General features: G+C 37.5%; 1 protein-coding gene across 2 annotated transcripts; it reads right to left on the reverse strand.

Moving 5' to 3' along the window:
• Positions 1-350: 350 nt before the first annotated feature.
• sema3d (sema domain, immunoglobulin domain (Ig), short basic domain, secreted, (semaphorin) 3D) lies at positions 351-43,739 on the reverse strand. 2 transcript variants are annotated; one of them, XM_087798225.1, is made up of 18 exons: positions 43,610-43,739; positions 33,219-33,469; positions 26,143-26,303; positions 23,576-23,638; positions 23,380-23,499; positions 22,049-22,142; positions 21,834-21,962; positions 18,610-18,746; positions 16,448-16,562; positions 15,221-15,290; positions 15,008-15,152; positions 14,133-14,355; positions 13,952-14,040; positions 13,753-13,794; positions 13,281-13,438; positions 10,189-10,250; positions 9,980-10,119; positions 351-1,799 (listed from the first exon to the last, which is right to left on the reverse strand). In XM_087798225.1, exons 2-18 carry the CDS (start codon positions 33,442-33,444, stop codon positions 1,389-1,391), a joined length of 2,385 nt encoding a protein of 794 aa, XP_087654351.1. In that variant the 5' UTR covers positions 33,445-33,469; positions 43,610-43,739; the 3' UTR covers positions 351-1,388. The 2 variants fall into 2 exon arrangements, with proteins under 2 accessions (XP_087654351.1, XP_087654350.1); XM_087798224.1 differs by having other exon boundaries at positions 9,980-10,250.
• Positions 43,740-72,089: the final 28,350 nt, after the last annotated feature.

The raw sequence follows: 72,089 nt of genomic DNA on the forward strand, positions 1-72,089 counted from the left end.
AAACAATTAATGCTTAGAAGATTTGAATTTTCTATTAATGTTTAATGGTTTGAGAATTAAAGGTTTAACCCTTGTGTTATATCAGGGTCAAGGATCCGAAGGACCGAAAACAAATGTAATTGTTTTATCCTTTGTGTTGCTTCCGGGTCAAGGTGAACGACCTCCCTGGCTTCCATAAATACACATGCAGTGGTGGATGTTGTTCATCTTGACCAGAAAACAACACAAAGAATAAAACAATTGTTTTGTTTTTTCCTGTTTTTTTATAGAAATATTTTGGACATTTGACAAAAGACTGATTTGGATAAGGTTCACAGAAATGAAAACAACTGTAACAAAGAAAGTTTCTGTCAGAGTTATTTTTTATAGAAAACATCAAACAAAATGCAACAAAGTGGCACTTTAGGCGTTGAAATGATCAGCTTTTCATCAGTTTTTAAGTGAGACTTTGTTACAAAATCATAAATCGTATTTAAAAAAAAACCCAGAAGGAAATACAAGAACATGAAGAGATAACTATCGAAAAATGTCTACCTGAATATTAAGTAAAAGCAGTTAAATGATTTTAAATAGTGTAACATTAACATGCTGCTTCTTCTGTACAATATTTACAATCAACTTGAATGTGTCGTCTGTAACAGCTCGCAGTGAAAAGAGACCATTTTTATTTAAAAATATTGAAGTTTGATTATTAATTATCTAATCTATACATGTTTTAATCAAGTAAACAAAACCATTTCGGAAGGTTCTCCATGTCAAACAATAATCTAGCTTTTAAAAAAAACACTTAAAAGAATAAAAAATAAAGTCGTCAGATCAAACGGATGAAAGTAAAAGCATGCTTAAATCAGGCCTTTTTATCAAAAGAAATCATGTGAACATTCAATCAAACCCCTCATTCAACGAGGTCATAACTCGTCTGTTATCTCCATGAAAGACAATTGTGCGAGGATAAAACCCCAAATTGTTCCGTCAGCTCCATCGTGTCATCTGAAACCGAAACTCTGAAGCAACATTGTGGCGTTATCAGTATTCGATTACATCTGGTTTATTTCTATTTGGCCTGGAAACGTATCAAGACTGGATTGTTGGAAAAATAAAAAAGAGGCTTGTCGAATGTTTTGATTCGCTTAATGAAATGTTGCGCTCCTTTTAGTACATTCAGAGGATTGTCGTGTGCTTTTGACACGATGTGATACTTGAAGCGTAAAATACTGCTTTGAAAAAACACAAGTTAATGTCCACATTACAAAACTGAACCCACCTGGTTCTTATTTTGGTTTGACTTTAAAGGATGTGAGAAACAGAATGAATGAATATTCACCGGCTGTGATGGAGTCAAGCCGTTCTTTCTCATTGTCCCCCCTTTTGATGACAAGATCAATCGTTCACTGTTCTCTGTGGTGTCTCCGGTTCCTGCTCTTCTTCATCTCCTGAATGTGTTTCCATTTACCTCCACCTAAGCCCCGCCCCCTCGCCTTCAGCGTCTTCTTCTCCAGCCACAGCGAGTCGCAGTACTCCTCCAGAGAGGTGACGGGCGAGCTCATGATCCTCAGGTAGTCCTTGTAGCGCTGACGGGACTCGGCGGCGTTGCGAGGCTCCGCCCGGGGTTCTTCGCTGGGACTGGTCTTGGTCTCCGGCGACCCTTGCGAGACCAGCTGGAGAGTGAGTCGGAGGAGGGTGTGCGTGAAATGCGTGTGTTCCTGAGCGATGCAGAAGTAAACTCCGGCATCAGAGGCGAGCAAGGATCGGATCAGGAGGCCTCGATCCGTGTTTATGACGCGATCGTCCAGTCTCACCTGAGGGAGAAAAAAAAAAACGTTTTAATCATGAATAATATAATTAAAATACACAACATATTGATGCACAGAATTATGATGCAGGGGCCACATCTGAACATTGACATCACAGAGTTATCTCATTCAGAACTTCAAAATAAAAGTTTCAAATAACTTCATATAACTAAATATTCTTTACAGAAGAAACGAAGGAATTAGCCTCAATACTTTTTAAAGTTTTCATTTGACTAATGGTAATTTTTATTCATTTTGTTTTTAAAAATACATTTAAAAGCTCTATTGCTACCATTAAACATATATTTTTCATTATGAATTCGCTGGTTGGAGACCACAGGCCACAACAAAAATCTACTTAAATGCCAAAAGTGCAACTCTAGGTCAAACTTTGGATGTGTTTGCCTCACAAACAGGTGCTTGAGAACGTTGGATTTTAATGAACGACTTAACGAAAACTGTTAAATTGACTGAACAAACAACTGTTTACTAGACAAACGATCCAAACAAGAAGTTTCCTGAGCTTTTCATTTCCTTGTGTTTGAAGAAGGACATAGTCAGTAAAAGAAGGCAGTAAAAAGAAACATTATTTAATTAAACAAAAAAACTGTTTTACTCTTAAGGATTTCGTCAAAAATAAATTGGTGCCCAAATGGCAGCCTAAGTGATTGTCTCGCTTTTTCGACTTCAATAAATTCCTGTTTTGTCTTTAAAAATATTCTGTTTTGTTCAGACATCTATTGTTTTAAAAATACTTTTTGATTCTGATACATTTCTAATATATATTTGAATCTAGAAAGCCAAACAAGTCAGTATGATTCTTTAAGTACTGTCAATTAGTAATCCTTTTTTTTTCTGTAATAGAATATAAAGAAAATAATGTGTATAATGCAAAAATAAAAAGATGAATGTGACATGAACATAACTCAAAACCCTCATTCAAAGTCATAACAAGAACAAACATAGCAGAGGTGAGTTCTTCTTTTAAACTTGTTTCAGTCCTTTAAAATGTCTGGTCATCCCACGACATCTTAGTAGCTTTTATTTTTTCACTTTACACAGGAGCTACTTGAAGGCTGAACTAGCTACTAGCTTTAGCCTTAGCTTAATCGCTAGCTTCCTGCGCTGCATACCTAGCATAGTGGTGGTTTCTTAAGTGGCAAATTAGATTTATTTGTGGCTGCGACGCGACTTATTTTGGCCTGACATGAAGGAATTCGTCTTGCAAAAGCACCAAAATGTTGACAATCGTTTCAATATTAAATACAGAGCTGCCAAGGGTCACGCTTCGAGTGTGACAGTCACGCAATTTAAGCAATTCTCACACCACACGCCACACTTGCCGTTTCTCAGGCTTATATTTACCCATTTAATACTCTAAATTTATAGTTACCATGATAAAAGATAAAAATAATTTACTTAAATATGGAGACTTTCAGTGCTACCTTGTCTACCTTGTTATCCTTCATTATCACGGCCGTTCTCTGTACTGTTTTTAATTTAATAAAGTTAATATGTTTTAGACTGTTTAAAATTGAAAGTTTAAGATGTGATAAATCAGTACTTTGCATGGGTTACAATCAAGTACTGCCATAAATCTCTTTAAAAGGATTTTGACTAGCGATTCACCGTAGCTATCCCAAGATACGATCAATGGGGACACGGACACAAACTGTCATAACAATTTAATTTTTCACTTTTAGAGAAATTAATCGTTAAATCAACATGTTTTATCCATCTCAGCCAATTGACATTGTCTAAGACAGGTTTATAACGCTATAAATCGATAACTATCCCAAGTTACGATCAATGACTGCCTCAGATCTCTTCGAGAGGACGTGGACACAAAATATCATAACATAATAAATAAAGAAATGAATAGTTAAATAAACACTTTCTATCCATCTCAGCCATTTGACGTCGTCAAAGATGACAGGTTTATGATACTGTAGTCATATACATCATATCACTCGACCAATTTTTGGACACTCAAATTTCCTTCTCAATCCCAGTCGCTCCATCAAGTATTGTTAGGGGTTTTTGTGTTCCGATGAACCGACCCCTCCCCAGCCTCGTACGTGGTGGTGGAATGAAGGACAGATACATGGATGAGTTTAAGAAAAATGCTCGTTTAGTGAATTATGCAGAAGTCAGAGACAAACTTACGTGAACATGGGCGCTAGCAAGCAGAGACATCTATCGCAGACGTCTTCGGATGCCAGAACGCAAAGATCAGACAAAATGGTGGATCTTTATAGTAGAATATTCAGGTTAACGCCTCTGGTCAAATGTGAATGTAGGATTGGTCAGTAACTGTAAACACTTGATTCTAAGATGGCCGTCGCACGTGATCGTAGTGGAAACTTACCAAAGGTTTGTTGTCTTCTAGAGAGAATCTGTTCTCAGCAACTTACTGGACTGTTGTGTCTTTCAGTGTGAGTTCTGAAACAGGTTTACACTGAATTCCTGGAATCTGGGATTGTTTAATCTTTCTGTGTGTATGAGGCTCTGTGACCTCGGCCTTGTGTTGCAGCAGTCAGTGAATGCAATGCAAGAATAAGATTATTTAATATGAATTAAATATGTAAGATTATCAGTTAATCAAGTGACTATTTGAAATGTGTGTTAAATCTAGATGATTGAATACAGTAAAGTTGTCATTTCCTTACAGTATGAAGAAGTGCTCGGCTATAGTAGCGTGCTAAGAATCAACTTCCTGTTACTCTCGCTCGTCACCATTCAGCAGGTGTCACAGCTGATCCCAAAACCTAAAACAACACAGCTGCGCTCGAGAGTCCCAGAGATGGCGTGTCCACGCTCACACGTGGACCCTTCAAAAGAGAACCTCCTTCACCTCCCAGGACGTCCAACTGATAAGAAGGATAATAACCAGGTGTTTACATCCGCCCGTGACTGTTGCTCACTCTCCTTTCTGCTCCCTTAAGCTGCCTCAAATGTGTCCACACTCGGCAGAAGGTCAAACACTTGCAGACAGACGATAAAGATCTTTTAAGAGCTGCTATTCCTACGTCGATATTCAAGGCATCTGCGACCGAGCCCCGTCGCCAAATACATAAACCTCGCCAGATGTTCCGACTTTAGCTCTGAGCCTGTGCGGATGAGTGTAAAATCGGAGGATATTAGTCCGGTGTTTTTTTGTGGCGGAGAGATGTGCATGTTTTAAAAGAAGTCCTAAATATCATCCCTGCCGGTAAAAATGAGCTAAAACATAAAAACAGTATTTCGTTTTGTTGTTGCTCTTTCATAACTGTTTTCTTTTTGGACTCAGAAACTTTCACTTCATTCCTGGTGATCAGATAAAGACAAAAAAAATGAACTTACAATGTAATATTCACGAAAACAAAACAAAACATGTGGATGGTTGCTTAACAAGGAGATGACTGCTGAGATAGGACGCTTACTCAGGATGCTTCACTGAGTCAATGAGGGAAGAATAAAGGGCTGTCAATCAATCAATCAATCAGTGCTCAGAATACTGACATGTAAAAGTTTCATCCAAACCATGCCGTATACAAAATATATACATTTTAAAATCCTCCAAAATAATGAAAAATTTACCAGCATTCCCAAAAAAATGTGATCAACCAAACTAATATAATAAAAAAGTATAAACTAATAAAGTAAAGAACTTCCCCAAGTACACTAATATTTTAATTGATTTATTTCAGATATATTTCTCTTCCATGTGATACAAAGTATAAACACGCTTTAAACACAGAGTTATCTCATACTTAAGCACCTGATTCAGGGCACAAAATGATTTGTTTATGCAGGATAATCCAATATAATTGAATAATAACACGAAATATAATATAATAATATAATACATATGGTTTTTTTTTCTCAAATTTTTGTTTTAAGTAAAGTTGCAAAGATGCTAAGTACATTTTCGCTAACATACTATTTTATTTGTTTGTTAGCATTTAAAAAAAACATTTAACTATTTCATGTTTATATTTATATTTTAAAAATGTATTTGTAAAGGGGGACAGCAATAAAGGAACATCAATCCTCAGGATCATAATTCGGTTGTAGACGATAGACCCTATCATTTATTCGTTCATTGATTTTATATGATACTTAATCCCTTATGGAGGTCGCGGGTGTCTGGAGCCTATCCCAGTTTCTTCAGGCGAGAGGTGGGGAACACCCTGGACAGGATGCCAGTCAGACACACAAAGACGAACAACACACACTCACACACTCATGGACAATTTCCCCAATCAACCTCTGTATGCTTTTGCACTGTGAGAGAAAACCGGAGTGCCCGGAGTAAAACAACCCAATAACTTGGCTCCTTCCCGACCTGGAAGCGAACAAACAACCTTCTAAGTGAGGCGCTCGCGCTAACCACTGTCATATTGCTCTAAATTCTGTTTAACAATCTCTTTTTTTTTAAGCATTTGAAATCTTGTCAGTGTCATTATTCTAGACAGTAGGTGGCAGTTGAATCCACTGACAACCACTGACAAATCCTTCATGGATTCAGATGGTAAAATTGAATAAGCTACTCAATCGTCAACATTTTCTTGTGGTTAATAAGCATGACGACTTGAAATATGATCACAGATTGGAAGCAATCTTTGATCTGAGCTAAAAAAACAAGACTCCTGTTTGAAATAAGTGTATTGAAGAGATTAGGGGACAACTCATGATATCACACTGAAGGCCTTTTCAGTTACAGCCTTTTCACTCTGAGGAGGTTTAGACCAGAAGATAATAAGGTTTCAGGTCCCAGTGCGTAATCCAATCAAATCAAGACGTCCATTTTCCACTAAAACACGCCGTGGCCCTGTTTTAACTCAATTATCCCATAAGTTTCATCGTGTCTCGTCTTCATGTCCGAGTGTTCAAGAGAAACATAACAGGTTGTGATTTTGAAAAGATGACACGGACAGTACATGGAAGTGTGATGAAGGTTTTTGACCAGACCTAACAAACTAGCAGAGTGACAGTGTGTGGTCTGCAACACCTCAAGCCGCAGCAATGCACTTGAAAAGTTTAGCACGTTAGCAACATACCTAAGCTTAACTAGAGCCCAGGGGCCGGTGTTGATGATTTATGTCCTGCTATTTTAAACTGCTGATGTGGAAAAGAGGCCGAGAACTAGATTTTGATGCAACAGCAACAGCAACGTCAGAAAGTTTGCACTAAACAAACAATCTTTTATTTTTATAATACTTGTCTTTATCACTTTTTTATCAGCTAAAATTGTTTAATTATCAAATACCAGAGGACTCATTATAGTTATAGGGTATTATATCTGACTCTGGTTGTCTGGATTTATAATTTTATATATTTGTATATATACATAAAGCTAGCCTGTTCTTTGGTACCTTTGGTTCATATTTTTAAAAAAAAAATTGTAATAAAACATAAAAGCTAGCTTAACTTTGAGTCATTTTCAATATTTAATGTAACAAACTGGAAGTTCTTAATTCCATTTTTTTTGTAGTTGATTAGTGAAATGCCCTTTTTTTTGCCGGCTTGGTAGGTCTTGAAAGTGAAAGTAAAAAATAAATGTAAGAATTATATAGTTTGAGTGAGAAAAACATTTAAAAAATGTGAAAAATGATGCTAAACTAGCCTCCTAACTGAGATGAATTCACTTTCTAACTCAATTTCTAACTCATTAAACATTTTTTTTGTCGATACATGGTGGTTCGTGCTCGAACAATATGTTTTGTCTTGTTGATCAAATAGTAAAGAGATGAAGTTCTGCATTTCTTTTTATCCTTTTAGACACGTATGTGCCCCAGCCGCTCCATAAACACATTTCAAAGATCAAAGACAACCAGCTTGTAAAGTTGTTTTGCACATTCAAATACTTTCAACGTCCATCTGGACTTGGTGTTTTCCATATCCAAACACTTGTTCATCGTTTAATAGCATGTTTATGGCTTTAAATTGGAACGGCATCAGTGCTCAGGTGTTGCCGTCCACATTTGCCACCAATTTCCCGGAGGAGATCCTCCAGAGGGATTAAAAATGTTGATCCATCCATCTATTTGAATGTTAGCTTCCGAACGTTAGTAACCAAAAGCATTCCTGAAGGAGGAAGAACTCCTGCGTTTGGTCCTTCATCACTTTGTCTAGAGTACAAAAGGTCACATATCGTAGCATGCTTAGACACACAAACATCCAAAACACCCCCATTGTGTGCATTACCCCCAAACACATGGCCGTCCCCAAGGGAGCGTGGGGTTGTGATTTCCGCTGTAGGGGATAATAAAGAAACACTGCAATACTTGCAGACGCACACAAGTACGTACAGGCAGAAGACTTGCTGCTGCGCGGGTCAATAAAGACACACATGGGTGTTTTAGTGGCCCCTGCACCTGTCTGGGTGTTTACCTTCACCCCCCCCCCCTCTGAGAGAGCACAAGTGGCTGGGGGAGGTATGGAAGTGTAGGGGGATGAGGGGGAGACAGCAGTGAGAGTGAGCTCTGGAGGGGGGGAGACTCAGTTTTAATGTTTAGATAGGGGAGAGTGGAGGACGCCGTGGTGCTGAGTAAGCAGGTCACAGTTGTGGTGTGAAGGAAAGTCATCAATAAAGTCTATGTCGCTTCCTCAAACCGTCTTCTTTCTCTTTTTTAAACTGCTTCATCTCTTTCTTTCTTGTGAAATTTCAAGCCAAAAAAATCAACTCTCCCAACTTCTCTAGAAATCTTGTTTTCTATATATCTTATCCAGAAATTACAGATTGCAACACATGTTACATGAAATGTAAATTGTATGTGTAACATTTGGACTTTTTTTATGATTTCTGTAATGATGGTTTGAATTTGTAATTAAAAATTACTGTACATTCATGCTGTATTTGGCATTGGCGCTTTAGAGATTTTAACGCAAAAAGTTTCCACTTCCCTGGGGCATAATGTTGTTTTTACCAAATGAAATGACATCGATTAACAAGTTATTATTGTTCATTATTAAGGTAATCTTTTTCTTAAAGTGAATCAAAACGTTATATGATAATTTCAACTTTGTAAGAACATGTTGCCGAACTCATTCCGATGACTTGTTAGCTTGTAGGCTAAATGTAAAGAAGAACAAAATAATTTTATTAAAAGATTGGTAAGTCTATATCTTTATGCTTGAGCCTTACTATCTTTACTTCCAGTACTTGCCAGCCCTCTGAGACATTATCGGTAAATGTTCTGTTTTCAGAATACAGCCGATGTGCGAGTTGTTTTGAGTTTGGCGAAACGTTCCAATGAGTTTCTATTATTACCGGAGTGCAGATTGATGTCTCTGAATAGTTTGAGGACAGAATAAAGGACGAGAACAGTGTTTCTAAAAAACCTAAAACAAATGGAAAAGCTTATTTTAAACCATATTTTGTTTTTGTTTTCTTGGATAATCCTACATATATATTTTTTTACATTATATTTTTCTAGCATTTGAAATAAAGCTCATAGCAATGAGCTCAGTGAAGTATCATACATAACACTGAGAAAGATGGTTAACAGGGCTCATGATGCAGCCCAAAGTAGTTGTACTTCTAAATCCTCCTGGATCCGGATGGTAATTTGGAACAAAACCAAATAAGAGAGATTATATTCACTTTATCCTGTGATCAATAAAGTTACAGCCATACGATACAACAAAAGATCCTGGAGTTCATTTTGCTATAATTCACTCAATCACATTATCTTCTTCAAGTGAAAGATTCTTCAGACTTTAAAGTGGGTCAAGGGTATAATATAATTATCATTACACTAGACTCATTCCTCATCTTTCATAGATGGTACCTCGTCCCCCGGACACTCATCAAATGTCAATAATGAGTTTCTTCGCGGGACTGGTGGGACGGCGATCGCTCCCTCACTGCCTATTAGCAGCCAGACTGATGTGACGTCTGAGCGCTCAAACCCTCCACATGAGCCGTGAACCTCGTCGTCTCGGCACACTTATTATCTTCACGCCGTCGGAATGAATAGTGATCTGTGGCTCAAACACTGGCTGACTCTCGCCGTGACCTCGTCAATTTTGGTTCGAAAACCAAGTGAGTGAGAAGAAGAGAGTGGTTTTGTCTGCTCTGACGTATGCGTTAGTATCAAATGGAAACGCCTTTATAGGTTTTGTAATTTCCTGAAGAAAATGTGCCTTCAGGTATGAGATGGGAAAAGGAGAGGTTTTGTGTGTGTCGTGCACTCTCTGACCTCCTCCCTGCGCTCGGATCCACTTCTCTGGATGTACCAGCGGACCTGGGCCTGCTGAGATTTGGGGATGCATTCGAGGAAGGTGGAGTTGCTCTGGATCCCGAAAAGAATCTTCTCCTCCACCCGTCCTCCGGTCATACCTGCAACACACGTGTATGTCTCAACATGTATGTTTCTTAAGAAACTCTTAGTAAACCAAGGTAACATACTGTCGGTCTCCCAGCATTGACTGGCCGGGTCTCCGTGCTTGATGTCCTGTCGTCTGGCTCTCCTGCGAACGAACAAACCTTTATTTACCACACTTGTCGTTTTGTAGCTTTAATGGTTTGTGTGGCTGATTTAGTAACGCAGTGACTGACAAAGGCCTCCAGCTACAGTTGGTGTAAAATACTCAAACGTGATTTAAGCTGACCTCTGATTACCAGTTAAAGCTGTGACTTCCTTAACCATCGGGCCATCTTCAAAGCATTGCTGTGCTTAAAAGCAAAAGGGTCAGAGACAGTGTTTTCATATGAAGTACTGAGAGACTTTTTCAACGTATTAGGAGGAACCAGAAACTGACAAAACAAGAGCATTTATCTTGTTTTTTCTAAATAAATGTATACTCATAATGTTGGCAATGGTGAAACCATTTACGACATTAAAGTTACACTGTAAGAACATATCAATACAGCGATATATCTCAATGTTTTTTACTGTATCAAAAGTAAACAGCATGTATCCATTTCTTTTTTTTGCATTCAAAAGAGGGTGATGACTGAGGACAAGAGGATACAGTTGACAAGAGGAGACAGTCGACTCCAGCAGCTTTTAGAGTGGATGTTTGGACACATTTTGGTTTCAAAACAAATGAGGTTAAGACTTCATCGAGAGTCATGTGGTCTGTAATTTCGAGTACTCGACAATACTACAAACAGAATGTTTTAATAGTATCGCAGTGTGTCAATATTGCGACTCTATCGAGATATGTGAAGTATCGCCACATACTTTCCAATACAAATTCCTAGTTACACTATTTTAGACAGAGACAACAATTGAAATCCTACAGATTGTGCCTTTAAATCATCTTTTTTGTTATTTAATTGTGAGTCTTACAACTGTTTTCTTCTTTAATCTACTTTTATGCAATAGAAACATGTATTCACATAAATTTCTTATATATTGAGAACGATAGAGAATAGAGATATTGAGGTAAAGTATGAAGACATGAAGTCCTAATTTTTGTAAAAGGTTTTTTCCAGCTGTCTTTTGGTGAAATGCTTCCGCACATTGCACTTATTACAGACTGCTTTGCTCATACAACAGATCTTTCGGACCAGCTATCGAAACAGTATCGGTTCGCCACTCTTCAAGCAAGCAGATATATTGTTGACCGTTTAGCTAATAGCTACTGGATAGACCACAAATTAAAGGGTTAGTTCACCCAAAATTCAAATTTTGGATTATTTACAGAGTAATCTTTTCTTTTTTGGAGTTTTAGACAACATTTTATAAAGTAATAAGCAAGTGAAGCTCAGTGGACGAACTACCTCCAAAAAGAGACTTAAAAACATCCATATGCCTCCGCACTATGTAACATTTATCCTGTATTGGACGAGAACAATTGTTCAGGAAAAAAATAAACAAGTCTATATTTTACCTAAGTTTGTAGCAGATGTTTAAAGAACAATAGCGATATAAACAGGAAGTACTCTGGAAGAACTGCGGGAAATATCGGGAGCCCTTTCAATGTGGACGGTAGACTCTTTGGAAGAGCTTGCGATATTCACCTTGAGTACTTTCGGCCTTATTCTTCAAAACGTCTGCCACAAACCAGTGTAAAATATAGACTTGTTTAAATAACTATGGAACAATTCATCTTCAGAGGCTTCAATACAAGATGAACATTAAGAATGAGCACCATTAATATTTTGATGTTTTCAAGAGTTTATTTTGGAGGAAGTTCGTCAACTGAGCTCCAGTCGCTACATTAAAATGAATATACATTTTTGCCTTAAACTCTTAAAGGGAACAAATTACTCTGATAATAATCCCAACCCTTGGTCCACATGAGGGTGAGTAGAAAATGAGTGAAGTTTGAATTTTGGGTGAAAGATTATCTTTTGAGAAATTCTTGTCTTATGACTTCCATTGACTTGGTCCTATAACTCCAAACTGCTATTGTCCTCACGTTATGTACCGTTCTGGTCCAAAAGAGTCCCAGAAACCAAAATAAATAACGCCAAGATATGCTCACTCATGCTTTTTTCTCTTCGGGGACTAAACTCCAGAGGACGGAGATGACAGGAGCATTAATCAGCTGGAGGAGAGCGTCTCTAATCAATTCCTAAAGTGGACCAACACCACGTGTTGGGAGAAAATGCTGAGGAGGAGAGAAGGATCCTGAACAGAACATATTTTTAGCAGGGGAGATGCTCTTGAAGAAGCAGCTTCTGGGATGAGATAAGGTTAGCAGGTCAGTCCGTGGCGACCTTGAAACTTAGCCATGAAAAAAATGCTACGTACATTAGCTTCTGTGCTAACAAAGTAGTCGGAGAGAGTTGATCTTAAATTACTGGGACATAATTTACTCTAGAGTCACAATGTATTAATAATGATATCTTCTTTTTCGTTAGTAAGATATGGTTGGTTTGTTTGTTTGTCTTATAAGTGCGATGTATAATAAAATACATTTCAAAGTGAATGGTAAAGTTGGTAACTTATCTTGTCAATAAGTGAATTGAATTTATCCTACCAAATACATATATAAAATAATGTAAATATAAATATCCTTACAGGCCACATTATATACCTGGGACTGGAGATATTAAGCCAAAATAAAGAAGGAAAGATATAAAAGGAGTTTCGTTATGATGAGTCACAGCGCCATGACTAAACCGAAATATGCTAGCAGTTATTAATAAATTGCACATTATTTCACTTAATATAATGTTATTTAAATATTAATCCAAAATAACGTTTTTTAATATCATAAGAAAACACATTTATATTAAAATATGTCTTTATGTATTCAGTAGGATAATAATTATTGAGAAAAGGGGCAGATAAAGAGTGTGAAAAAAGTTCTAAAACACAACTTATGTTAAAAAACAAGTAATAAATATTTATTCTTTAAATCGAAAAACATTTTAAATACGATCAGTTAAGTCGTTTTTCTCCAACCTAATTTGGACGTAAGTTTCTTCGTGCAGTCCAGAAAAGGTCAGTTTAAAAACAAACATATAGTGTAAATGCATACATAATAATGTTTAAATAATGGAGTGCTTTCTGTTACAGGGTGATGATTTGATCAGTTCTTTACCTTTTGGACGCAGGGATGTATCGTGAGCACGCATGACCGTCCCAGGCACAGTATGGGTCTCTTGCCAGACAGCAGTCGGCGCAGGCCTGACCATAGAGATGACATCTGCTGAGGGCCACCTGGGCCAGACCCTCACTGGAGCCCACGTACAGTTGTTGCTGAACGAAAACATGTTGTTGTTTGTTAATGACGGCGAGAAAAAAAGGTTGACATGTAAACAGGAAGAACATGACAGAGTGTCTGCTGCAAGTTTTTCAACTCGTCTGCACACACACACACATACACACACACACACTTCCAGGTCAAACTGCAGCTGGAGATTAATGAAAGCTGTGATTAAGACTGAAGTGTGTACTGACACCCCTGACCTTTGGATAATGAGGCACGAATGAAAAAGAGAGAGAGAGAGAAGTGGAGAGAAGATATGAATGAAAGTAGTCTTCACAGAAGTGTGTTTTAAGAAGTGTGTTACCTGTTTGGACGATATCTCCATGCTCAGTATGGAAGTAGGCGTCTGCCGGAAACAGAAACCATTAAAATTATAACAAATGTATGAGTCGATGAATGACTCCAAGAACGCTGAGTCGACATGAACTTTAAATGTGACGGTGAGAATGACATGTCATTTTACTCAAGGAAGTTATTACACATGTATGTGTGCGTCTACACACCTTGAAGACTTGAAGTTCCTCCAGCTCCACTTCCTCTGTCGACCAGTTGTCTTGAGTGATGCTCACCACCTTCAGAATTGTGCCGACATCTATTGAGAAAGTTGAAGAAATAGTCTGATCATCAGATCTTAGGAAAGTGATTTGCTGCGCCCTGGTGGACAGTGAGGTAACTACGACCTACCTGTTCCCAGGAACATGACTTCATACTGTCCGTCCTCCGCCGACACTCTGTCCACAACGATCTTGGTGAGGGTGTAGTCCACCCTAACCCGGGTGAACACGGGCCGGCCGGTCAGAGGGAGGACGGAACGATGCATCAGCGGATGGAAACGGATGAAGCTGACGACCTCATCGGAGAAGTCCTTGGTGGTCTTGATCTTTGGATCATATGTCTTGCTCGGGCACTAACAAGAGGAAACATTGAGAGAAAATATGAAACTAAAGTGGAAATATTTGAAAACAGTTACAAAGGGGGGAAAAAAAGGTTACTGCTGTCCTCTGGTGGTGGTTGATGAAATTGCAGTACAAGACAGCAAACTTATTTAGGTAGGTAGGTAGAACTTTATTGATAATTTTTTTCCAATTAGCCACATTAATACAGCAATTATTCATAAAAATAAAATAAGAACAAGAACAAAGAGAAATAAAGAGAAAGAACAATATGACACAATCCAAGTCTAAACTCATAATAAAAATAGAATTTAACTTAAGATAATAAACCTAGTTATCAAACTATTTATTGAATTCCTGATCTCCTTAAATGAAATTATAATAACAAAGATGTTTCATATAAGGTGATATAATTCACTTAATCACAAAGTATACAATTTTCATTTAATTTTTTTATTTTTCAAGATAATATTTTATAATCTATTAAACAAAAGTGATGTAAAACTAAAATATTTAAAAAATATTTCCCATGAAACGTTGGCTATATGTGAAGTCATCTGCACAACTAAGGGAATTCAGAAATTCTAAAATTCTAAAGTTCATAAAAACTGAGGCTAAAAAAGGGACACACAATTTTAAACTTGTATTTGACATTCACACACTCACTGTTCCAGGACGAGGATACGGTATTCTTCCCTCGTACTCCACCCATCTGTGATCCGGGCCTTCCTTGTGAGCGTAAGGTCCGTTAAACACGGCTCGTATGTCGGCCATGCTGTAGACGCACACGGCCGACCCTCTGAACACTGAGCTGAGGCAAGAGCAGAGTCGAGTCAAGTTAGAGGTCATGAGTAAGAGAGCGACGTGATGAGGATCTACCTGGAGGTGGTGAAGACTGCATATACTTTTGGGTTCTTGTCATCCCGGGTCTGAAGCAGGAAAATATCCTCTACAAAGTGAAAAAAGTGTTAAATCAATGAATCGGTTTATATGTATTAAAGTGACAATTTGTAGGATTTAAAAAAAATCTGGCGACCCCTTGTAAGGTGTAACTTTAATGCTGTAAAACCTCAGTCACTGTCTTTATTAAATTCATTTAGTATTTTTTTTTTAAATAATGCCGAAATATTTTTGTTTCTTATAAATGAAATGATGAAACTAGATAGTCCTGAAACACAAAGTAATACATGAAAAAAAGGTACAATAAAAGAAAAAAAACTTTTTGTCTAATGTATTTGTTTGAAACCATTTCATTTCTATTTGGCTCCTATATTAATAAACTAAATTGTATACATAAAACATTAAATTGTCTTTTAAAACACTTAAGGTTGCACACATAATTGAAAATAATAGTAAGTAATGAACAATATAAAAAAACAAAAACAATTGCAGAAAAAGAAAAATGTAAAAATGAAAAAAAAATGACAAAGGTGTCTTTTATAGATACTTTACAAAAATAACATACAACACATCATGAAGATGCATTAAAACGACAACATATCTACACTTTTTTAATCAACATCGTCAAAATGATTGGAAGTTGAAGTAGCACTTTATTAATAAAAAACAAAAGCAGAGAACAAATATGTCACAAAATATTACTCAGGAAATTTGAATGTTTCCAGAAAAAAACACATTGTATTTCAAATTAAAAGCATCATAAACTTAAAATGTAATCAGTTGAATATAGATCATTTTCTCATGGAGAAGAAAACACAAGCTTTATTCATCTGAAGTTTAAATATTTGAGGCTATATTATGAGGCTTCATGCAACAGCTGATGAGGTATCATGACCCAGAGTCTTCATTTTTAAAGACCACTAGATGGCACTATAAGTTTGAGATTGATGCCAGGTTTCATTACCATATACCACTTTTTGCTTATTTTAATGTTTTTTATGATGTAGAAATGTTTGATATCTTACAAATTTAAATCCAAGTGGGTCGTAAACAGAAATGTTCTGGAGGATGATGCAAAATCACTGCAACTTGCTTCATAGAGAATCGCGATTGATCTTCAGTCAGTGAAGCAGCATCCGTGACTTTAATTTTACTTTTATTTGCCTGGATATAAAAGTAAGTGATGGTGAAAAGTGTTAGTCTTACGCAGCTCATCGAAGTGAGTGTCCACGCCGTCCGGCCCCGGGATGGAACACACCAGTCTGGCCTTGAGGAATGTGGTCCATTTGTTGGTGAGGCTTCTTATCCCGCCGACGTCGTTCTGGAACGACATTTGCAAAAAATACTGTAACTCGATCTGTCCGGCTGGCAACTTGAGTGAATAAAAAAAGGCCGATCCGAGGGTAGCGGCGTGATCTGATTAGAAGACTGCATCCCATTTCCTGCGCTGATTAACTCAAATAAACGGATCATTTAAAAGCAAATACAGAGAGCTGCGTTGATCAGGACGTCACTTGAGGATGTTGCTTTGAAAAAAAAAAGGAAAGCGAGGACGAGGAATAAATAAATAAAACTGAACGTTAATTAATCACTCCGGAGGAGAAACCACTCCACTGGCAGCCATTGATTCTGCTTCTCCACTCTGCATATTAAACCTCCCAATTAAACGTGACCGGCGCTGGAGAGACGCTGACGGCTGAACACACACTCGTGTTTTAATGGGCAGAAATGTCTCTGAATGGCAGTAATCTTCAAAGACAAGAAGTGCACCTTCTCAAAGCCTCTTACACAAACCCAATAAAAGAGACACATAGACGCAGAGTGCTGCCCCGTCTGTAATCCTGAACAATCTCCTCGACTTGCAGCTTGCTCTCGACTCATAAAAAAAAAAAAAAAAAAAACCTGAGAGCTTTTTTGTCTAAGAATGTAGCGGAGACGTCCTAATGCAAACAGCAAACTTTTCTCCGTGATGAAATGCCCTGGAAGAGGAGGCAACACTTCAGAGCGCTCAGATTTAGAGCGCCAGCGTTTTGGTGTCCGTTCAATCTCCCTGCTGGCATCTGGCACCATCTAGTATAAACAGAAGGACTAGAAAAAGGAGTGTTGTCGTTGGCTCAGTCGGAAAATAAAGTGTTTTTTTGCTATGGTTGATATTAAATGGACTTAAATGGATTTTTTAATATGAGGAAAAAAATTATAAGAAAGTTTAAAAAAATATTTTGAGTTATTTGAATACATTTTGGTATTTATTTTACAATATATTTGTCTATTTTTTTATTTTATGAATGATTATTTGTGTTATTTAAAAATGACAAGTATCAAGGGATATGGTGTTGATTTTTTGCATTATATTTTTAGAAAGTTACATGCTTTATTGTGTCCAATCACATTGCTAAGTTAAAAAAAATAAATCTAATTTCATATAAAGCCCAGTAGCAGCAACAAATAAATAAGTAGTAAAGCATTATTATATATTTATTTTTTTGGTTTGACAATCTTCTCTTGTCAGACAGACAGACTAACGGATGGACGGACAGATAAACAGACTAATAATCATCATCATCATCATCATCATCATCATCATCATCATCATCATCATCATCATCATCATCATCAAAATAAAAATAAAAATACTAATGCCTAAATATTACTGATTTAAAGTAATTCTCCAAAGGTGAATGCTGAGAAGGCATATTATTACCAGAAAAATATGTCTTAAAAAATATTTGAAAATTAAATTATACATGCAATCTGTGAAAAGTGCAAAAAGAAAAACATAGATATAAATTATCAAGCGTTTAAATGCAAAATTGGAAAAGGCAAAATACACTAAAAATAATGTTGATCTATCTTGAGATAAAAATATTACTACAAAAGAGAACATGAGGTGAAAACATGTTTAAAACTCAATATATATTATAAGAGGACTTTTACGTGGCCCTCAGGCCAAACAAAACCCATGACTACCTTCACCCTTTTCCAAAGCTTCCATCACAGAACTCTTGATAAAACACTTGCGAATCGAACTAAAAATCTGTGAAAACACAAGCACCATTACTCAAATCTGGGACTTTCCGTGCCCTACTGTAGCTGCAGTGGCTGAATAAACCACTCGGTAGGTTCCGCAGCGAAGCCAAATGTGTTAAAACGCTTCTTTACTGCCTGTTCAAGCAGCAGGCAGTGTCTCTGTCAAGAGATCAAGGAAGCAAAATATTTGAGTCAGGGATCCTTGCGGAGACATAAACGTTTTATTTGATCAGCCCACAGTTGGAGTTATGACTTCCTCAAAGTCTGTTAAAGGTCGTTCACTCCTACTGTCGTCCCCCCCCTCCTCAGCCCCTGGTATCGCCTCCGCCTCCAGCACTCACCTTACAAACTCGAGCCACGCGGGACAGGATGCTCTTGTCGTTGCCTTCCCACGACACCTCGCGGAAGAAGAAGTAAATCTTGTCGTCGTCCGGGTTGTAAGTGTCGGCGATGGGATGGGCAGATATAAACTTGGCCTCTGGGAAGGATGCAGCGAGGAAGAGAGAGTGTTAGGATAAATCTTCGGCGTTTTTATGTGAAGCCGCCTTCAGGACACATCAGTGTTTTCGCCTCGTCCTAACACAGAGGCTCCCGGAGACTAAATGAACGGGACTTTCGATGATGAAGGTTCGGGGTGCGCGGCAGATTCATCTTCGGGTTGTCGTGCAAATGGTGTTGAAGCGAGAGTTCTAGAGGTTCTGTTTACTCGACTAAAGGCCCGTTCGTTTGAACACCCACTATGGTTGAAGAAAAGATGTCAAACCTTGAAACTGGATTCATTTAAACACTTTCACAGAGAAGTACTTTATTTTTACAGTTTAGTTAATGAAAAATATACTCAGCATTTGATTATAATAATGATGTTTTTTATGACTATATAATACTGATTAAATAATTAGGTCTCATGAAACAGTTTATGGAGTATCATGATACAGTTCTTATTTTGACAGACCACTAGATGTCACACTACGTTAAAAAACAATGACATGTTTTATTGAATTACTAGATCTAGTTGTTTTTCAACATGAAGACACTGTATCATGATACCTCATCAGCTGTTTCATGAAGCCTCATCAACATATCGCTAACATATGCATAGAGACCAAGATGAAGGGAAGTGAAGAGGAGAATACAAGCAGGGTTGACAAAGACGACTGAATTCGTTTTTAAAGAAGTGGGGTTTTTTTTTTAAAAGACCTCCGATTAGGGGATCTCAGGAATGTTGGTGGGGGAAACTAAAAATTCAAAGAAATAATATTATATTAATATTTCCTAATATTATTTTTTTAATTAAGCAATGAACAGCTACACATGATAAATAAGTCCATATCTCTTGAAATACGGATATGTCCTTGAATTGTACATTTTGTTATTTCCCGTTGTTTATTTCTTACTATTTTCTGAAAATTGAAAGTATTTTTTAATGTACGTTACATAAATGCTTTTAACTTGGGGTTCAAAGATCATTTTTAAGTGGGAAGTGTGGGCGCAGCAAAAAGGTTTGGCAACCACTGGATTTGAGAAGAATGAAAATGATTTCAGGTTTCATTGAATTAGTGGTTGTGTTTCAAATATCATAAAGCTGAGAGTGACATCTAGTGGCCTTTAAAAATGAAGACACTGTATCATGATACCTCATCAACTGTTTCATGAAGCCTCATCAACACATCACTAATAAATAGGTTAAAGCAGAAGAGACACATTTAGAAAAGGGTTATGCTGCAAGATAAATAGCATTGTAAACCTATATTCTCTATTTGTGTGTTACATAAGCATAAGTTAGCCGCAATTTTCATTTTCAGGGTAATGCTATGGAGGGAAATAACTACGTTGAATTGTGTCCCTTTAAAGTGCCAATTAGTTGTGCACTTCTCAATGACAAGACCTGGTCGAAAAACACTTCTTGGTGGTCTTGGGTCTTGGTCTTTGTTTGAGTTTCGGTCTCAGGGGCCCCTTAACCTAGATGAGCGCCAATTATACTTGCACGGCCATCTTGGTCTTGAGATCACTTGTCTCTTGTCTCTGTCGCAGCAGTTTATGGTATCAGTCTCAGGGGTTAATGATCCTTGAGTCACTCAGGCAGTACCAACAAAAGTAGCATCTACTGGATTGAAACTGGAATAATGTTATTTAACATTTAAATTGTATTGGCTATTAAAACCATTAAGAGGTGGATGTTGTTCAGCTCATGCAAGTAATGTTGTATTGTTTTACTAAACATTAACACTCTGCTATAAACACACCCTTTTAGACTGTCTTATTCGAATCTTGTTTTGTAGTTTCCATGTTCTTTAGTTCTAGTTTTTAACTTCTGTAACTTTCTTAACTTTTATAGAAACATCTTAAGACGTTTTTATTTGTTCAGGCTTTTCCTTGATTTTCTGGAACTCGTGTTGTGTTATCAGTGTTATCTTGACCTTTAAAGTATATATTTTATTGAATATTATATTGATTGTTTAAGCGCTTTGTGACCCTGGTCTGGAAAAGCGCTATATAAATAAAAATTACTTACTTACTTACTTACTTACTGTTGTCTTTTATACTTTTGTTTTGTTGTCAGTATGTTGTCCTCGTGTGTTTTCAAAGGTGCCTTATCCATAAAACAATTTATTATTATTCATTGTTTTTTATTCTTGGTCCCATAGAAGTAGTTTAGGGAACAAAAACAAGACCATCGTAGTAACACCTTGGTTGTTTTTTTTTGTGACATCGACACCAGCCTTAACACGAAGGTGTCGTGTTGAGTTTTATTTAACTCTCCTTAAAAATGATTGCAAAAGGATTAGGCCGATATTTTCCGAGTACAAGTAAACACAGGAAAAGTTTCATCAGCGTAACGAAAACTCATGGCCAGCGTGTTGCCATCATCGTCCAGCTTCAGCGGAGCGGCGCGAGACCCAAAGTTTAAGTGTTGCCGTGACATTACGTCAACATTAGCTCGACTCTTTTGACTCAGCGCCAAAAGCACCCCGGGGTGATTCCCCGACTGGAACGGCTTAATGTCTAACTGCTAACACGCTCAACAGACGGTCATTGTTAGTCTGCAGAGATGTTCCGCAGACCTCCTCCTCCAACAGAAACACCATGAGAAATGAAGTGCTCGCGCTCCCCTGCATGCTCAGGGCCAACACATGCTGTATATACACAAGCCCGAGACGCCGCGGCAGAATTACTCCAAACACTGTCTGTGAAATGTGGAGACCATGTGTGAATTTCAATCTGGGCGACAACCGCTGATACACTCTCTCTCGAGGCCGTCACCGGCTGTAAAACATTAAAGACGGGAGACGTACACAGAGAGAGCGAAGCTGTCAGTTATGACTGCGAGTGCCCGAGTGTGGAGGTCAGTGTGTGAATTTCCAACTCAGTGAGTGTCTCCAGAAGGTGTGGTCCGGTCTCTGGCTCAGGCATTCATATAAAAGCGAGAGCTCGATGAATAAGCGTGTTGTCTCCTGCGCAGCGGAATGCCAATAACGGGGGGAACAGGGAGGCTCTGTGCAACACCCCGAGCAAGTTTGTGAACACAACAAATATTTGTGAATGAGTCGTGCGAACACCTGCGTACCATTGATCCAGTAGTCTTCGGAGATGTCCGTGCGAATGTACTGCTGATCGGCGGTGGGACCAAGAGACCGAGTGAACGTCGTGTCCTTCCCTAGGAAGTCGGACGCCGTTCCTGCGTACAGGTGCTGGTCTAGTTCGACGAAATGGAAATTGGTCAAGGGGAGGAAGTAGCGCTAGTCAACACTGACAACACACACGACCTGTAGACTGACTTACCAGTGAGGACGGAGGTGAACGACTGCGACGGGTCAAACGGGCATTTCAGTCTTCCGGACTCGACGGTGTTTGACAGCAGTTGAAAGACTCCATCCTTGAAAGAGAAATAAACATTTACAAGTCATTGCTACGAAACCAATGTCCTTTTTACATTCTCTAACAAACGTCGAGAAATTCCTGTTACTCAACTAATATGAAAATACTGACTCCGTCACATGTTTCAAATGTTGAAGTCTTCTTCTCCAAGATGCAGTAAGTCTCTCATCATGACCATGTTTTAAACTTATTACTTTATAAAGTTCTCCCCCGTCTGAAATCTCAGCGAACAAGAGGTTATAAGAGTCCATTATGACGTAATAATAGTCATCACTCCTCCTCCACCCAGCTGTAATCACACCCCACTTTGTTTATACAACGAGTCTCTTGGAGGTGGAGACTTCCGGGATTGATGACGTGTGGTGACAAACCTTTATGTTTGACCAATCACAGCAGAGTGGGTGTGTTTATGGTAAACAAGATTTAGTAGGAAAAAAAGGGTTTTCAGTGGACGGGGCTTAAGCAAATTTTCTAATGTAAATGTTAATGTTAAAAAAAGAGTTTTTTGAACAAACAGACACATATTTATGATACAATAGAGGTCCAAGATATATTTAAGAGACACTTTAATCAACACGTCATTTTTTTTATAAGGCAGATGATTCATCTTTATCCACTGGTAAGATGTTCACCGTTTGAGAAATAATTGCATTAATTCATTCAAAGTTTGTTTTCCAACTAAAAATCCTCAAATTGATATTACATGTATAGTTTTTTTTATTTAATTGGAGTTTTATGGGATGGAAATGACTTCAGTTAGCACTTTCATTGAGTAACTAAGCTGGTAATTTTACATTTAGTAACTAAAAAATCCCTTACTTTGTATTACAGTTTACTTTTCTTTTAACATTTTCCTTGTCTATAATGTGTTGCAGGGTGGTCAACTTAATCTTACTGGACCCTATTCAACTACCAAAAAGACCAATTAGAACGTATCCAGGGAATCCAACTACTCAAGACCTTGAGCCCTGAAAGTGTTTGAGTGATGTCATCTGCTGTCTGTGATTCCACCTAAAGAAACAGTGTTTTTGTAATAGTGAGAACATGTCAGCATTATGGGGTGCTGTGTAAAACCGTGTTACTGTGAGTATGAATCATGATTTTTAGTGATAATTCTCAGTAGACATGGTCACATCGACCTTGATTTATATTCTAAAAATGGCTAATTGTAAACAGTTATGATCATTTTAAACACATTATTTAAGAGTTCATAACACGCACAAGATGATTCTCACCTGTCCGTGTCCAGTGATCTCAATGAACGCGCAGCTCGGGTGGAAGGCTCCGGTTCCACAGGCGTACACCCGACTTGAGTTGTAGTTGTGGAGGACCCGGACAAAGTTACCGCACTCCAGCTGAAAACCAAAACACAGGCATGACGACCATGAATGAGTAGTTCTTTGGGTTAGTCTTTCTGCGAAAATCACTCACGTTAGCGTTTTTTCCTGCCAGCTTGCACATGTTGACTCGATCTCGGGAAGCTGGCCAGTGGATCTGGTGGAAGATGAAAGAATCCAAACAGCTGGATTAAAGCATAGTCCGGGGTTTTGTGAGTCACTCGCTGTCAAACGTACTAATAATATTTCAGAGCAGATACTCCCAGTCTTATGTCAGTTTTGTACTACCTCAAATGTACTTTTGAGATTATTTTTAATGTTTAATGTTTTTTAATTATATATATATTTTTTTATATCTGTAATGACACTGTATATATATTTTAGAGTTTCCATTTGAAAAGCACATTCTTAAATTTGCCGACCTATTTTCTTTGCTTTTTTCATTTTTTTTTTACTGATGTATAATACTATATTGAAATCTTTTAAGTAGTTTTTTTTTACTTTTTCCTTGAGATTGTCCTCCTTTCTAAAATGTAAAAAATAAACTTATAATAAAGGTGCTGTCAATAGATTAAAAAAAAATAATAGATTATCTAATTATGTGATCTCTAAATATTATATTTAACCCTTGTGTATTCTCTTATCGGCCTCCGGGTCACCTTGACCCTGATAAAACCGAAGGGTTAATAAATCTCTTTTAAAATCTGATCCTAAACTTCTTTAAAGTCTATTTCATGTCAATTCATTATTTTTGCAGATATTAAGAAAAAATGTCTATAGCACGTATAGTGCTATAATTTAACACAAAAATTACAATAAGTATAAGATTCAAAAGACCAATCGATGTCTACTTCAGGCTGTGACAATATTTTGTCTTTATTTCTTAATAATAAATCATAATATTTATAAAATAGTACACTTATTAATAGGCGGGTGGCCTCCAACAACAGGTGAAGAACTACTTCTGTGCACCACATAGATGTTTCTATAAAAAGATGATATAAACAAGCCATTCCTCTGCGGGATTATCCTATTAAACCGTATATACTATAATTAAACTCTCTAATGCAGCTTCTAAAACGCGCCAAGCACAAACAGAGCGCGTCCCTTTAATGTAACCCGCCTTGTTCACACATGTGTAATAACAGGCTTTAGTGCTTAGCCCTTTACCGCCTATAAATCCTACCAAGAAGAGCTATCGCCAAACTTATTTACGGTCCACAGAATCAGAATCCACATGAGCGGACGGGCACCACACATGCCAAAGATCCGGGTCCACCTACGGCGACGGTGGCCTTTAGCTGCTCACTTTAGCTTTAATTTCATTTAAATAACAACATGTATTTCAAGAAAAAGTCGATAGGTATCTGAGTTTCCTCATCACCTGACACACGTCGTGTCAGGAGGTCAAGGTGGCTGTCAAAGTTTTGTCCCAAAAGAGCCCAGGATTTACTTTGAGAAGTTTATCCAGCGTGGATCAGTATCACCCACCAGAAAGGCAACACTTTGAGAGCAGGACGTAGAGTTAAAACAACCAGATAAGAATCAAATAAACACGCTGTCGTCCATCTTGCGAATCAAACTCAGCTGCGTAAACATGCACTCAGGCTTACAAACATGAACATATGGCAGACGTCCATGTGTGTTTTTGTCTATATGTGAATGCCATTTTAATGGCTGTATATTGTGTTACTTGGTTGTGTGTGTGTGTGTGTGTGTGTGTGTGGCAACCTTGACCAGACATAAAGAGCTGAGTTTTAAAACACATGACCAAATGCATTAGCTCTAATGGAAACGTAGCTTCCATCACGCCTAACAACATCAGGCTAAACCATCGTCAGTGATGGATGGTTATTGATAAATATCACAGACGTCAGTATTTACTTGAATTGAACAGGGTGTAACGTCTCTTGAAAAGGCTTTAAACAATTCAACATCTGCCCAAACATGCTGTCAGTTTTAGTAAATGGAGGACATTTTTGGACTTTGGGTAGTTCTTCTTCTTTTCCGAATGTTTGGTGTCCTATATTTAGAGTAGAGGGGGTACGCTAAAAAAATATCCATTTCCTGTTGTGAGGGACTGTCAAGTCAAAAGAAATGAACATTGAAAAATAAAAGTAACATGATCAATAGAATAGAGAACAAGGAGTTAATATAAGTTATGATGGAATTTTTAAATAGTGTCTTAATTAAATGTATTCTATTTATTTTTTATTTTTTATTTATTTACATGCCATTTTATGGTAATGCCTCCTAATTTATCTTTATTTTATTTATTATTTTATTATTTTTCCAACTAATCTCTTTATTTCATTTGTATCATCAAATTCCTGTGTTGTGTTTAAAACAATATAAACGTTTTCTGATTCTGATTCTGAATGACTTAAATATTGAATTAAATACAAACCAAAAGTGATTTTTTTTTATTTTTTTTTTTTTATTACAAATAAATAAAAGAACTTATGGGCAAAACATCTTAATATAATATAATATGTATATTTAATTAAAATAATAAATTCAAGACAATATTTAAAAAAAAGACATACACAAGTTAATAGATAAATTATGTTATATTGAGAGATTAATGAAAAATAAATAGTTAAAACGTAAAACAAATAAATCAGTGTCCGTGTCGGAACCATGTCCAGGTCGTGGACGTACCTTCCGCGGGCCTTTGGCGAGATCATCCAGATCGAACAAGTAAACGTGATCCCTGGCTCCCAGAAGAAGGCGACCCCTCTCCTCGTCCAGCAGCAGCGAGTGGGAGTGGAGGCCGTCACCGGATCCCAGAAACAAAGACAGGCCGCCAGTTTGCAACAGGTCTGCGAAGAGAAAGAGACGCGAGAGATTAATGGGTGAAACGTGTAGAGTTGAGCTTTGTTGCTCGTCTCATTCATTCATTCATCTGCTCTCTATAGCGCTTGTCTGCATCTGGGTCAGTGTCCCCAATTAATCTCATCTGCATCTTGATGGTCTGTGGGAAGAAACGCTCGAAAGAAACACAGTTTGTTTCTGAAGAATTTGCATCCATTTTGAGAGTGTCATGGAACTTAGTAGGAACATTTAAAAACACTATATGTTCCCTCCAGATAAAAAGTAACAAAGGCAATGTACATGAATTAATCCAACATCTCCCTGACAACAATCGTTTTGGCGATGCTTATTTTGTGCTGCTGATGTCACAGCCAGCGCCAGCCGGGGGACTTTCTTTTCCAAAAATAGCAGGAGAGTCTTTCCCTAATACAGTCAAGATAGATTCATACCCACAATGCAGTTCAGAACTTAACACTGGGGCCAATATATTGTGCATTAATAAACAAAATATGCTCCATTATTAAACTAGAAAATCAGGGAGACTGTGCATACCTCAGCCAAGGAGCTCATGGTACGTCTTTGTGCGAAGAATATTACGATACAATAAATGAAACAGCATTCATTCTTCAAGAATTCAGATTGAGGCAAAATGGTTTCCTGACATGCATAAGATTAGCAACTCTAAAATGAAAAATAACTAAAATGCAGAATTTAAATTTTATCGTAAAGTTGTCAATTCTTTACTTATTGTTGTCAGTTCTGACAGAACAAGTAGCAGCTGTGAGAAGCCATTCAAGTGAAATAATATTTATCTGAATCGACAAAATGAATAATATTGAATAAAAGATAGAGAAAAAAAAGAATAATAAAATACATGCTTCGATATAAACTGCACTTTCTATATCCGATCTATAAAATACAAGTAAGGGTTAACAATGTAGAAATTCTATGATAAACCAGATAGAATTTCCCCAGACCTTCTCTGAAGTCACTGATTGATACTCTCTAATAAAATGGAGGAAATGCTGCCAACAGTCATTTAGTTTTGAATCAATCAACTGTCCATGTGAGGGAAGTTAAGAAGAGAACAACCAGGTGTGAAAGACATTAGAGTATCTCAACAAGGCCGTTAAAGTAGTTCCTTATGTGTGTTAAGTTAATGGATTATGAAATAGATTTTGGCAATTACACCAAAAATTGTGTATAAAAGCCTTTGTTTGCCCTGCATCTCTATTTTCTTATTTATTTTTTTGCTTTTATCAAGGTTATGTGTCTCATAAGATGAATTGATTTATATCTGTATCTCTATATTTTGATCTACTTGATCTTAAATAATTTGATCTTGGATAAAAGAATCCTTCAGGTCAGTTAAATGGAATTCAAGTTTCCAAACAAGAAGCGGTTCTGATGTGAACCTGCAGAATGTTGTAGAGGAAATCGAGCGTAAAGCTGAGATAGTTGTTATCCAGGTATTTTCAAAATCTTCTTCATTGACCATGAAAATACTCCTCATCTTGGCTCACAATACTTTTGATTGATAGACTTGCTTATCTCCCCTACAAGCCCGATTCTACAGAAAGATAAAGTCTGATATTTATGGCTTTTGCCACAAGCAGTGCGTGAGTCAAAGATTCTATCACGCTGATAAAGTCTGTTGCGAGTGAACATCCGTGTGGGAGTGAATTATTGAATTACATGGATTACATGAAATACTCCCGTTTCCACAAATCAAGATCATTTTGAAGCACCTTTGAAGCGTGCTATCTCTAAGATCTAAACTGATGCATCCTCACCTCTGTGTCTTTTTATCCTACCAGTATAGCAACATGTCTTGTGTAAACACTGGCTGAGTGCGGGGGGAGTCCTGTGGGAGTCATTCTGAAAGGATTGACACTGTGATTACCCTCTTGGTGTGAAGGGCTCAAGAGGTTAGTAACCTTCAATATTTGAACTTTGAGGACCCCCACTACAACATGCAATCCTTCTTAATACCCCCTCCTATACACCGGCTCACACACCCCCTATATGGCACCCCCACATATCTTTCACCTACTCGCACATCACGCCCGAGGCAGCGCCGAACGCACAGGGAGATTAGGCCAACTAGTGCTTGGTTAACTCTAATCTGTTCCGTAAACACACGGCACTATGAGCCCATTGAAACGGGCTGCTAATCTGATGGCGCTTTGCATTGTGATTCACAGTTTTCAGATCAGTGATTGAGGCCGAGAGGCCGTCAATGGGCTTTTGATTAACTCTTCAACGGATGAGAGTTCATATTGGGAAAAACGGGAATCTATTTCTAAAATTAAATTTGATGTAAAAAGTTTTTTTATTGGTCACAAGTTTCAAACTCTTGGGTTTAAGGGCAGAATTGTGGTCTTCAGGCAATCATAGGCGGCCCAGTGAGCCTGAGGTTTCTTAGTTATACACAAAAAGTTAGATTTATATGAAAATATTTCTAATGAAAGACAAATTTAGGCCCATCAGGTCTAAAAAAAAAACACATTTATTTCCTTATCCTTGAGATATTTACCACAAAATTGCGAACCCAACAAAGAAAGATAGATATAATTTCATTGAACTAAACCAAAGAAGAAAATAAAGATTTGTAGAACAAGTGAATTAATTAAAGTAGAGTCATCCATCGTTCACTTCACAGATCTTCTTCTATTCCAAACAGATGTTCAGATGAAAAAGAAGTAAAAACACAATGAACTGACCTGCAAAAATCTACAATTAAGTGCATTAAAAACATTTCACCATAACTCTGAATCAGCAAGAGCTCTGGACTGGTTACAACAGGATTTTTTTGTATTTGCATCTATGTATGTTTGATTGTATGCCGACGATGGTGTTCTGTACATCAGAGTACAGAGTAGTGTGTCTCCTAGCTTTCAGAGACTTTGTGCCAATGTGTGTTGGGTTTTAAGCATTATTTATATGGAATGATGACTCTGAAACAGAAGTTTATATTTCTAGAGTTTGTGTTTTACTTATTTTCACTAGTCAAGAGTCACACACTAATGTTATTTCAGGGAAAATCTGTTTATTTTTTCTAAACCGGGTGTTGGGGAACCACTGTTATAGATAATGATTCGCTCACAGAAGTACCATTAAACTGATGATTTTTTATTCATAAATGATCACTGCATAAACACTGTCACACGTAACTGTTGTTTTTCATATATGTTCATATTTATTTATTTATCTATTTTTTCAGGGGGGGTTAAGTTTAAAGTTCTGTGTCTTTAGAATGGTAGATAGACCAGTATGGTAAAGGCTAATAAGAACGTGGAAGGGGAGAAAAATGCATGGTTTCTACACCAGATTTCATCAGGAAGTTCTAGAACTGGGGTCACCAACTTGGTTCCAGCGGGCACCAGGTAAAGCTCAGACAGCAAAAGAAGTTACACATGAGATGTGCCTTTTAAAAAATGTTTTTTATACAATTTCAAGATTTTTTTTTAATTTTGTGTTTCCTTTCTTGATGCCCCATTGGTAATTATTTGTGTATATTAGTGTATGAGAGAAATATAATTGATCCCCCACAATAGAAAAGTGCCCTTAAAAAGTGTATTGAAGTATCTTGCAGTTGGTGAAAACGTTGGTGACCCCTGGTCTACAACATACCACACATGATAATCGAGGTATTACTGTGAGCTAAATGTACCTCTCTGGACAAAACAACCAGAATAAAAAATGGGGGTAATGCATTAATGGGTTGCATTCTTTACATCTTCCAAGTTTACTTTCATAAGAAGTTGTAGTTCGTTGTTTAATTATTTTAGCCTGAAACGTGTTTTTGAATTTTGTCTGATTGAGTTTGACAACAAGTTCTAAACTTTACAAATTAGATGCTGTTTTTAGCTTTTGAAAGACTTCCTGGGGGAACAATGGTGAAATCAGGCCACAAAAATAAAAAAGAATGCAACGTTAAATCAGAAGAACACATGTTTCCTGTGTAAAAATCAATTTAGGCACGAGAGAATAGTTCATATAACTACATTTCATGGTTTATTTTCTTGTTTATGTCCGACAGAAAGATTTGATGATGTCATATTTCGGTATCATTTCAAGCTGTAATTTCATAATGCGAGATGATTGGAAGCATCAATCCAGATGTGTGGCTGGGTTTTATTGCAGAGAAAGTTATCAGCTCTGACTCTTCAACACACACCTGTAACCGTTTTGAGGCTAGAATTAAGCAACAGCATATGATCGTCTTCATACGTCCGTTAGGAAAACATATTCAAGCCCATCTTCTTATAAAAAGAACATGTGAGATCTGTGAATAGAATTGGAATGTGTGGCCTTTGGCTTCAAGTTGTGAGCAGACCAAATCTTTACCGTGCAGGAAATGTGCTTCTCATTTACGCGAGGGTTTTCCGACAAAAATATATAAACTGTCCTTTGACCTTCAGCCCTTGTTGTCTATTATGACCACAGGTGCGTGTTTCATAGTGGAAGTTGTCGTCAACGCACTCACTCCATCATCTTTTGTTCCGCTTTGAGCGCCTCACGCTTCACTCACTGAGGCGGGACGTGATGTTTGACTAATGCTGGCTGGTGTTGCTCAGGATAAATGCACAGCGATGATGATGAGCGTGACTTCTATGGCGGCTGGACAGGACTTTGCTTGTGATGGATTACTCTCTGCTTTTGTCCATCTGACCAACAGCTCAAGCCAAATATGGACATTACTTACTGTCCGCAAACCACTGCATAGCTCAGTGAGCTACACAACACGGCAAGTTCAGGCCAAAACACACATTCTCCCAGAAAATATAAGGTAACAGTGAAGATATCCAGGCGTATTGGTTTGGAGCAAACATCCATAGATACCAGTTTCACGTCAAAAATAAAGTGCATTTCTTTTTAAATGTATTTTCTTTGGAAAACTTTTTAAACTTTCAATCTATTCACAGAAATGAGGCTTTTACAGAATCATTTAAACCCGAGCGGAGGCTTTTTCCTTGAAGTAAGAGTGAGTTTACTTTTGGGTCACAGTGGGGATTCAACTTTATGGAGCGAGACTGAAGTTCATTTGTGTAGCTGCCGCGTAGCATGAGGGATGGAGACTTTGAAGTGAAGTCTGCAGTAGGGTTCAGAAGTTTTTAGGGGCAGCAATAATTTAGTCTTTCCCCAGTTGGCACCATGCAAACAGTCTTGGATGACATCAATCTAAACACATGCACACATCAGTGTCGACTAACATACACACCGCTCGGACAGTCGGACTGGAAGGGAGAATTATACGTGGAAAATGAGTCTAGACTGTGATCACCTTGTTTTCGGTGATGTTTACTTTTTAGGTCTGTTAATGTATGAGAAGAACATCATCAATTTGAAAGCAAGAATCTATCACTTTTAATATTAGTCATAATACTATTCCTTTTACAAGGACTATTATTATTAACATTGTTAATGTTCATGTATTATTACTATTACAGCTAATGCTAACCATAGATATCCAAATGCCAACAATATTTAAACATTTTAAACTAAGGTGAAAAAAATAAATACACAACAATACATTTTTTTTAACATTTCACAGTTATAGTTCTAATTCTAAGATATAAGCACTTTTTGAGAAATACATTCCAAACTAAAACCGGAGACAGAGCATACCTCTGCCAAGGAGGTAATTAAAAGAAATATAAAAATGTTAAAAATGAGAAAACCTTAAAAAGAAATATTTATACATATGGAAAGACAAAAACAAATATATATATATATATATATATATATATATATATATATAAAACATATTTAAAAAGTAAAGTTAATAAATAATTTAACTAATTGGGAAAAAAGTTAATTAACTTTCACACAATCTATGCTCACAAACATTGGTCATATATATATATATATATATATTTATGAAATGGGTATTTAAATATCCAACATATACAGAATATTTATTTATACAGTACACGTGAATACAACTGCATTACTATTCGCAGACCACTTTATAGAAATACAGCATGAAATCAATGGAAAATCTCCAGCGAATCAAAAATATTTTTTTCTCACGGCAAAAAAACAAGTTTCCTGACCAGAAATCCAAGTCGTCTAGTCCTAACTTGTGGTGTAGTGACACCACCAGGTGGTCAGCTCTGCGTTATCACAACTCTTTTAAGCTTCACTAACTGAAGCTAACAAACTCTAATACATTTTGAAGCATGAACGTTATAAAATAATTTTCGAGACCAATGTAGCATCCAATTTGATATGACTATTATGGTGTTATATACATGATATAAAAGTGATTGTATGCTGTGTTTAATAAAGTTTTTCTGGTTCTTAACAGAGCTGTGCGCAGGATCGTTGCAAATCCATACAAGTGAAGGATGAAGCCTTCAAAACCACCACTTCTAAGTGAGCTCACGTCTAACTAACCCTGACCTTTCATTAAAATCCACCCAAAACTCACAACACATGAACTAACTAACCAACAAAAGCTGGCTTAAGCATAACCTCCTTCAAGGAGTTAATGTCATTGTTAATATTCTGTTTTTTGTTGAGAGGAAATTCTCCTTGAACAAACTTGTGCTAGTCTCCAGCTGCCAAACTAATGCCAATTACATTAAACAATCCACATCTAAAATGGCTAAAACGGCTAAATTATGACTTAATATTTTTACATATATGTTTCTATGCAATAAATATAATTAATATTATTTCAGGATGTTTAAAACGCCTTTTATTGCAGAAAATGTTTAATATGTTTAATATTTGCAAATGACAGAGTAAATGATGATAACAAATTAAAAAAAAAGGAAAATATAAATCTTTTATTCATAACATTTAAACAAATGACTTTGGTAAAGTTTCAAAGTAGTGCTGGCACCACTCCTCGACCAGGAGTCAGGATGTCTAATGTTTGCCAGAGACGAGCGCGACAGTGTGTCATCACTTACCTCTGTGGCTGAGCTTGACCCTCGGGACACTTTGTTTGATGCCGGCTGTGACAGGAAGGATGGCCAACAACATCAACCCCACTAATGGCACCCCTGGATGGGACGCCGTCTTCATCCTCTTCTTCCCGTCGCTGCCATAATTGCTTCCAGACCTGCAGCGCGGCGCTTCACCGAGACCCTGATTACCGGCACCCTCTTTCCCCATGATGTGTGGAATGGTCCTCATCCGCTTTCCACTCTGTCCTGCAGCCCTGGAAAAAAGGGAGACCAGTGCAAAGAGTGAGCCAAGGGAGGAGCAAACCAGGAGAGCGTGCACTCTCGTCCAACTCCACGCAGCATGTGTACACACTCCTCTTTTCAGCCGTTTCACCATGGAGCCTCACAGGCATGTCCCCTCTCCTCACCTATCCTATATCAGCTGTTGCCCGTCCAGCCCGGATCCTTTTGTATCGCCTTTAAATCTGTTTGCTGAAAACAAAAGGTCAGCTCGACAAAGCCGGGGACCTTTTAAACCGAACCTCCGCCTTTTCACGAGGCTATCTAATGAATTCTTTACCTTAATTCTACTTTCCGAAGGGTTTGAGTATTGGCGGATGACCCCCCGTCAACCGTCCCTATTATGTCTTCTAAAAAATGAGACCCGTCCTGTGTGGGACCGAGCAAAGAGGCCCGGAGAGTACAAGTGAGATGTATGAGAAAGCTGTCATGGGAATGCTGGTCGGGCTTCTCCGTCACTAATGAGTGGCTTGAATCATGGTGTATACTAAATAAAAACCTCTAATACATCACAAATATTTTGAGGATTAGTTCTGTTAGTGGTTATTGTCTCCGAAGATTAAGACGAATCGTCACTTGTCGATGATGCAAGGAGACACAATCGTCCCTCTTATTAAGCCAGAATTGAGCGGGCCTGTGCACCATCCTCCCTCTTGGACTGCCTCACATATCACTCGCTGACACCTTAACCCCCAGAAACACCCCCTCAACCGGTCAACCACATATAAACAATGTCACCCTGAATGGGCGACGGAGCTAAACTGACAGAAACCTGAAATTTGTCAAAGATTAGATTGGGATTAGATAAAGATTATGGACTCAACTACAAAGAGTCGAGACTAAAAAGGCAGTTTTATGATGTTTTTTTTTGTAGGATCAAAATGATTGAATTGCAAATACATCATAAAAAGAGATGAGATTAGGATTGTAATCCTTGGTTACTTACGAGAGGCTTCCCACGAAGCGTAACACATTTCAAGTCTGTAACACTTTCAGTGACAACGTGTGAGATACTGAGGCTTTGTTTAGTCAGTCCGGTCCTCGACAACCACGAGAGAGAAGAATAAGTGAAGTTACTTTAATAAACAGTGTCAGAGTGTAAGTAGTCGTCTACTTTATCTTAAAGGTTCTGCATGGCCCACAGGGAAAATGTGATGCTTGCTAGGTAATAGGAGGTAATAAATCTTGACTGTTAAACTGAACACAACCAAAGCTGGTTAAAAACAACCCTCAACGTGTAATTACTTTACGATCATGGGGTTTAAGGGAAAACCTACAACAGGACTCAAGTGATGAAGCTATCTAGAAGACAAGAGTCAAACTGAAAGTAATAGTTCACCCAGAATTTTAATTTCACTCATTTTCTACTCACCCTCATGTCGACTAAGGGTTCATTCATTACAGGAGGGACATTTCATGTTGACGTGGGTGTTTTTTGGTGCTTTTTTTTTGGAGGAAGAAAAGTGAGCTTGAGTTGCAAACAACAAAAGGACATACATGTCTGCCGTTCATTCCAAAAAGAACCGGATTACTCTGAAAATAATCACAACTCTTAGTCGACATGAGAGTAGAAAATGAGTGAAATTTGATTTTTGGGTGAACTATTACTTCCAGCAATGTAAGTTTATGTGGCCCTAATTCCATTAGGTTGTTTTATGTGACTGATAAGAAGGTAGATATAATAGTTTGTTGCATATTCGTTGACTTTCCTGGTAATTAATCCCGAATAAGGATGGAAGAGAAAACAGTTAATTACATAAAAGCACTTAAACAGCTCATATCTCCCCCAAGGAATTTATTTTTGTAATCCACACCAGTGAGAAAATGCGTAGGTCTTGGCATCTTCTCGACTAGGCTACCAGTGATGTGCTAGTATCGGAGTTAATCTAGCAATCCTTGACAATTTCTAAATGAAAAATAACATCACATAAGAGTTTATTTAGTTCAATTTAATTCAATCGATAATAGTAAGTTTGTTTGGAAACAATATGTTTTGTTGTATTTTGTGCAATATATTTTGCAATTTCTCAACAGCTTGTTTCAATGAGAAGCAGTGGCTATAAGTCATACAAGTGAATGATGAAACCTTCAAACTGTTACCTTATCCAGATGGAAGTATAGAGGACACTTGCAAAATTCACGCCTTTCACACAACCATTTTCAACTTGAAAACGTAATTGACGTCAATCTATTTGATTTATCTTACTTATAGAAATTTAAACATGACGATCACATTATTTCCAAGCAAGGGTAGGGATTGTAAAATATCAATCTTGTTTTTGTTGGGATTGTTGAAAGGTTTGAATCCACATATCTACAACAATTTGATAAACAAGGTGTCTTGGGCAGTTAATCTCCTCTCATATCTCTCTCCAAAACCAAGAAAAGAGCAGGAATTTAACTTCTCTTCAACTCCACATAGTGGTGAGGCATCGTTTTACTCAAAGGGGAACTCAGGGTTACGACTCTTGCTCAAGGTCATAGATTAAGAGGTTGAGGTCGCGGCGCAGCCTCTTAATCCACGAGGCCTGAGAAGGGTCATGTAGCCCTGCATCTGGGACCATTTTGGCGTCACAGAAAAAAACGTTTGATACAACACATTCAATTCTGAGACTTATATCTGACACGAGGCTTGAGACTCCACTACTTAAAAAGCCCACGCCATAAACAAAAAGTCACTTATATAGACATAAGTAATTATTAACTGCGTGAAGTTTTCTAATCAGTTGTTTGCAATTGAAGGGTAATCAGAAAAACAAGGGCAGAGGCCCGATGCTCCAGCAGCACAGGAGTGGAGTTGATAAAAGCCTGATAAAAAAGACTTGTGTTTATGTAAGATGACAAATTGAGCCAACTTTAACACTTTCTGGGTTTCAAAGAGAGATACAGAGCAGTCTGGGACGCATCAATGATACGCAAAGAGCGTGAAAATGGATTTCAACTTTGATGTGGTTCTTCACTTTTGGTACCAATTGAATTTTCTCTTTAAGCGCCTGACCGTTTAAGTATTTCTTTTATTGGGTATTTGTTGTTTGTAAAGCGCTTTGTGACCCTGGTCTTGAAAAGCGCTCTATAAATACTATTTACTTACTTACTTACTTACTTATATTGAAAAGATGAGAAACAACTATACTGTACATCCACTTGAAATGTATAAATTAATAGTATCTTTTTATTTCTCTATGTATTTATATTAATATTATTTTATTTAGAATAATAAATGCAACATTCTCAAGGAAATTGGAGGAAGAGAGTAAATCAATACTGGTAAAAAAAAAAAAAAAGTTACGTTTTTATCTTTTTAAATCATGAATTTTATAAATAATTCATTAACTTGATGAGCTCTATATTTTGGAAAGTGCATTATGGGACATATTCATTACAGTACATTTGATGAGACATTCTTGAGTTCTTGTTTAGACTGACAAACTTCCCAAAAAACTGCTCAAACTAGAGATAACATTTGAGGTATTATGTCATTGGTCATTCATAACTGGGTCATATTATAGGATAAAACTTGAGTTGATTCAGTTTGAATACATGTTCGATAAAAAAAGGTGAGGTTTAAAACGAAGAGAATAACTTAATATAAGTTGCATTGTTTGTTTTTCTTTTTGCAAAATAATACATGATTTGAAAAATATCCATTTGCTCAGGTAAACCATTAATATTAGTTTAAACTCATTCATCGTATGTTTGTGATTTTGTTGCCGATCCCGACACGAGCGTTCATTCTGCTCGTCAGACGTCGGAGTGTGAACAGCGGAGAGGAAAAGTTACAGAGATGTGAGGAAGAGGAGAAACAGGCCGGCCTGTGCCAGCCGTGTTAAACAAACATTCCTGTTTCCTGACCGTCGACGCTCAGAGTCCCTGTTGTCTTTGGCAGCCCGGCCGGCACGCGGTGCTGCAGGGGTGATGGGAAACAATACTGACGATGACGGTGACAGATTTAAAACCCGTGACTGGTACAGTTGTTGATGGCGTCTCCTCCCGATGTGTTAAAGACGTCAAGACGTGTCATTAACTTGTCATCTTCTCGTTGAACCCGAGGATACACGTACATGTCTTCTCGCTCAATCGGAAAACCAAGTTCAAGAAGAGCATGGACATTTGGAATTCTCCACTGGAGACTTTTCTCTGCTTGTAAACATTGTCAAAGTGCAGAGGATGGTGTAGCTGCCGAGGTACTCTCACACTGACACCTCTAATGAGACGTTTAGCGACACCCGGGGTGCCCTGTGGGGTCCGCCGTTATCCCTACCTCCATCTTTACTGGACAGGGTGCATTAGTTGGCCGATTTGTCATGATATCCCGACCACCGCCGTTGACCGGGCGAAGCAACATGGATAATTGTTTTTGGCTCTGCAGACAAAATTTGTTTTTCTTGGCAACATTCTTTCTTTTTACTCCCCACTTTCCATTTCAGTTCCCCAGTGAGTCCATGAAGTTCTTGTCTCAAGGGGAAATTATGATTGAAACAACGGAGCTCGCTTTAATGCAATAACGTCTTTGAGTAACAATATATATCCATGTAAACATCAGGCTATAATGCCAGGCTTCTTAGATCATAATGCAGCGTGTGTGGACGAGTCCATCACTGACACTTCAACTAAAGACTTTCATAATCCAGTCATGTTCATTTCTGAAGAGAACGTCAGTAACAGGTCCAGATTTGTAGTTATACCAAAGAACTGTCACCCGTTGATTAGCCAGACTTGAAGAAGTTTCGTATTGACTGTTAAATGCAGTGTTTGGCAACAACATCTAAACAAGCTGAACAAACAAGATATTAGACTGTCAATCAGAACTTAGAAGTTTTAAGAGACGGAACTAATGCAACGATGACTTCACTACTGATCTAATATTGAGCAAAACATCAACAAAAAATAGATAAATAATGTAAATAACATGTACATTTTTGGCTTTGAATAAATTATTTTGTCTTTATTTGATATTTCAAGAGTTTTGACATAAAACATTTGTATAACTCAGTGCAGTTGGTTGGGTGTAGTTTTAGGAAATATCTTCTCTCCAAATGTCCAAACCTTTATTTTTCGCTGTCTTTGTCTCTAAATGACTTCAGTGGAAATGAGAAATGTGTCTTCAATTTACCCCTTTCTGATCTTGTCTTTGAAATCACTCCCAATAAAAACAAGTTATTAAGGCTCAGCGTCTGAGTTCATGTTACTGCTGCCATTTCGTGCTATTTTGATTGTGAACAGCAGAGCTAACATTAATGTGAATTTATTTTTTATTTTTTAGAAAATAAATGGTTCGAATTAGAAGATGACATTTTTGAGGTGTTACGAGGTGAATATTCTGAATTTTTAAGGATTTATAGGATTTGTCTTTTGTTTGTATGGATTCTAATTGCTGCTGCTCACACACCTAGTTCTGATAATAACTACTAAACGATGGATTGAAATCAATAATCGACTCATTTCTTGTTTTATCAACGAATATGAACTTTATGTCATTGTTCGGCTCATTTTCGGCGAATTACTGCCTCAATTAAATGTTGTACTTTGAATGTTTTGTTCTCTAAAAATTGACGGTTTAGAAACATATAAGGTTGCTATCACTATATCACTAGTTTACTTTTTTGGTTTATTTTTCAAGATCATACTTGAGTAAACAACATGCTGGGAAAACCTGCTGATATATATTTCACACCGTAGTGTCAAAAGACCATGTAGAAATATTCAGCATGACAGACTGTCTCAGCAAAACTAGTAAATGTGAAGCATGTGATTTCTGGCAATTCTAGATTTAAGATTAAAGATTCTTGCACATTACACACTGAGAACGGTACGTCTACTTTAAGTAAACAACGTTTCCTGAATACTTACTGAGGCCGTCAAATATATGGTGTACACCATGATTAAAAGAAAGCCTTTGACTTTGCTAAACCTTCATTAATTAAGCTTAAATAACCAATTTTTCCAAGACTCCTTTTCCCCATTGGCTGCCCTGGATGTAATCCAATCCTCCACCTTCATTAAAAATCTACATTTCCTTGCAGCTCTAATGAAGGCTATAAATCAAAATTTGCAGGCTTTCTAATCACAAAACGTGCCTTAATCACGCTCATATTAATCACCTTGCAATTTAATTTTTCTGAGAAAGTGCTAGTATTAAAGTAAAAACATCACTCCGGAGGAAAACATTAAATCATGAATTGGAACGCCTAGAAGGACATTCCACTGAAATTCCTTCCACGTTATACATGAAGAGGTTGATAAAATTCCAGACCCTTTTTTTTGTCTGTTTGCCTGCTGTTATCTGACAAAACTGGTAAGCAGATACTTCTCGGATGTGTTTTCTCCGCAACCAAATCCACAAAACTGAATAATAGTCTTAGGTTACCTTTTGTTTAAGACCTGATTTGAGTAAAATGTTGCGGTTTATTGTGTGTCTGGTGGTTTGAATCAGATCTGCTGTTACTGGCGGTGACCTCTTGATCGTGGTTGTAAACCTAGATTAATATGAGCAGAAAGCGCTGCCTATGTAACCGAGACAACGTCATTCCCATAAACATGCCCCGGGCTTTGTTGTACCAACAACAAGATGGGTCGCGCCACTCATCAGAGGGCGAGTCTTGATCCGGCCCCGGTGCTCCTGAATCTGCATTAGTGTGTATCTGCATGTATGAGCGTATGTGTGTAACTTAATATGAGCCCGAGGCTGGCAGATGGGAGCAATAGTCCATGAAAGCAGTGAGTGACATCTCTAAGTGCTCTCTCTTTCCAATCACCCGAGGACATGAGGGTGCACCCATCTTCGCTATGCAACAACTCCTCTTGAGAGTATTGTTGTCTAAGAAGACTTGGAACGCATCAACTGTCAGCTTGAACTGATGGATTATCACCATACTTTAGACTCACTTAAAACACTTTTACTAGCTTACAAATCCTAACAAACTCAAGTCTTTTTTTCACCTGGTAGACTTCATATATCAATTTAAAGAATCAAAGTATACTTATTTAGTTAAAATTATTGAAACTCCAGTGAGTTGTAAAACACTGTATCAAGATCAAATTTACCTCAGTATCAATACTATTCAAGGTTGTTTTTAATAACAATTAGCCATGGCTAGCAGCCATTAGCTCGCTGACTCAAACATGTGTTCTCGTATAAAAGTTGCAGACTGAATGGATCTACATCCAAGAAATCGGAGCCAGATCTACCACTTAGGTTGGGAAAAAACAACACAAATAGGATCCAAAGTCTCCTGAAAGATTGAAAATAAACAAAGCTGTAGCTAGTATGACTCTGTTTAACAGTGTAAGAATGTGTTCTAGCTTATTTAATATTTTCGAAAATGTGATTGACTTTTTTGTTAATGTTTAGTATGCTATTGTATTTTCTGATTAGTGGTTTAGCTTTATGAAGGTACTTTTAAGTACTTTAATAGTATATATTTGATCCCTGTGGTATTGAAAATGGTATCAAGTATGTTATATCTTTCTGAAGATAAATATAGAGTTTGTCTGTTTGTTTTTGTTGGCTGGATCTCACCAAGATAGGAAGTATGACCCTCCGATTCAATAATCTTTTCTTCCCATAATCCAAGATGACAAGTCTATGCTTGGCCCATTGTGATGAAACATATTCTCAAGACCGTTAGGAATCTGCCTGAGAAGGCTTTCTACAGTAGACAGACTCTTCTAAACAGAACTAAATCTTATTAAACACAGAGCTAGTTCAAGCAATGCCACAGAGAATGTGTTCCGTAATCAAAGCTAATTTGTTATTCAAGCTCACCAAATTCTACCGCACGCCATCCCTTCGCCCCTTTTCACTAGCTTTTCCGATCAATTATTTTGTTCTCGCTCACCAGGATACCAATGTACATCCAGAACCTAGTAAAACTTTAAGTACTCCCTGGCTGTCCTCTGCACTCAGTATCAACCAATCAGCTGGCTTCTACATCGCCGAATCATCATGGCCACTTTATGGTTTGTAGTTTTGGTGTAGTAAATGTTTTTTAGTAAGTTGTTTTTAATGGTATCTCACCCCCTCATGGGCACCAATACAACCATAATGAGTATTAAAAAAGTATGATACCTCCAATAGTCAAGGTTTTGGGTCAAAATAAATGGCAATGTAATAAAAAGAGGATGAAAATAAAGGGTGGAAATTAAATTTGGATTCAAACACTTTTTTTGGCTTTAATGAAGAACGGCTAGAAGAGTAAGGCTGGAGTTGCAACATAATATATAGGTTTACTATCAAACTAAAATATACTATATTATCTATGTTGACACAATTATCAAACTGATGTTTGGGAACAAAGCTAATTTCTTAAAAATATAATCTAAGACAATAAAAAGATGTACGCTATAGAAATGCCTTGTAAGAAACCCAGTACAATAAGTCTTACTGATAAAAAAGATTGATACACAAAATAGCAATTAGAGAGATATTTCAGATAAAGAACATCAACTATGGCTTTTGCTTCACTCTCATAACAAGTTAAGTCATAAACTTTCAACGTGGCCATCATTCAGATCAAGATAATACCAGATGTACATTAAATCTCTCCGGCTTCAGAGAGAAAACTGGCTTGTTAATCTTCAGGTATATTAATATGTCATAGCATGCGTCGCTCTACCAAGCTCAGTGAAGACAAGCTGGCTACATAAGGGTCGCCTGCTGTGTCGTGTGGCCAAATGGCACTTTCAGAAACCGAATATCCCCGTTTCTGTTTTTTCAGCTACGATCTTCGCCAAACTAAAGCTTGTGCATCAGCCGCATCAATCTGCCATATTGTGCAGGAATGGTCAGGGAGGCCATTAAAAACACAGACAAAAACGAATGGTCTGTTTTTGGGGGCGAAATTGGATCAGCAGGCAGAGACTTGAACAAAAGCAGAGAAGATCAATCACACAGGAGGGGAGGGCGGTATGACTTTAAAATAATTGCTAGGTCAGAATATATCACTTGACAAACTGTAGGTGTCCAGGACCTCTTATGATTTATACATATATTAGAACGATCTATCATAATAACAGGGTTCTTTATCCAAACAATGACATGTTTGTTCATGCAAAAGTGGTTTGGTAGATTTTTGTTGGTTGGATCAAGGAATGGAACATTGATGTGATCCATATGCTGAGTTTGTTGGCAAGAAGTAAAAAACACAAAGAATAAAAACCTTATTTTCATGATAAATATGTGTTGATTTTTCAAACTATGTGGACGAAGTCTTTGGAAAAAACACCTTCTCTATTCAATAAGTCTCCGTTCTGACCCATGATACCCACCTAAACCACTCAAGCTGGCCGGTCAAAATGTGGACAAACAACTTCGCTGAAGGTAAACCAAAAATGTTGGCATCCTTGGCAACGTTAGTAGCTTTTCATGGCATGTATTGTCATGTTGTTATCACTGGACACTACAGTACACACAGTAAAAATGGCCACAATGGGGAACCCCAAACTTTGGAACACTCTACCCATTCACCTGCGACAGTTGGACTCTTTGGACATTTTCAAATCACAACTTAAATCACACCTCTTCAAACTGGCTTATTCTTTGTAATACTTTATATGTATTTTACTGTATATTTACTGTGTATTTTTAATGTTTTTATTGTGCTGCTTTTATCCTCTGTAAGGTGTTCCTTGGGTGTCTTTAAAGGCGCCATTAAATAAAATGAATTATTATTATTATTATTATTATTATTATTATATCATCTAATTGAGATTTTGTTTGATTTACTTTCATTTTAGGATTTTACTTTGTGAATCTACTATAAACGCTTCTGGGAGAACTCAAGTGTCTTCTTAATAGTTCAATATACAATAAATACATAAATAAAAGATGGAAAAAAGAGCTAAAAAAAGAGCCAAGAAATGTATCCACCATGCCATCGGTATATCCAAACAATAACGTGGTCATATAAAGGTAACAATAAGCTTTTGGAATTATCACCAATAATTCTAGTCTATAAATCCTGGTAATTCAGAAAAAATATGTTGGTATATAAACAACGTTGTGTCGTAAAGAAAGAACCGAATTGACCAACTCTTCTCAAAAACAAACCTTGACATAAATAGTTTAGACAACTTCCTTCAGCAAAAGAAAACCTCAGCTTAACGGATGATCTTACCTGAGCTGGAGCTTCTGTCACTGGCACCTCATGTCTCTGGCTCTGGTTGGACGGAACTCAAATCCTTGTTCACCAGCAGCCAGAACAATCCGAGAATGTTTCGTTTCGAGCGCTTCTTCCCCAAAACTTCCACTCCCCTTAAGTAGCTGCGCGCACTCTGGCGCTACTGAACTGTCTGTGCGTGCGCGCAAGGGCGTGTGCGTGCGCGTCACTGGACCGCGGAAAAAAAGTCTGACTTTTCTCAAAATAACTGTATAATTGATGTTTATCCTTGTTTTGTTTTTCACTAGCAGGGACAGACCATAATAATATGACCAAGTGTAACAGTTTTCATGTGGTCTTTTATATCACGTGATCTGCCCTTTATTTATGGTAGTTTTCCTTTGAAAATACATTCATCCTGAGATTCATGTTCTGTGTTTTTATCATGTTGTTATTGTTTATTATATTTAACTTCTCAGTGTCGAATTTTATGTACATTCTTAATAAGATTGTAATCTTTTTCTTTTACATTCCTGGTACGTGATATTCCTCTTATCAGTTTATCTTATCAGAGAGTCCATTTTTTTTTCTCCTACGATTACAAAGCGTAAATAACTCAAGGAAGAATGTGGAATTTGATAACCAAATGTGTTTTTGCTTGTTCATAAATGCTATAGTAAAAAAAAAAAAATGAAAGAATAGACATAAACAAAATAAACTTGACTCTGGACTACTTTCTCAATTAAGAAAAAAACATGGTGTTTCTCAATCTTCCAAAACACGATTTATAAACATCTATTAAGTCTATAATGTCAACTTGTCATGAGCTATTTAAAGCTAATAGGACTATTAGTTTATGTCAAACACAATAGTATATCATTATTGTATTCTATTATTCAAGACAGAATTAATATACTTTCTAAAGTGTTCTTCTACCATGAAATAATCCATCTAAATTTAAGATGTTTTTGTAACACTTAAGTCCATTTAAGACCAGCAAGCCGCTGAATGTGATAAATAACCAGCAGCTAAATAAGATGTTTCACAGCCAGAAAAGTGTCTGTAAGTGATTTACTTACATTGAATGAAAACACAGCGTGAAGCTACTTCGTGCAAACATTTATTTAAAATTCCTCCAGTGCGGCTTTTCTGTTGATTTTGGAACCGTTTTTTTTTTTCCTCATTATAGAAATATTTCTCTTGATTTGTTTCAGCACGGACGAGACTTGTGACGTCTCTCTGGTTCCACAGAAGGATCCAAGTGGCTCAAGTCCAGGCCACATGTCGTCCAGACAGGTGGGTGCAGTTTAATTCCACGTTTGAATTGTCTTTGTAAATATTTATTTGGCTCCGTGCTATATTTACATACAGACACAAGTGAGTTCAATTCGGCTTGGTTAGAGTTTGGCAAAAACTTCTGTGGAAAGTCAATAATCACAGAGATCCCTGTGCGGTCAGCTGAATGTTTGGACTATAGAATATAAATTGGGTTTGATTGGATTTTATTGAATTTAGAGGAAATTCTTTTGTGAAAGAAAATCTAAAATGTGTTGTTCAATGCTAAGATAATGTGTCTTGGTGGGAATATGTAAAGTTAATGATTACAAAAACTAATTAAAATGTAAAATTAAGATTGTTTATCTCTTGGAGGCTTCACCGAGCAGAGATAAAACAAAGACATGCACTGGTGAGCGGCAACGATTGTTGAACCGATTCTACTCAACACAATTCAATTTTTTTTCACTATTATTTAAAAAATAAATGAAGAATTAGAAGATTAAATATTAAAACAATGTTAAAACTGAAATATTTGTACTTCATAGTGAGTCACTGTTGCAGGGTGGATGCAGGCAGAAAGCTGCATGTGGCTAAATTTTTCTCCCTCCCTCTTACTACCAAATAAACCACCAGACAGGGAATTCTGAGACACTGACTGGCCTTTGCTATATGTCGCCCGTAGCCGCCAACATTCCTCCCACCACACACTCTGTAGTTAGTCACTCACTCCACTTGCTGGTGTGGTTGTGCCAGACACCTTGAAACTGACAGACTTTTTTGACTTCTCTGCGTTCTCGAGGGCATTTACAAGAGGTAAACTCGGTTTGAACTTGGTATTCCTGTGGATATCTGTGTTCCCTCAAGCCAAAAATATCTGCGTGCATGAGCCTGTGACGATAGATGACCTCAGAAGAACACGCTGGCAAAAAGGAGGAAAGTTTAATTCGGCGTTAAATCAGTGAAGAAACGGGGGCAGGTGAGTGAACAATTGTGAATAGAGACATTTCTAACTGAATTACGTGCCGTGGGAGTCCAACATGAAGCCTGTAAATGAGCGTAACTTAACTTTTGTTTCTCTTTAAATATGTAGTCAACCTGGCGGCAATTCTTTTTCTCTTTTTTTTTTCATTTTTGACTTATGTTACATTTTGCCTACGTACGCCCCCAAATAAAAAAGTTGACATATGAAAGAACTTTTTAGTTTCGTTTTTTTTACCTGTATTCATGGAATAACTGCAGTTCTTGATCATTTCTATGGTATTATTGCACCATATTAAGAGTTTCTTCATTCCACCTGTTTCTTGGCTCAACATCTCCTGAAAACAGATGCAAAATACAAGGTTCACCTCCACAGAAAACTTATTAATTTAGCTAGAATTTATAATTTTATATACGATTTAGGTGAGGCGGGCCAAAGCAAACCCTTTTTTTAAGAATGATTTAGCCCGCTGGCCCACTGAAAACGCTTTTTTCTGAAGATTAAATCTCATTGACCATTACCACGCCACCTCTGCTGCGATTGGGCAAGCATTGAGGTTTGTCACCGCTTTTCATTAATCCCAACGGACTTGTTGTATAAGCAAAGCGGAACCTGATTACAGCTGGCTGGAATAGGAGTGAAGTTATTACGTCAAAATGGACTCCGCTCTCGTAACCTCTCGTTCTCCCAGATTTCAGACAAACTTTTTTAAGTAAAAACTTAAAACATGGTCATGATGCATCTTGGACAGAAGACTTCAACATTTAAAACATCTGAATCCAGAGAGTTTTCACATAATAATACTCTCTATATTGTGGTGACTTGGTGCAAAAATCTGCTTTAATATTTAAACCAGAACTTTCTTTGGCCCGAAAGGGTCTCAACATGTTGGGTGTGTCGCAGGCAATTTCAGGTCAACAAGTAATATTGGGTCAAAACGGAGTCCTCCCATTCTGTCTGGGTGTGCACTTCCCCCAGCACGAACCTCAGTTAAACTCTCAAACACACACACCAATACACACAATGAATCTATCTGTGATGATCGGCCCTAGTGACATCAATTCTTGGGAGAGAACTGCCCCGGTCATCCCGGCCCATTCTGCAGAGAACTATTTTAAAAAATATTCCTTTTATTTTCCTCAAACCAAAAAAACATTTATCATGCTAGAGCGTCCTTGCTACCATCATAGATAAGTAAAGTTGACTGATATGAATGAATCCAACAGTCTCATTTTTTAAGTGAAGCTAGTCTTAAGACCAGTCACGAAGGTTCTGGGATACAATTTGGAAATATAACTGCACTTCCTCACGCGAGACAGCGGCTTGCAATTCCTCATCAGACCGTCCAAGAAGAGGTTTTTTTAAAGTCACAGATAAATTGTACCAGCTTCTGAGGGATTACTTAGACTTGACTTTAATTGACACTTATTACAAGGATGAATATTAGTGTTTAAACTGGATTAAGTGATTTTCATCTTTCCTCCTCGGATGTATGTAGTGCGAGGGAACAGATGAGATTCGGCCATGCAAGGATAGTGAAGGTGAATAATGGACTCCTAATCCCGAGTCTTCATCACCGAGTTGTTATCCAGTTTCCCCTCCATTAAGTGGGATCAACTCCTCTTCCTGGCCAAGGTGGGAAGCGGCAGGATTGTGGGAGCTGTCCTGATAAATACACTTTGCGTGAGATAACACAGACAGTGTTGCTGCAACACAAACAACTGGAATAATTAGTCGTGGAAGGAGAAGAATGTTATCAGGTTCAAAGTGGACGACAAGTCTCGGTTTATGCTGCAAATTGTTTTCCCTTTTTTCCGAGCACCAACTTTAATCTTTATACATGGTTTAATTAAACCTCACAGTTCAGATGAGTCAGTCAAGTCACACTTTTCAATCTTTTTTTAATCGTAGTGTTTACTTGCGAGGGAGGCGTGTGTTTGTATTCTGGCTCAATCTGTGAGTCATTTGGTAACAGTGATTGTGGAAATCAATATGGCAGACGGCCAGCTGTCCCTGAAGCGCTCCACACGTATACAGACTCACAAACACACATGCATAAAAAGGCTTTAAGCTTCAGCTCCGTACGAGTTGGAAGTGATTAAATAATCTCGATCACACAAGCTGCCGCCAAGACTGTTCGTCAGAGGCAGAAGTAAAGCCAAAGCAATTATCAATATAATCTATTGTCAGTGATCTTTCCCTTCGGGCTTCTCGGGGGCCTTGCACTGATACAATCTGCGCCATCTGTAACTCTCGACATCACTCTTTCTATCGTCCTCCCGCTCCTTGAACCGGATACTTCTTACTTTGTCTCGGCACTGGTGCACCTGCACTACACTCTCTTTGGGGATTTTGTCAAGGTCTGAGTATCTCAGAGTTAAATCTCGCTTAATGCTGCTTGGCCTTTAGGAATCATCCCACAATGCATCACAGCTGTTTAATCACCAAGATTTTTTATTTATTAAAGTAAGTCTTGAACTTTAAATTAAAGTTCAAGGAAGTCAGTACTGCCAATCATAAGGACAGTAATACAGATAAAGAAATATATAACATTATTTAATTTATATTATATTTATATCATGTTAACATTGTTAACATTGTTCATAGACATCTGTAAAATTTTGATTGGTTTATTTATTTATTTTAAATATATTCTCTATTGTTGCCTAAGATTAAGATAATTTGTGTACTTTGTGTGTGATCATTTAATTATTTTTTATAGCAATTCTAAGTCAGAAAACCTACAAAATGCAACTAAATGTTTCTTGCCCTGTTGTCAAAAAGATCCCGATACTTGAGTCGATAATGTTTTTTTAGTTTTCTTGCTTATGGACCAACAAAAAACTACAAACTCATAACCTCCTTGGCAGATGTAACTACAATAATCACTCAGAACTCATCCAAGCACCTCAATATCTACCCATATTAAGATTTTCACCCGATTCTACTAACATTTCAAATATCATTTAACTCATTAAAATCAATGAGAAATATGTAAAAGAACATGGAAGTCTGAAGCTTGGATCGAACCCAAGTAAATAGTTCAGCCAAGCTTGTGCTTCAACCTTTTTCCTTTTATCAACAATTCCTGCCCTGCTTTTTTTTTAATACATACAAGTCCCTTTGAGGTGGAAACTTCCGGGATGAATGACATGCAGTGACAAACCTTGATGCTTGACCAACAAGATTTCATCTCCTGTTTTCAGTGGGCGTGCTTAATTTTTAATGTACATATTTCAAGGAAAAGACAAACAGACACATACTGATGAGTACAATATAGGTCAAGGACATATTTAAGACACACTTATATCAACACATTAGTTGCAATTTATCTCCCCAAGAGACGGATAAATGTTGGCAAAACAAAACCTCCTAAACGATGATAGTTAGAAACACAGGATTATTTGAGGAAACGACTTGTTGTCTCTTAATATACACACTGTCTGACCCAGTAAAAGCCCAATTAAATCTGCATAAACAAGTCGGCCCATTAGACGACAACCAGAGAACAAACCTACAATCATAGAAAGTAAGCAAACGCTGAGGAAACTAGTTTGTTTTTCTCCAACTGCCTTTTATTTATTTATACTGCGACATTGTTAGTGAACAACAAGTGCTTGAGCATGTCGCTATTTGTTTATATTTCTCTTCCAGGGACGTGCTTCTTTGTGTTTTTTTGTAAATAGAAAGTGGAAACAGGTGGCAGCCATAAACATCTGGAGGAAGACAAAAGATGGTGTTAAACCTTTAAAGTCGATGTAAACAACAATTATGAGGGCGTTACCAGAGTTTTCTTGTGTATAATTAATGTTGTTTTTCTCCTTTTTGAAACCTCTGTGTCATCCTTCAAATCAATTGTCACTGGTCCTTATCTTATTTTAAAAACTTCTTTATAGGTCATCATATCAACATAAGTATTGATCCACTTTTATTTTAAACCATCTGGCAGCAACATAAATTGACTTGGCAAGCCGGATTTGGATCCCCAGGCCTTAAGTGCGACACATATACACCTATAAAGATACCTCTGCCAAGGAGCAAACGACAGTCCCATTGACCCAATTTGAATATCTCTAAAACAGAATCTAAATATACAGTGGGAGAATAGTTATATGGACGGAAACAAGCTTTTTGGCAGTGCTCTGCGATCACAAACTGCTTTTCTTATTGGATTAAAGACAGTTTTAAAGGTGTGTGTACATGGATTAGGTTAGTAATAATTGTAATTATCCTATTGAGGAACATGCTTCCCTAATCTCTTGTCAGCCCAGACTCATCACCGGGTTGCCCACACCCACTCCACACCTTCCTCTGATCTTTATAACCGTCACTTTCTGAATTTATTTGCCACCCAGATTTTTGTCTTTATCTCTGAACAGATTTGTTTTCCTTTTATCAACCTTTGACTGATACAATATCTGAAAAAAAAAAGAAAAAGAAACAGATGTGGTGTGGATCCTTGATGGTCTTCTCCAGGAAGGGTGTTCCTATCGAGGAAAAGGTGGATCTTAGACTGACTTGGAACAAAAAACACAGTAAATCTACAATGTAAACAACAAAATCCTAAATGACTTAAATTCTGTCAGCTATTGTCGCCAAAAAAATGACTTTTCGTCTGGTCTCACCCAAAGCGAATCAGTTCATTTCTCTTGGCCCGGGTGTCCAGACCAAATAGCTGTGCTGACGTCTGTCTAGGATCTTGATCAGCCTTCACATTCCACCGCGCTGAAATAAACATTTGCTGAAGTCATCTGATAAGTTTGTTACAGGGGGGGAAGATATGAGACTGACGGCGATAGAAAGGATAATTTAGACCTTGAGGATGTTGGATGTTGACAAGTCTTTTTCTCAAGACATTAGTTCAAACACATCAGCACGTTTTCTGGCATAATGTCTTACTTCCTCTCGCGCAGTGCTGGACCCGAGCCAGTCAAAACAGTCATAAATATGGCTGCTGAAAATACTAAATCTGCTCATTTTCTGTTATTATCAAATCACCAACTGTTTCCACAGAACCCCCTTTTTCCTTAGAGTCACTAAAAACATGTAAACATGTTTTTTCAGGCTTGATTAGTCCAATTTAATAAGACTTAGACTATTTTTTGTGTTTACTGTTCAAATATCACAATAATTACAGTCAAATAAATGAAATAAAAGTGTTGTCAATGGACAAATTGCATGAACACACAACAAAGATTGTTGGATTCCTGTCCATTTTTTTATCTAAGGTTCGGTCATGGGAGCATCAGCTACAGCAAAGAAGGCTAGGATTCCCTCCCTTCAGAAACCTCCCAGAGCTCCTCTTGTGGAACACCGAGGCGTTCCCAGGATAAATCAGGGACGTGGTCCTGTTCTGCCCAAAGCCTTCCTTAGTTGGACCTGCCAAGAGTGCCCCACCTAGGCACAAAAAGATAACAAGAATTTTGAGGTTGTTAACCTTGACCCAGATAAAACACAAGGGATACATCAAACACGTTTGTTTTCCTGCCACCGTGTCACCTTGACCCAGACATAGCACAGGGGGTTGATGAAATGATGGGGTTGTCTTGCTCACTTCCAGTGCAATGATCATCTCGTCCATGATATCATGTATCAACTGAAGTGTTATAGTCTTTTTTTATCCTGGATATGTTGCCGGACATGACATAACGTTTTGTTAAACTTTTCAAGGAGTGGGCAGAGGATTCCTTGTTCTGTGACTAAAATAGCTAACCAACATGTTTCCAGCGAAGCACCAAAGACTCGCCCTGTGACACATGTCTTCCACTTTCAGTGGAATCAAGTCAAAAAACAGAGAATATTCATTTGATCCAACTGTATTGTTTATGTATGGGGTGCAGTCCAAGAAAAGAGACGTCTAGGTTACTGGTCAATGGACAACTGTGAGATGTATTTCCTGGGTCTAACCTGCCTTACTAAGGAGGTACTTAACTAGGTGACCTTAATGGTTTATATGGAAGGAGCAGTGATTCTTCGTTAAGTAACTCCAGTTGTATCACCGTAGAAAAGTACACCAAAAAGATGGGTAGATGAGGTATCATGATACATAAGTCTTCATTTTGAAAGGCCACTAGATTTAGACTCTCTGCTTTATAATTTGGACCTGTCTACTAATTCAACAAAACCTGGAATTATCTTCAACCTTAGAGTTTGGTACAGAGCAGAACAAAAAATGGTATTTTACATTTTGGCATTGTGTAATGACCTCATTAACCCAATACTAGCTACATCGGAAACACAAAATTTTGATTGTTCGTATTGTCTAACGTGTTTGTCGTCCCTATTTTCCAACCATCCCTTGAAGTTTGTTTAGGTTAGAACAAAAGGTCTTGCTAATGGGAGATGGACTGATCAAGTGTTAATCTACACATATTAGTTTAGTAGTGAAGAAATCAGGCTCGACTTCGATGGCAGGCTGCTACAAAAATGTATTTTAATGTTAATGTTTCCTCTCTTTTCACATTAAAGTGGCTATGAAAAACTCGAAAAAGGAACAGATTACTCTCAAAAACATCTCAACCCTTAATCAACATGAGGGTGAGTAGTAAATAAGTGGGTGATTTTGGGCTAGATATCACTTTAACTTTTGGTCTGAGGTTCACAAAAAATGCATTTAAATAACATCCTCCTTCGAGTTCAGCATGGCTTTGTGTTAGGAGTTTTGCATCTGTGTTCATTTCATCTTTGGACAAGGGAGAGGGAGCTGGAAGCACATTAGGATTTGGATTCAAACCTTGTGTAAGAAACAATGTTTTAGAAGTCTGTGTTATGCTTGTTAGAGTTGTGGAGTGAAAACAAAGGCTGACACGCACCAGAGAAGTCTTTTTTAGCCTCGCTCTGTTTACACTTTTGGTCAATAAACTCCAACTGAACCGTTCATTATAAAGTTCTCACATTTTATCCAGAGTCACATGAGACCTGGTCAAGGCTGGTTGGTCCCCTGAGGTGGTCTCACATTCAAAGCGGTTTAAAAGATACAATCTCCACTCACGACGCAGACATAAATCAAACTGCTCCGCTTACATGCGTGCGGTAGTTCAAGGAAACTCTGGGTATTAAAACTCGGCTTTTTTATCAAACCGAACACGCAGTAGTTGGGATGAGAGGTCAACGATAGCATGAGCGCGTTCCTATAAACTATATTGACAGAACTACATGGTTCACCTTTTTCCGTTGTGGTCCGTTGTGATGTATGTGGGTGGGATGCAGAGGGAGTATGTGTTTCAGGACGTCAGCTCTCCGCATTCTGTAAATGAATCACTTTAAATCACGACTGCATCCTGTGCTGCCGTCAGCTCGTAATTGCAGTCGCTCAGGCGGAGAAAGAGAACGAGAGAGAGGGAGAGAGAAGGAGTTAGACGGAGGAATGAAAAGAAGATAGATTGTTTGATAATCTCACTGACTGTTCATTTTCTCATCCTTAAGCTACATTAATTTAAAAGCTGCTTTAGTTGTGTTTTGAATAAAGCTGCAGCGTCAACACTCTAAGAAGTCAAAATGTATTCATTCATTTTCATCCTGGAAGGAATTCACATGAATTACATGAAGTCTCAGAGTAAAGCACCAAAAACACTGTGCAAACCACCAAACTTCTTATTAGTCGACATCAGGTGTGATCAATATTTGTGTCCATAAACCCCTGTCCCGTCAATTAAACAAAGTTTAAGATACTTGACGCACAATAGATTCCAAGTTACAAAGGTAATATTGTGGATAAAGTCACTTTCTTTCTCTCCAGTCCCTTCTTTTTCCCATTGCTTCCTTTACTAACTGAGCGTCTGCAACTCTGACTCCTCTACCTCTGCTTCTTGTCCTTGTGTCAGCGCAACTATACATCCTGACAGGGTTCACTTCTGTTCTATAAAGTTTCTCTTACACTCCAGCTGCTGCTCTTTTGTCACAGATAACCCAGATAGTCGTTTCCACCTGTTCCTGCTTTCTTCTCTTCACTTCCCTCGATCTTTGTCCAGAGGTCAAGAGACACAATGCAGTCAAATATTAAAGCTGATGTCTTCCAGGAGAAAGAAAATAAGTATATACCTGTAGATATATATGGAACAATGTTCTTAAGAGAGGATATAGCTCTCTACCATCATGGGGAATTCCAAGCGTACTGTAATTTTATTGATAACCAAATATTATTGGAACATGTATTTCTTTTAAATAATTATACAGTGGCCCCCACGTTTATTTGGGGGTTCTTTTATGGAAAACCCCTGCAATATAACAAATCCACGAAATAGTAACGGTTCAATTTTTTGTTAAGGACTCATAATCCCTTCTTGTAGTCTTTGTAAACTTTTTTCACAAACTGACATTTATATTTTCCTAATTCTTTCACGGTTTATACACTTCGAATAAAAAATCGATAAACAACACGAAATTCTGATTGAATTATCGCGTGTAATATTCGTGTAACACTTGTGAAGGTTTCATCAGATAGATGGATGGATGGATGGATGGATGGATGGATGGATGGATGGATGGATGGATGGATGGATGGATGGATGGATGGATGGATGGATGGATGGATGGATGGATGGATGGATGGATGGATGGATGGATGGATGGATGGATGGATGGATGGATGGATGGATGGATGGATGGATGGATGGATGGATGGATGGATGGATGGATGGATGGATGGATCAGGAATTCAAACACAGTGGGACCTATTCATGCAATAGGACTTTGAAATAATCATACATTTCACACAAGAATCATGCAGTAGTCTATGCCAAAATTCCACAGTGAGACAGAAGTTAAACACAGATATGGATAGGGAAAACTGTATTCTTTAGTATTTGATACTATCAAGAGACCTAAACCATACCGTAGGTGGCAGTAGGTAAATATCCTTTAGCTACTGACCTTCAAAACCTTCTTTTAAATTCAGAGAGAACCAGAGAAAAAAAACATTTAACTTACTGCAACAGTATTTCTGCCCTCCATGAAACGTAACCGTAATAATGTGCTTTATACAATTGAGAGCTATTAAGAGAAGTTAAGAATCCCATTATGCGGCTCTTATCCTGATGATTAGGGAACTTAGGCAACATTACGCAGAACTGCATCGTGCATGCACTCACACTCCCTAACGGGGTCAATGAAACTGAAGATTGTTACTGGACAATTATCACTAATTGGGAACAATTGACCGCGACTTGGTTCTCCAGTAAAAAATAGTCAGACTTATAAAGTGTCCTTCTTGGAGCTTGTGATGGAGAAAGTTGAAATGCTCGTGGTTAAGTATTTTAAAACCAACAAGACATGTGTGTCTTGTATAAATGGCTGTTTTTTTCCCCCAATTAGGCCCTTAGAGGGAGTCATGTGGAGCCACCTGACCCACCAAAAGGTTCCAGACTGAGTCATAAAAACACCTTCAGGCTCCATTTGGTGATAATGAGTGCCCTGTCAGGCACAGATCTGGCTCCTAGCGCTCATATCAGGCCTGCAGTTTGGAGGAAATGAGAACTGACTCGTACAATGACTCACTGTGTCAAACCTCAGCTGGTAATGGTGGCAAAGATCATTGAAACTTTTGATAAATATTCTTGTTGTTTTCACCGGCGTGAAACCAAATTGAAGCGCTAAAGAACGTTCTGCAGGTTGAGCGCAAAATGATCTACGATTTGTTTGAATCCTTCCTGCAAAAGGTCACGAGAGGTCACTCTCGGATACCCAGCATCCATTAGTACAACGTCTTTAAGATATAAAATTGTCACAATGTATAAATTAGTGCGGGATCAGGGTGAAGAGGTGACAAAAAACGAGGGAAATAAAACTCTGCTTTTCATCAGTGGCAACAGTCGTTTTGTCCAGACGTGCGGTAACCTTTTAAATCTCCAGGTCAGTTCTTTAGTTTGGTTATAAATCTACACATTCCTCTTTTTTTTTAAATGAGGGATACTTCATTAGAATGGAAACTGAAACCACATGGCCGTTAATGGAAGGAGCTCAGCGGGGTTAGAGGAGGTCAAGGTACAAATGAATCGAATAGAAAAGAAATGATGGAATGACCATATAAGGACATCAACCTGTCACTGACCTTTTTATGCTACCAGGAAAATGAGCTGTTTTTACGGGGTTTCCCTCCAATTAAAATGAATTGATTAGGAGCAACTGAAATATATTGATGTATGAAACAATGATTATTTGTCCTTCTCTTCGCAAATAATTGAAAACAGACCTGGCCGTTATAGGGTTTTATTATATTTTGTGTTTATTTCTATTATTTATTTTTTGGAGTAATAATTGCCCCTCAAATACAGTACTTAAGTAGAGTAATATTTAGGTGAACATAGAAACATATATTATATATTTATATCAGATTTGAAAATATACAATACCATGCAATATACAATAAATTTGTATTTTAAGCTTATTTAGCTTAATCGTATTACTTTATTTATGCTTGATGAACCCTCACAACAAAGTTTTTAATTTTAATGTTTTATTGATCAAAAATATTTATATATAAAGTTTTTTAGACAGACATGTTCTAGTCATTGAATACAAGTCGTGTCTGCCAGCACCAAGAAGGGGCGAATTTTGCTGTGATCTATGGTCTAAATAATTGCTGGAAAATAAAAAAAATAAATTGTCAGGTCTATATGAACATACACCAAAAATAAACCATATTTTATGATTCACTCGACAAATCAAAGTCCACTTCAAGGGTGTACATGACCATTTTTTCCCCCTTAAACTACCTTTTTTTTTTTTTAAATAATTTTTTAGTTAGCTTGCAAACAGAAACAAGCTAAAAATGTACTCAAACTAAATACATATATGTATACAGTGAACTATAATGAAACACCCTTAATCTAAATCCATCAAAGTTTGGATGAGGAATTTCATATATTTGAGGAAACGTCTTTCAAAAGCAGAAAAGATTCCTAAAAAGTCTCTCGTTGAAAGCCACAAGGTCGGCGCTTTAATCACGTCATGAACATTAAATTCATCCAAGAAGTGTGTGTGTGTGTGTGTGTGTGTGTGTGTGTGTGTGTGTGTGTGTGTGTGTGTGTGTGTGTGTGTGTGTGTGTGTGTGTGTGTGTGTGTGTGTGTGTGTGTGTGTGTGTGTGATTGTATTCTTATTACTCCCTGAAGTGCTTCATGTTGCTCCCACACGAGCCACCACGGTTGTGATGTCATCGCTCTAACAGAAGCCAACTTAAAAAGTATCATTTAAAATATACTTTACATCATTCCCGTGATAGAACACCTGCTGGAACAAAAGGTCTACCTGCGTGCACGATTCCTGACCTCCGTCTGCTGAGTAAATGGCATTGCAAAAAAAAAAAAAAAAAAAGTAATGATGGCTGCAGGAAACAAGGCTTAAACCAGGAAGTGGGGACGGAGGAATGGCTCCGGGCGGGTAATCAATCACCAGGTGTCGTCCCGTGTGTGTGCGTCTCATTAATTATTCTTGACATATTGCAAAATATATCAAGTTCTAAGACAAACACGGAGCTCAGGCTGAAGCCCACTACGGAGGGACGGTTTTAAATTAAACTGGCAGAGGCGACGGTTACCGGCGCGACCACCCACCTCGACCGCTTCACCTTCTTCTTGGATACATCCTGACGGGAAACACATCATTACGATCTGACGCGCAGCACCAGGATGAATCCGCTCCAACGTATTTTTTTTCCCAGTTTTTTTAGGTGACATTGTTGGCTGCTGTGGTCTGACCTCTCTCTTCCTTTGGTTCCATCATGGAACGGTCCAATTATTGTCTGTTATTATTGACAAAACTCCAGTGACTGGGAGACAAAAGTGACGTCACAAACTTCAACTTGCTCGACCTAAAATTAAGAAGAGGGATTACACTACAGCAGAGGTCAAAAACCACTGGTCCATGAGGCATTTGATAGTTGGCTGCACAGAAGGAATACATTTTATATACATTTATTTTATTAAGTATTCTTTTATTAATAAATTAAATGTATTTTATTTTGGAAAATAAATATTGTTTATTCTTTTACATGTGACTCTTCCTGTGGCTTCAAGACTCCTATTTAGCCGAGTTTAGTCAAGAATTATTCTGAAGATGATTAAAACTATACGGGACTTGTTGCAGAGAAATCCAAACAAATGCTGATTCAGCACTTTTCGCTCGTCATGCTATATTTTCCGGGGTTTTTATCCAAAGGTCAGCCCATTAAAATAATGCAGATATTAAACTGACCCATGGTGAAAAAGATCAGAGACCCCTGAGCTACGTTATGTTGAAATTGAAGTTGATTTTCATTATTTTATGTTCAATTAAATGGTCGTTCCTCAAACTGGGTCATTCAAGCAGTTTTTTAATGACACTGAACAAAAATATTAATGCAACATTTTTTATATGTTGAAATCAAAGATCAAGAACATTTTCTATTTGCACAAAATCAACCTTTTTTTCTTTAGTTATTGTTCACAAATCTGTCTAAATCTGTGGCAGTGAGCACTTCTCAACTGTCGAGATAATCCATCAGACCTCACCTGTGTCCCATATCAAGATCAGACAGCATGATTATGGCACAGGTGTGCCTTAGACCGGCCACAATAAAAGGCCACTCTATATCACACAGCACAAGGCCACAGATGTCGCAAGTTTTCGAGGGAGCGTCGTTTGACATGCTGACAGCAGGAATGGCCTCCACCCGAGCTGTTGCTCGTGAATTTAATGTTCATCTCTCTACCATAAGTCGTCTCTGAAGGTGTGTCAGAGAATATGGCAGTTCATCCAAGCAGCCTCGCAAACCGCAAACCCCCGTGTAACCACACCGCTCCGAGATCCAGGTCTCCAAGAGACCAGCCACTTAGACAGCTGCTGCAACAATCGGTCTGCAGAACCAAAGAATTTCTGCACAAACTGTCAGAAACTGCCACAGAAAAACTCATCCGCATGCCTCACCGGGGTCTCGACCCGACTCCAGTTCTTCGCCCGGACCGACTTGAGTGACATACGATGGTGTCCAGCACGTTGGAGAGTTGTTCTCTTCACAGATGAATGTGACGTTTGGCGGTTTTCTGATGTCAATGTTGGGGATCGAGTGGCCCGTGGTGGCGGTCGGTCTATGGTATGAGAGGCGAATGTAATGGACAAAAGAACAGAGGTGCATTTTATTGATGGCATTGTGAATGCACAGAGATACTGGGACGAGATCCTGAGGCCCATTGTTGTGCCATACAGCCAAGAACATGGGACACCAAGCAACAACTTGAGAAAATAAATACAGAAAGCTATTGATTTATTTATTTTTTAATTGTTTGTTTTGTAACATTTTCACCTCTGTGTACAATAATCTTCTGTTATTAAATAGTTTTTGTTGTGTTATCTAAAATATACCGTTGAAAGCTGATCCTTCTTGCAGGATTACTTGATGACGGTTGTAAACATAAAAAGAAAACTTACATTTATTCATTAAATCAGTCAACAAAGATGGAGTTTTAAATGCATGTGCACTTCTGTTCAATTATTTATTGATCTAAAAACAAGACAAAAAAATAAATAAATCAGGAAATTGTCTTGTTTTAAGGTTGTTATTTTGTTGAGTTGGCAATAGTAATCATTTTTACTCTCGTAAGATGCTTTTTTTAAATCAACTAGTTTTGTTTGAGGGTCTGAAAATTTACAAGATCCTATACTTGTCCAATGGTGGTGGTGTCAGGCCTGCAAACTGGTGATCTGTATGGCTATAACCTGTTTACAATCTGGTGAAAATCTAAAAAGTTTTTAGATAAAACATTCTGTTACTTCCTTCATGTTTGTTCATAAAATCAACCAAAACTGATTGTTTCATATTGTATTTCATATTGACAGGTTGGAACTCTTTCTGTCGCTTCTTTTCTTGGAAACAAAGAGCTTTTACTCTGAATCCTGGAGTCATATTAAATCAAATTACTTTATCTTTCCAAGATCTACAACAACAAAGCTGATCCAGCTGACCTGCCAACAATAGACTGTTTGTTCACCTTCATTGTTCACAGCAGACGTGGAACAGACTTCCACCTCCTCGCAGGCCTGTGGGCAGAGCTGTCAGCGTGGAAGCGAACGACACATCCTGCCGCACGTGGCGACCGTCGTCAGTTACAGGTGAGAAACATTCATTCCCCGGGATCAGATTCAAGTGACACGGCAGTAATAAATCACATTAATATGGAATGTGTTTCATCTGATTGGCTTCCTGCCTCAACACGCACGCGTTCACGCGCTAAAACGAGCACGAGACGAGTACACTTTTCACTGAAAACACTAATAACACGTTGTGTGTTTTGATGGAAAACACCTGCTGCATCATGACAAAAATGTGGACTCATAACAACCCCTTGAAAGTTTCTCTAAACTTTTACCAGACTTTTCGAAAGATGTTCAATATTTGACTTCCCTAGTCACTGATTTCTCAACATTTCCATAGCTTTTGTTGGACTTCCTGTCACTGAGATCAGACTAGAGGTTGTGGAAAGAACTGCACATTTTTTGACAAACTCACAGGGTTAAAAGCTTCTTTGTTTAAACTCATCTCACCCCAAAGTTGTCGTGTTTTCATACAAAAGAGAGGAACATGATTCACGCTGTCAAACAACGTCACCTTTAATGCGTCAACAAATAGAAAAGTGTGAGATGTGTTATGTCGGGTTGTGGCCACCGTGAGAGAGCTGAGAGATGAAAGGAGTCAAGTTTTATTATTTACAATTTACAATATTTTTACAATATATCTATAGAACATTCGTTAAAACATAGTCTAGGAAGAATAGATTTTTATCATTTTTAAACCTTTTTTTTACATTTCTTTCTGATCTTTTTTTTTTATGCGTTATTATGTTTATTATTATTTTTTATATATTTACATTTTTCCTCTAATAAGTTGCACAAGGTTTTTTATTTTATTTTATTTGGATTATTCTTCTTATATAATCTTTTTTTTCGGGACATTAAATCATAGACGTTAAATAATAAAATAAATTTGAAGTCAGTCATGAACAGAAAGTAATAATTTTTTAAAATGAGATGAATACAATTTAAATAGAAGCACAATTAATAACATAAATTAATGTAAATTAAATTAATTATAACATGTTTATTTTATTTATTTTATTTTTATTTAATTGATTTAATTTGACATTTTTCATGGAGATAAAAACAGATATAAGCTAAAAAATAAAAAATAAAAAGAAATGATTATTTTAGAGGTTTCTGTAATAAATTGTTGAAAACAGGGACAAGTGTGTTTAAAGGAGCGAATGTGTCTGACAGCCAGTGCCTTTCACACATGTCGTCTGCTTTTCCTCCAGTGATGGGCAGTTAAACTTAAGCGTTGACCTTTCACCTCACTTGACTGTAAAAGCTGACTGGTCATAGTATATGCTTGTTCAAAGTCAGGAAACAGTTTTAGGGTTTTAAGATTTTGTGATCTTGCTACGTTTACCAGACCATTTAATTAAGAGGTAAAGTCCTGAAATATTTAAATCAAATTTATGAAAAATAATATATTATAATTATATAAATATTATAGATTTCAAGTCAACATTTTAAAAGGTACAATATTTTACAGACTATAAGGTGTACTCAAAGCATTTAATTTTAGAAGAAAAAAACTGTAAAAATGTAAATTCCTGTACGGAGCCTGGGAGGTGAAATGGATGTAATTCTTTTATCTACAGATACTTGCATCTGGTGACATTTGTATCTCGAGATAATCTTATCTTATTAAATTAGTCAAGTGTCATTTTAACACACCAGTGCACGATACTTAAGCCTAAAGGAACAATTATTATCACTTTGTCTGTTTATTGAGTGTTTACACATATTTATTTGTTTATTATTATTTAGTTAATTGATGACAAAGTGATCAATTGAGAGACCAGAAGCTTAAGACGGAGCTGTACATATTAAACGACGAACGAGAATAATTTAAAGAACTGCCTCAGTCTCACAGAATACTCACAGGATAAGGCTTTGAAACTAATAGTTTTCCATTTATCCACTTGTAACCAAGACCTGAACTGGTCGTCAATAGAGATGAACTAGATTGACGCTATCTAGTGGCTGAACTAAAGAACTACGGTTATGATCCTTAACTAAGTGATTAGAAGAAAGTCTTGTTTGTTTTGGTGAAAATAAAGTCAGTAAAAAGAACTTTTTGCGACCACTATTGAAGAATTACTAGTCTCTTTATAGCTTTAGTATCTTGAACTGGTGCGTCAATAAAAGTATCAGGGCATACATACTCGTAGTATTATGTGTGAAAAAACTTTCAAAAAGACCATTTATTTGTGTAGTGCAGAAAATACGGTAACTTAACTAGAAATTTAAAAACCAAAAAAAATTGGTTCCGTGAAAAAACAAATGTGACATACTGTATGTATAAAAATAATTTGACGAATATCAAATAATTTGGGGTAAAATATTCAATCACAAACTATGAATCATAATTAAAATCAATGCACAAAAACAGAAGAAAAAAAAAACATCTCATTGACAAGGAGATTAAATATATTGGATTAGAAGTACAACTCTGGAAAGTTCATTATCATATGAAGAACAATATAATAAAATATATGTTAAAACCCTACTTTTAGGGGATAAAAAACGAGTTGAGAACTGGCTTATAATGAACATATTTGTCAATTTTAAGTAAATGTGAGGTACGAAAAACACAGGAAAAACTTATAAAGAAAGTTTTTATAAAGTTTTGAAAAAAATAGTTTTTAATCCAAAATGTAATGAAGGACAAGTCATCCTTGCTAGATTGAAGCATCATCATATTGTTCATGATTCATCTTGCCGTGAGTACTAGGAAGCTCTCTAGATTTTAAGTGGAGTGAGGAGGATACTTGAACCTCAGAGGACGATTTAAGGTTTCAATCCCTGTACAACTATAGTGTCTATTCTGCAGGATAAATACGGACATAAAATGTTTGTAAATATTTTAGTCAAGACTTATTGTATATTTCAACTAAATTACGTCCTCATAGCAAAAACAGATGATCATTTAAGAGGAAGTATGTAGATTCTTCACAGACTCTTTCTCTGAGGCAGGTGAAAGGTTTTTATTTGAAAGGATATGAGCTTTTCTCGGGGCCTCAGGGGTGACGAGACAGAAACACATGGAGATGAAAAAGGACTTGCATGTGAAGTCTATGTGAGATCTACAGGTTGAGGGTGAGACGGCAGAGATGACGGGTCGTATTGGCTGACTCGGAACATTCCAGCACGACTGTAAACCTTCTTAATATGTCGGCGTATCAGTGTCAGGTGAATATGAGAACCGTTCATACTCATCACATATTGTTTTGTCTGGCGGAAAATATGTTCACAGGAAACTCAAAACCTGTGAAAAATGAAAGTTTCTTTTTTTCTTGTGTGATTATTAACACCTGGGTCACAATAAAAAGAGAAATATGGATATAGTACATTGTGTGATGTGGGAAAGTACATTTAGCAGATGTTTGTTGTTCATACCGATGGGTGGATGAGGCTTCATGAAACAGTTGATGAGGTATCATGATACAGTGTCTATTGAAAGACCACTAGATGTCACTCTTTGCTTTATTATCTTGGCTCTGATCTACTAATTCAAAGAAACTTGGCATTATTTTAAAACAGAGAGTGACATCTAGTGGTCTTTCAATAGACACTGTATCATGATACCTCATCAACTGTTTCATGAAGCCTCATCAACACATCACTATGAGTTTAGTTATTATGAAACTGTCGAACCTCGTCTTTTCATGTGGCAAGCCAGATAGTTGTCTTCAATCAAAGTATATTAATTTACATGTTGATATGACCAAAAAAAAAGTTTTTAAAAATTTAAGTTAAGATAAGGGAAAAAAAGACAATATCACAATCATACTTCCTGATAAATATACAGTTTGTTCGGCCCCTGACTTAGATAGCTAGAGGATTTCTGCCCCTTTTGTGATTGAGTTTGACGTATTTTGAAATTTCAATGAGTGCGGTACAATTTCAGCTGGTTAAGACTGGGGATGCACAAAATGAAAATTCTTGGCCAAAAATCAGGAAACCAAGGCTAAAAACCGAAGCACCAAGTTGCTAATTAGGTAGTTAATTATAAGTACTCAATTTATGGCTATTACTTTTATTACCTTACGTATTTTTTTTATAGAAGTGAATAAAGTTAAATCATATTGTGGTTTGCATTTTTCTTAAATGGGCCACAACAATCCCAACTTCATCCATTGCATAACTGACAAAGTGTTTCTTCAAGTCTTTCCATCCCCCGAGTGCACATTGTGGATTTACTATTGTGTGTAAATGAAAGATCAAGGGGATGAAGAACAGTCCACAGTTATAGCCATAAGTATCATAAAATATCCGGAAAGGGGCCATTTTTGCCCATTTTCGGTGTTTGAAAATGGGAAATTCATCCCTAATGAAGATCATGACTTACATCTTCTGAATATATTTGATTATATGATTTGGAGGAAAAAAGATGAAATCTTACAATTAGATAGTAGTAGTATTTGTTTATTCGGGCAAGTGAGTTTAAATTATCATTGTAAGAAGCAAAAAACATATCTAGTTCCGCCCCATTTACCCTCAGAATGAAATCTTCATCATAATATTTTCATTTTCTTTTTGCAGTTTGTATATACTTGTTTTGTTTGTTTAAGCGCTTTGTGACCCTGGTCTGGAAAAGCGCTATATAAATAAATATTACTTACTTACTTACTTACAATTTCTATTACTCATGTCATTTTGTCGTAACATGTTACGTCAAACAGTCTCCTCTTCTTCTTCACCAGCTCCAATTGTTCAATCTTCAGCCTCAATTTCTGCCAATGTAGTAATAGAATTAGTAGTAGTAGTAGTAGTAGATAAATGTGCCTGTGGTCTAGTCTCGACAAGATCCCACCTTTGGGGTCCCTCAGGCCAGTTGAGATTGAGATCCATCTTGAGTTTTTTCAAATGCAAAGAGGAAATGTCATTGGTTTTTGTCGAAGAGCAAAGACATGCTAGATCACCTGGAGAGTCCCTCACTGTCACCCATGAAGAGCTGGAAGAGGATTCTGGTGGACCCGAGGGCTGGGCTTCTTGTGTCGCTGCCCCCGTGACTCAACCCCGAAAAACCAGAAGAGAAGAGACAAAGGGAATTTCGCTTCAGCTTCTTCAGATCAAGCTGACCCTGAACTAAACGTTGACCTTTTCTCAGCAAATCCTATCGTCGGATAAGGCGGAGCAGCGACGTACACCTTTCGCACCTTCACACGCCGTCAGACTCCGAGACTCCCTCGACGACGCTCCAATTAAGCCGCGCCACATGGAAGCGATTGAGTGTGAAATTGAAAGCAGCGACACATTATAACTCTTATGCACTCTCATGATGGTACCTCGCCGTAGGACCTTATGGCCCGACAAACGCTCCCAGATCCGGCTCCGTGACACCACGGAAGATGAGTCAATGTTTTCTCTGGCATGATGGGATGCTGCTGGATGGTGTATAAACAAAATGATGTTCTAAATTTGAGCTGTGAAATTAAACCACAAATCTTGGCAGGGCTGCTGACGCGCTTCAACAAAGGAGCAATCCTCACAAGTGAAGTGATATAAATAACTAAAGCTCAGTTTAAGTGGTAATTACTCAGTAATAGCAGAGATAAACTTCTTTGTTGTGCAGTATTTTGCAGGAGGTCCTCACTTGCCTGTTTGAAGTCATGTCAGTGTGGTCTATGATCAGACATTTGGTCATTGGCCATGAAGCGATTGACAGTTCCTGACATGCTTGTTTTTAGTTTTCGAAAAAAAAAAAAAAAAACGACATAAGGTAAGGTATATACTAACAAACAAACAAGTCTGTTTAAATCTTACAAATTGTCAAAACTTTCCTACCAAATGATCTTCTAGTTTCAGCTTTATTTTAATTTGATTTATGTGGACTAAAATTGTCTTTAAAATTCACATTACTTACAGTTAATTTGAATCAAACATTGTTTCAAAGTAAATATTATATTAAATCATTTATATCATAATGCATAAACTAAAAAAAAAAATTCAATACTTTTTTTTTACATTATCACTTTTTCTTTGGTATGATATTTACAATTGTTTTTTAAAAATACATATTTCATTTACCTTTTTGGTTGATATTTTCAAATGTTGTAATCTATAAATGACTTTTTGTTCTTTTCATTTGGATAATCATTTCAAAATGACGATGTTATAAGTAGGTAACATGTTTGATTTCAATACATTTTTCTAAAAAAATATATTTAAAATTAACCAAAAAAAAAAGTCCTCGGAACACCACTGCCACCTACTGGCATTTAATGGTCATTTGCGATGTACTATTCATCAGTGATGGGTTGATGAGGCTTCACGAAAAAGCTGATAAGATATCATGATACAGTAATACTTCAGTCAGTCTAAAAATTACACTATATACTTCAAAAATATATTTAAAATTAACCAAAAAAAAAAGTGCTCGGAACACCACTGCCACCTACTGGCATTTAATGGTCATTTGCGATGTACTATTCATCAGTGATGGGTTGATGAGGCTTCACGAAACAGCTGATGAAGTATCATGATACAGTTATCTTCAATCAGTCTAAAAATTACACCATATACTTCAAGAATATCTTATTTCGTTTTAATTTATCTACCAAGAAAACGTAGTTACTGTATTAGTTTGTTTAGTTTTTACTTCTTTAGAAATATTGGCTTTAAAACAGTTGATGAGGTATCATGATACAGTGCCTTCATTTTGAAAGTGCACTAGATGTCACTCTCTGCTTTATGATACTCGGCTCTGATCTACTAATTTAATAGAAACTGGCATAATTTTCAAATAAAGAGTGACATCTAGTGGTCCATCAAAAAGAATGTATCATGATACCTCATCAAAAGTTTAATTTTTTGGGTGGTTACTCGAATGATAATTCTAAAAGTCAGTAAGTAAGTCATTTATACATCGCTTTTCCAGACATGGGTCACAAAGCGCTTAAACAATCAAAATAATACTCAATAAAATATATTAAAAAAGTCAAGATAACACCAAGAATAACACAGGAGTCTCAGAAAATCAAGGAAAAGCCGTTAAAAATAAAAATGTCTTTATATTCTATCTTTGTGTTGTAAAATAAAACCTCTAAGATCTCAGATGACCCCCCTACCAAATTTACAACTGAGTAAGAGGGTGACTGTAACATGTCTTTCCTATATTTGCCCTTCAAGAAAAGGACAAACCTGGCTCAGAACCCTGAGATAGTCGATAGCTGTCGCAGCAAATGTGTTTCCTCGTCGATCCAATCATAGTTCAATAAACAGTTTGTTGCTTCTGTCAAGTTCGTTTCTGCCCATCTGTTTCCTCCTCGGGCCCCGTTTACTGCTCGTTGACTTTCATCACTTTTTAGCTTCTCGCTCGACTTCGCAGATTCCCATATTTCTGCTCCAAAGATTACAGCTTTCGAGGTGTCTTGCAGAGAGTGAAAAACAACAGGGGTCGACCCTTCTCTGCGGTTCCTCAAAGGATACACACCACTTTTGTTGTCATTCGTCAAAAAGAACTGTACGTGGAATGTATTCATATGTCTGCCGTAAACATTCCGGCTCTGCCTGTATTCCATTGACACGTTTAATGATGTCAAGGACTGACGGACTCTCCCTCTGCCCGCTGGGATTCCTCTAACCTCTGAGGCCGAGGCTTGATATACAGATCTGTCAGCTCTCTTCCCACTCCGCCTGTCCTCCCGACGACTGCAGAGGAGATGCACACTTCCTAATGTCCATTTAACTTCTTGTCTGTCCTGTCGCCAGATAGTTTAGAAGATATCTGCCCCGGATCATCCGTGTTTTTTTGATGAGACCCACTGCTGCTGCTGCTGCTCCCTCCACCGGGCCCTGCCAGCTCCATCTTTTCATCCTTCCCTTTCTCCCAGAGGTTCTCATCTCTCTTGTCAAGACTTGTTCCGTCATTACTCACACCAGCGTTTTGATGAGCGGGAAAGGCGCATAAAATCAGTGTGTGTGTGTGTGTGTGTGTGTGTGTGTGTGTGTGTGTGTGTGTGTGTGTGTGTGTGTGTGTGTGTGTGTGTGTGTGTGTGTGTGTGTGTGTGTGCGTGTAGAATGAGCGTCCAATTACAAAGTCATCAGAAGCGTGGCGTCCAACAGCAGCAATCAAATCCCATTACGATAATTGTGACACGCTTCATGTTGGACAGCTGAGTCTGCACGAGGGTGATTGATTAAATCGTCGCCGAGGAGTCGTATCTGAGAATTAAACTTCAGGTACGTGTGTGTTTACTTTTGGAATTAGAACGAAATTAAAGTTTATGTTCAAATGAATGTAAAGAAATATATGATGTTAAATAAATAGAAGATGTTTTTTTATGTAGTTTTTGTCCTGATGCAACAACACAGGTGAAAACAAGATAAACTATTATCAAACTAAAGCAATATTTAAATGTTGCAGTACATTATTGGACTCAGCTGCAGAGTAACAGATGGTGATAAAAATTAAATAAATAAATATATATATTTTTAAACATCTCAAATGTTCCGGTGATCTATAAATTGGCTTTAAAATATATGATAATATAAAACATGAGATATTAAATAATAAGAAACCTCTATAACTATCTATCTATCCATCCATCCATCCATCCATCCATCCATCCATCCATCCATCCATCCATCCATTTATCCGTTCATCCATCCATCCATCCATCCGTCCGTCCGTCTGTCCATTCATCAATCCATCTATTTATCTGTCCATCCATCCATCCATCCATCCATCCATCAATCCAACCATCCATCAGTCCGTCCGTCCGTCCGTCCGTCCGTCCGTCCGTCCGTCCGTCCATCCATCCATCCATCTATCTATCTATCTATCTATCTATCTATCTATCTATCTATCTATCTATCTATCTATCTATCTATCTATCTATCTATCTATCTATCAATCTATCTATCTATCTATCTATCTATCTATCTGTCCATCTATCCATCTATCTGTCCATCTATCCATCTATCTATCTATCTATCCGCCCATCCATCCATCCGTCTATCCATCCATCCATCCATCCATCCATCCATCCATCTATCCGTCCGTCCGTCCGTCCATCCATCCATCCATCCATCCATCCATCCATCCATCCATCCATCCGTCCATCCGTCCATCAAACCATCCATCCGTCCATCCATCCGTCCGTCCGTCCATCCATCCATCCATCCATCCATCCATGATCGTTTTTTATTGATGTTTTGTATTTGAGTTCTTATTTAATTCCGGCAAGTGAGGCATGTTCTTTGTATTCAAAATTATAAATCTGTCTTATTCAAAAAAATAAATAATTTCTATAAAGTTTGTATTCCACTCATAGTGTTTACCTGATCATCCTGCCAGGATTGATCGTGGTGAGCTCAAAAGAAAAGGAGGATGACATCTTGATTTACTTACCCTGAATACATATAAAATAAAAACCATTTCATCAAAATAAAGACCATGTAAAACTCACGCCTGCAATTATTCCATATAACCAGTAGATGTCCCTCTACACTCTGTTTCAAATCCGGTCATTCAGCGCCCATTCAAAACGACATAAATAAAAAAAATATATAACTATCGCAATAGCTGTTCGTTTTTGTTACGGTTGTAAATGAATGAATTACAAGCTTCTTTACTTCAGGAAAATAAATTATTGCCCAAGTTGCAGCTATTTTCTAAAGGTCGAGCGGCTGTAAGGACACACTGTCTCCGCCAGCGAGAATACAAATGAGCTGCAAGTAATCATAGTTCAAGCTGGATTGTTTAAGAGTTCATTGAACTGGAATAGAAAAAAAAAGATGTGCAGGAAATTACTTCAGTTTGTCATCGTTGTGGCAAATTAAGCAAGTGCTGAATAAATGGATTAGAGGGCAGACGTGTGAGCATAATTGACTTCAACCGTACCCCCACATATTTATTATAAATACATATATATTATGAATGTGTGTGTGTGCTTTGGCCTCCACTCAGGAGTGAAACAAACACTCTTCTGCTTGCACCTCCTCTTTGTGTTGTCATGGTGATGTGTCCTCTCCCAAGCTGGCTTTGATGGGGATGCAGGATCCATCCTTTGGACTCAGCCGAGCTCTCATTAAGACATTCTGACGAGAAGAAGAAGGGAATGTTTGGACGGAACTCCCAGCATCCGTAACACAGGAGGTATTTGCACTCTCCCGTGCTGCCACACATGTGACTTCAAGGATGGGAGGATGAAAATAGTATTTTCCCTGGTGAGATATTTCGAGCAAATTATGCTTCGCTCACTTAACAGTATTAGGTTTACAAACCTGGCGATGGGTTGCTTTCATTCCACCATATTTATTGACACTATTTCTGCATGGATTTTGCTTTAAATGGAGTGTGATATTGGAGATCATATATATAATTTAATTTATGCTTGTGGATTTATCTAGTTTTAAATCCATGAACAAGTTTAAATAAAGTATTTTTAAAGTTTATTAGGTGATGTTGGTTGAAGAGAATTAACTAAATCACATGTGGATTCAGTGAAGTTTTTTTTTTTTTTTCAAACACAAGACGCTTAATTGTTGAACATTTTCATGCAGTCATTTTTCTGCTGGGAAATCAAACTTGCATTGATGCAGTCTCTTGTAGGAAGTTGGTTGATCACAACTATGGTCTGGATCAGGAGTGAACAAGTGATTCACCCATGAGGTCACATGATTATCTGGCACTTGGTGTCAAAATAATGACTTGAAATATTTAAGATATAATAGAGGGTTTTGGTTTTTTTTTAATTAAAAAGGTTTTAAAGAATCACTATCCAGGAAATATAAAACAAGATGTTAAAGGCAAAAAGACAAATTCAATTTGGTTTATATACTTCTAAAGTATATTATTTCAAAAGCTACAAAACGAAATATGTTCAGACATAGTGTCGGTTTGCAACCTTTAAGGCCTTGACACACCGCGCCAACTATCGAGCGTCAGGCAGTCCAGTGAAGTCTGGCCTCGTCCATCGAAAAAAATGCCTTGTACACACCAAAGAGACTGTCGGCAAAAGTGTACGTGTACAAAAGTGTATGCAGCATGTTCACGTCAGAGAAGTGAAAACCGGAAATGCTCTGGGACTAGTCGAGAATGGTTGATGTTTTCACCCACTGAACGAAAGCTAAAATAAATATACGATGGATAACGACACAGAAATGAAGAGACTGGCATTGTCAGCCCTTGGTCTTCTTGTTGTGGAAGAAAGATGTTGCAGAAAAAACGTGCATCCATGCCATCGCTGCTTGTTTACAATAGTCACTTATCGTTTTATTGTCCTGCGCTGATTCACTAGCTAAACCTAGCACTCGACCAATCAGATTGACCATTGAGCCAGACTCTCGACTCCAGACTGAACGCGTGGATCCGCATTTTTCAACCGACCAGGACGCCGGCTCCCGACTGGGGTTGACATACCACAGGGACTCGGGGCGCCGACTGCATGACAGCGCCAGTCGCCCAAAAATCGTGTGTCAAGATCCAAACCTTTTGTCGTGACCATTGTCCTTGGACCACTTGTCAAGGTAAAGTGACCAAATCTGGCACAGCATGTCATTGGATGAAGATTTCAAAGCTAAATATCAGAATTTAATATTTAAAATGCTTATTATATTGTGAAATCTTAAATATATAATATATATGAGGCACCATGCAATATTGATCAATCAGAAGCAACAAAAGGCGTAACACACCACTACACACTCAGACACAACAGTGTGCGGTCGAGTCATCATACCTTTACAACATTTTAACACAACAGAGCGAACATCGTACTGACATCTAGTGGTCTTCCAAAATGAAGACACTGTATCATGATACCTCATCAACTGTTTTATAGCCAATATTTCTAAATAAGTAAAAACTAAGCAAACTAATACAGTACCCGAGCCGCACTTAAATTTGGAGAATTCTTGCTTAACTGTTCAAGAAAGTTCCCCAAACGCCATTCAGAAGGAGGAAATAAACTTCTGGCTTTCAAATTAAGAGCATCAGCACAATGTTCCGTCAGCCTTAAAATCCTTTATCACGGTTAGACTCTAAACTGTATAATCTCTTTGTATTATTCATTAGTACTACTACTAATACTAAATTAGATTTGGATTCTCACCAAGTTAAAAGGTTTCAGATAATTTAAAAATGGCAAGTTTACGATTTGAAATGTCAAATATGATGATATTGTGATGATAAATCAAAAATTATCCCAAGTTACGATTAATGACTTCCATAGATCCTT

The sequence above is a fragment of the Callionymus lyra genome, chromosome 8 (assembly GCF_982586985.1).
Source record: "Callionymus lyra chromosome 8, fCalLyr1.hap1.1, whole genome shotgun sequence".
NCBI classification, from domain to species: domain Eukaryota; kingdom Metazoa; phylum Chordata; class Actinopteri; order Syngnathiformes; family Callionymidae; genus Callionymus; species Callionymus lyra.

What these genes read in the sequence shown, in the direction of transcription:
- sema3d (XM_087798224.1), bottom strand. Translation starts at nt 33,444, where the DNA reads ATGAGGACCATTCCACACATCATGGGGAAAGAGGGTGCCGGTAATCAG. An exon ending in AGATCACTGGACACGGACAG is followed by an intron (nt 22,143 to 23,379) that starts GTGAGAATCATC and finishes TTCTCTTTCAAG; the next exon opens with GATGGAGTCTTTCAACTGCT. An exon ending in GTTCACCTCCGTCCTCACTG is followed by an intron (nt 21,963 to 22,048) that starts GTAAGTCAGTCT and finishes TCGTCGAACTAG; the next exon opens with ACCAGCACCTGTACGCAGGA.